Source organism: Salvelinus fontinalis, chromosome 29 (genome assembly GCF_029448725.1).
Source record: "Salvelinus fontinalis isolate EN_2023a chromosome 29, ASM2944872v1, whole genome shotgun sequence".
Taxonomy (NCBI): domain Eukaryota; kingdom Metazoa; phylum Chordata; class Actinopteri; order Salmoniformes; family Salmonidae; genus Salvelinus; species Salvelinus fontinalis.
Genome location: NC_074693.1, coordinates 37,013,353 through 37,085,112, shown reverse-complemented (window position 1 = coordinate 37,085,112; position 71,760 = coordinate 37,013,353). Strand labels below are relative to the sequence as shown.

At 43.0% G+C, this 71,760-nt stretch overlaps 4 protein-coding genes across 7 annotated transcripts in view; all 4 read left to right on the top strand.

Annotated features, from left to right (window-relative positions):
• LOC129827947 (calnexin-like) overlaps positions 1–12,477 on the top strand; it is a 22,609-nt gene extending 10,132 nt beyond the window's left edge. Inside the window, exons 7-14 of one of the 3 annotated variants that reach the window (XM_055889249.1) lie at positions 133–322; positions 545–658; positions 1,326–1,482; positions 1,843–2,058; positions 8,810–8,929; positions 9,085–9,205; positions 9,384–9,499; positions 9,698–12,477. In XM_055889249.1, coding sequence (XP_055745224.1) covers positions 133–322; positions 545–658; positions 1,326–1,482; positions 1,843–2,058; positions 8,810–8,929; positions 9,085–9,205; positions 9,384–9,499; positions 9,698–9,754 — 1,091 coding nt within the window. In that variant the 3' untranslated portion in view covers positions 9,755–12,477. Of the gene's footprint in view, positions 1–132; positions 323–544; positions 659–1,325; positions 1,483–1,842; positions 2,059–8,809; positions 8,930–9,084; positions 9,206–9,380; positions 9,526–9,697 lie in introns of all 3 variants that reach the window. The other 2 variants (XM_055889248.1, XM_055889250.1) reach the window with 2 other exon arrangements.
• Positions 12,478–19,971: 7,494 nt separating this feature from the next.
• Positions 19,972–46,670, top strand: LOC129827945 (mastermind-like protein 1). 2 transcript variants are annotated; one of them, XM_055889246.1, is made up of 5 exons: positions 19,972–21,699; positions 31,730–33,136; positions 42,275–42,505; positions 43,008–43,146; positions 44,333–46,670. In XM_055889246.1, the coding sequence occupies exons 1-5, from the start codon at positions 21,376–21,378 to the stop codon at positions 45,412–45,414; spliced, it is 3,183 nt and encodes a 1,060-aa protein (XP_055745221.1). In that variant the 5' UTR covers positions 19,972–21,375; the 3' UTR covers positions 45,415–46,670. The 2 variants fall into 2 exon arrangements, with proteins under 2 accessions (XP_055745221.1, XP_055745220.1); XM_055889245.1 differs by having other exon boundaries at positions 19,973–21,699; positions 31,724–33,136.
• A 100-nt stretch (positions 46,671–46,770) lies between these two features.
• On the top strand, positions 46,771–62,565 carry ltc4s (leukotriene C4 synthase). Its single transcript, XM_055889247.1, has 5 exons — positions 46,771–49,597; positions 49,856–49,955; positions 57,641–57,711; positions 57,962–58,043; positions 58,551–62,565. The coding sequence occupies exons 1-5, from the start codon at positions 49,540–49,542 to the stop codon at positions 58,714–58,716; spliced, it is 477 nt and encodes a 158-aa protein (XP_055745222.1). The 5' UTR covers positions 46,771–49,539; the 3' UTR covers positions 58,717–62,565.
• A 2,345-nt stretch (positions 62,566–64,910) lies between these two features.
• LOC129827261 (protein chibby homolog 1-like) lies at positions 64,911–65,417 on the top strand. The gene has a single exon (XM_055887999.1). It carries the CDS (start codon positions 64,911–64,913, stop codon positions 65,415–65,417), a length of 507 nt encoding a protein of 168 aa, XP_055743974.1.
• The last annotated feature ends 6,343 nt before the right edge of the window (positions 65,418–71,760 follow it).

The window sequence follows — 71,760 nt, the reverse complement described above, 5'->3', positions numbered from 1 at the left end:
ACAAGAAGACTCGCCTAGGGAGACAACACGGTGAACAAGACATTTTCACATGTTCTATGAATCAGGTATGCTGATGACATTTCCAGGTGTGTCCCTCTAAACATCTCTACCTACCTCTCTCCTTCCTCCTAGTGTTGAACCCAGACAACAGTTTTGAGGTGCTGGTGGACCAGGCGGTGGTGAACAGTGGTAACCTGCTGACAGACATGACCCCCGCAATCAACCCGGCTGCCGAGATCGAGGACCCCGACGACCACAAGCCAGAGGACTGGGATGAGAGACCCAAGATCCAGGACCCTGACGCAGTCAAACCCGAGGACTGGTAAGTGTGCATATTTAAGTGTAGGTGAAAAAGGGGCTATTTCGCCAGGTTTTCTTACGTGTTGAGGTTTCACAGCGTGTGCATGTGCGTTTCAAATGTAGCTGTGGAAGCGTGTGTGTGTGTTAGCTGTCGACAGTTGTTGCTTTTTTTTCCCTTTCAGATGCCAGGTGTGCTTATGTGTGTTAGTGTGTGTACCCTCTGACTCTCTCCCCTGTCCCATAGGGATGAGGATGCACCGAAACAGATCCCAGATGAGGACGCAGTGAAGCCAGACGGCTGGCTGGATGATGAGTCCGAGTATACCAGCGACCCCGACGCGGTCAAGCCCGAGGACTGGTAACTACGATACCTTTACTCTCTCGTTCCGCTCATCCTACCCCTGCATCCTTCCCCACATACCGTCCACCATGGTACTCCATCTCTTCTCTCGCTCTACCCTCGTCTGCCACTCTATTCTTCGCCCCCTCCCTTCTATCTCTCTCCTTCTCTCTGCCCTTCATCTACCACTCTACTACCTCCTCTGTCTTTTCTGTCCCGTCGTGGTGTACCCTCATCTGGTTTAGCCGACTCATTTCTTGGAAGCTAATTGCTAGTGTTTGCGGCAAGCTCCTCCTCTTCTCTGTGGACAGAGCGGGCTTCCTGGTGAGAGAAGCTAATATCACAGGGTGCGCTTTGCCTCAGGACAGCCAGGTCTGGTTTTCGGGCTCTGTAGAGCTCCCCCTCTGCTCTCACTGTCTTTTATGTCTCACTTCTGTGGCGGAAATTAAATTAGAGCCCCCAGAGAAGAGGAATGGGACACAGTGGATAAAGGGGATTTATAGAAAGGGAGGAAAAGGAGATGCTGTTATTTTTCACTTATGCCTTCACGTTCTCTCAATTGGATTTTTTTTACTTTTTTGTGGTCTTTTGCTTTCTCACACCTACAGTAACTTGTAACCGTATATCATCATGTTGTACACTGTATGGCTTTGTCTGTATTGTGATCTGTGACGTTTTTCTCCAGGGATGAGGATATGGATGGTGAGTGGGAGGCCCCTCAGGTCCCTAACGCCCTCTGTGAAACCGCCCCCGGCTGTGGCGCCTGGCAACGGCCCATGATTGACAACCCCAGCTACAAGGGCAAGTGGAAGGCCCCCATGATCGACAATCCCAACTACCAGGTAACCCTTCACACCTCCCAGCGTGTACCATATACCAAAGCATCAGCCACTTTAGTTTTTTTTTTTATCCCAGTGCAGTGTGTAGCCTAAATAACATACACACAATCGTTGCACTTGATCTTTCCAATTCGGTATTTGTATTGATGAGAGCCTACTATTTGCACTTTTTCTGATCTTGCATTGGTGACGTTGTGTTCTTGTCTTTCCCCAAAAAATCTCATACCATTTTATTTTTTTTACTACTGAGTTCTCGTTAGAGAGAAATCCAAATGTATGTACTTACAAATGGCTCCTCAAAAGAATAGTTTATGAATGCAACTCTCACGGTACTGTACACTCAACCTTCAATGTACCTCCCAGGGTGTGTGGAAGCCCAGGAAGATCGCCAACCCAGCCTTCTTCGAGGACCTCCATCCCTTCAGAATGACCCCCTTCAACGCCGTGGGCCTGGAGCTGTGGTCCATGTCCAGCGACATCTTCTTTGATAACTTCTTCATCACCAACGAGAGGCACACGGCCGATCGCTGGGCCAACGATGGTTGGGGCCTGAAGAAGGCTGCTGAGGGAGCCGCTGAGGTGGGTGCAATAGCGCACACGCACACAGAGAGACGGGCACACAGAGACTCCTCATGACTAGTTGATAAAACTTCTCATAAATTCTTCACATAAAATATACAGACATTTGATAAGGAATGAATATGCAGTGCAATCATCTGACATTTCAAGCAGGTCCATAAGATCTCTCTTCGCTCCGTATCACACTTCTATCCTAACCATAGAACGTTCAGCTTCTTATTTGCATAGGATTCCTCTTGCATCTAAGATGTTCCCTTCGGACAGTTTGTTTTGAAGCACCTAGAACTAAGGGACCTATTCTTGTATCCAGAGACTTCTCCAAAACCTCTTCAGGGAGCAATATGGATATTTGTAGCATTGCTGTTTTTACATGATGCAAGCCTCTATTCTCTGGGGTAAGCAATCAAGTCAGATTGACTAGCGGTGACAAAAATATAAACGCAACAACCAACAATTTCAACGATTTTACTGAGTTGCAGTTAATATAAGGAAATCAGTCAATTAAAATAGTCATTAGGCCAGCAGCATACCACCCTGCATACCACTGCTGGCTTGCTTCTGAAGCTAAGCAGGGTTGGTCCTGGTCAGTCCCTGGATGGGAGACTAGATGCTGCTGGAAGTGGTATTGGAGGGCCAGTAGGAGGCACTCTTTCCTCTGGTCTAATAAAATATCCCAATGCCCCAGGGCAGTGATTGGGGACACTGCCCTGTGTGTAGGGTGCCGTCTTTCGGATGGGACGTTAAACTGGTGTCCTGACTCTCTGAGGTCATTAAAGATCCCATGGCACTTATCGTAAGAGTAGGGGTGTTAACCCCGGTGTCATGGCTAAATTCCCAATCTGGCCCTCAAACCATCATGGTCACCTAATAATCCCCAGTTTACAATTAGCTCATTCATCCCCCTCCTCTCCCCTGTAACTATTCCCCAGGTCGTTGCTGCAAATGAGAACGTGTTCTCAGTCAACTTACCTGGTAAAATAACGGTAAAATAAAATAAATAAATAAAAGGCCCTTATCTATGGAGTTCACATGGCTGGGCAGGGGCGCAGCCATGGGTGGGCCTCGGGGGGCATAGGCCCACCCACTTGAGCCAAGCCCAGTCTCTGGGGAGTCAGGCCCAGCCTATCAGAATTTGTTTTTCCCCACAAAAGGGCTTTATTACAGACAGAAATACTCCTCAGTTTCGTCAGCTGTCCGGGGGCTGGTCTCAGACAATTTCGCCATTAAAGAAGCTGGATGTGGAGTTCCTGGGCTGGCGTGGTTAATAGGAGTCAACGGTTGTGAGGCCGGTTGGAAGTACTGCCAAATTCTCTAAAATGACGTTGGAGGCGGCTTATGGTAGAAAAATGTACATTCAATTCTCTGGTAACATCTCTGGTGGACATTCCTGCAGTTGTCAGTATGCCAACTGCATGCTCCCTCAACTTGAGACATCTGTGGCATTGTGTTGTGTGCCAAAACTGCACATTTTAGACTGGCCTTTTGTCTCCAGTACAAGGTGCACCTGTGTAATGATCATGCCGTTTAATCAGCTTCTTGATATGCCACACCTTTCAGGTGGATAGATTATCTTGCGAAATGCTCACTAACAGGGATGTACACAAGTTTGTGGCCAAATATTTTTTCTCATTTTTCCATTCGCACAAAAAGCTTTTATTTCAGGTCATTAAACATGGGACCAACACTTTACATGTTGCGTTTTATATTTTTGTTCAATATACATGCCGAGGATCAGGGGCCGTATGTATCAAGTTTCTTAGAGTAGGAATGGGCACGGATAATCAAATATATCCGGATATCTGAACGGACGTTAGTATTCGATTACTTGAGTGAGTGTTCATTTTTGGAGAAACAAACTTGTGGGCCTATTTGTACAATGCGAAAGCTTTGTCCAAATTGAAATTATCCTTGTGACATTTTTACCTCACAAGAATGTACCATGATTAGGGCCCTATAACATGTACGAAATAACGTAACGCAGACATTAAAACCGAGTTCAACAATATTCAAAAATGTATTGAACCTTTTATAAATTCGCCCAAGTTGATCATAAGACATGAAACGAAGGCATCAGTAATTCATATTTCCTGTGACTTTCTGAAGAGGCAATGAGAATTTCACCAAGCTGTGTATGTGCGGTGCGCATGTTTACCACTTTGTGTAGCCGTTAGCTATGCTAATGAAAAGCCTTCTGGTAAATGGAAAGGCTTCCCACAACCTTTTCAATCAAATGTTAACTACAATGTAGCTTATGCTTACCTTACAGAATATGATGATTATTTGCATCAATTCAGTGGATATTTTGTGGTGTTAACTCTACCATCACATCTGCATTACAAAATGCTATTCAAAAGCCTCTTGCAAAGTGCACATTTAAAGGGTATAAACATTTCAAAACATTTTCCCAGACCTCAAAGTGTTCTCCTAATGTGGTGTAAGCATTGTTGTGGACTTAGAACATCCATTTGAGTTGTTTTTCTATTTGGGGGGGAAAAAACGTTATTTAAAAAAGTAAAGCAAAAACTTGGAAAAGCAAAACGGAGAAAAACACATTTCGGAAAATATACACGGAATCAGGCAAAAAATAGAAAAGATTTTATAGGGCCCTACATGACATTTGAAATTCAATAAAACAACAATCTTTCGAATGTAGCTTTTATAACGGTGTGTTGAACTACATCTGCGCTAGCCTACTGCTGCACATTTAGTCCTTTAAAAAGAAAAACTAAGAAAGTCAGTTAAGAACAAATTCTTATTTACAGTGGCGGCCTACCCCGGCCAAACCTTAACACGGACGACGCTGGTCCAATTGTGCGCCGCACTATGGGACTCCCAGTCATGGCCGGTTGTGATACAGCCCAGGATCGAAAAAGGGTCTGTCGTGACACCTCTTGCACTGAAATGTAGTGCCTTAGACTGCTGCGCCACTCGGGAGCCTTTAGGTTACCCTGACATCGGTGTGCTATTTTCCCTACTTCGAATAGCAATTACAACATCTGACACAGATCAATGCAAAACCCTCAACAGAAAAACTTTTGTAACGGGATTAGTTCTGTCATAGTAAAAATTGGAACTTCGCTGTTACTGTTAGCCAAATCACCGGAGAAAAGAAGCGTGTCCGTTGTTTATATTCGCTTGTGTCATTCTGATTGGTCGAGAGTCGATAGCAACTTATATTTATTGTTTTTCAACTATCAGGGTATCGGAATAAAGGTCATTATTTTAATAGTAAAATAATTACAAAATGCCCAGCTGATCGCTCCGTTTCATTTAATCTTATTCATTATAATCTAAAAGGCCAAACGGATCCGAGATCAGCACTCCTATGCTGAGACAGATCGCCCTACCCCCAATCCTTACTGTAACCATTAGTAAGGTAACAATTCGAAGAGGATGACAAAATGTCTGTGTTAGTGGTGACTTCTCTGCCTGTGTCTTCTCATGGGGACTTCAGACCAGACACACTCCCCACACCCTTCAGAGGAATGCTGCTGGCAAGCCTGGCTCTGTGTGACATGGAAAACCCTTCCCTGCCCCGCCCCTAAGTGGAAACAGATATAACATGTGGAACTCCAGGGGGAGATAGGCTGAGCAGTAAGAGTGAAACAGTCATTGTCACCGTGCTCCAGCTGCTCCTCTGTATAATGTGTTGGCTTTAGTTGAAAAGCTTCTTGAGCTGGTCTAGCATGACTCGCTCGTGGTTGGCGCATACTTAAACCGCTAGAGTACACTGTTCCATAAAACCAAAGTTACAGCTGAAACTGGCACTATTGAGAAGCCGTGGCCCTGCTTCACACACAAACGCACACAAACATACACATACGTCTTCTACTGAGGTCACCCTTTAAGTGGTGGTCTCACTCGTTTTGAGCTGTCATAAGTGTGTGTGTGTGGAGCAGTAGAGTTGTGGTGAGTCCAGTGTGATGATGGTGGCTCGTACCCAGGGATTTACTGACTAGTCGTTCATTTGGCCGCCTCATCAAAATTCTTTCAGCCCCGGACCGATGCTGCCTTTTTTTCCTAAAGGTGAATTCCTGGGATGCCTGGCATGTTGGGCTTAACGGCCCTCTCTCTACACAGCTAGGCCGCCCACTCCCTCACTCTCGATTTCTCTCAGTTTTGAGCACTCTTGCTCATTTTCTGTTCCCCCTCTCTCCCTTGTTCTCTCATTTTTCTGTTCTCGCTGTTGCTGTCTAGTTTCCTCGCTCTCTTTGTCTCGCTCACTCCCTTCCTGGTGGACACGCTTTCTTACTCTCGCTTGACTGCATTTTCCTATCTCGCCCTCTTTCTCTCTTTCTTGCTGTTCTCTTACTCTCTCACACATTCTCTTCGTCAGAGCATCACACACACACACACGGACGTACTTGCTATAGTGCCTGCAGAAAGTATTCACGTCCCTTGACTTTTTAAGCTTGAAATTATTTTTTATTTTTTTCACACAATACCCCATAATGTTAAAGTGGAAATTTGTTTTTTCAAAAAGTTTACAAATTCATTAAAAATTAAAAGCTGAAATGTCTTGTCACGTATTCAACCCATTTATGGCAAGCCTAACTAAGTTCAGGAGTAAAAATATAACGCACATAATACGTTGCATGGATTCACTCTGTGTGCAATAATAGTTTTTAACATGTTTTGTGAATGACTACTTCATATCTGTATCCCCCACACAATTATATGAATCTCAGTGCTAGAGACGTCACTACAGACGCCATGGTTCAAATCCAGGCTGTATTACAACCGGCTGGGATTGGGAGTCCCATAGGGCGGCGCACAATTGGCCCAGCGTCGTCTGTGTTTGGCCGGTGTAGTCTGTCGTTGTAAATAAGAATTTGTTCTTAACTGCCTCGTTAAATAAAATATGTAAGGTCCCTTAGTCGAGCAGTGAATTTCAAACACAGATGGAAACTCAAAGACCAGGGATGTTTTCCAATGCCTCACAAAGAAGGGCACATATTGGTAATATTTTTAAAAATGCAGACATTAAATAACCCTTTGAACATGGTGTAGTTATTAATTTCACTTTGGATGGTGTATCAATACACCCAGTCACTACAAAGATGCAGGCTTCCTTCCTCACTCGGTTGCCGGAGAGGAAGGAAACGACTCAGGGATTTCACAATGAGGCCAATGGTGACTTGAAAACAGTTAAGTTTAATAGTTGTGATAGGAGAAAATTGAGGATGGATCAACATTGTAGTTACTCCACAATATTAACCTAATTGACAGTAGCAAGAAGGAATCCTGTACAAAATACAAATGTTCAAACATTCATCGAGTTTGGAACAAGGCACTAAAGTAATACTGCAAACAATGTGGCAAGGCAATTAACTTTATGTCCTGAATACAGTGTTATGTTTGGGGCAACTCCAATAAAATACATTACTCACTACCACTCTCCATATTTTCGAGCTTAGTGGTGGCTGCATCATGTTATGGATATGCTTGTAACAGTTAATGACTGGGGAGTTTTTCCAGGATAATAAAGAAATAGAATGGAGCTAAGCAAAAAAAAAAAGGAAAACCTGGTGTGCTTTCCACCAGACACTGGGAGACTAATTCACCTTTCAGCAGGACAATAACCTAAAACACAAGGCCAAATCTATACTGGAGTTGCTTACCAAGAAGACAGTGAATGTGGCAGAGTTACAGTTTTTACTTAAATCTGCTTGAAAATCTATGGCAAGACCAGAAAATGGTTGTCTAGCAATGATCAACATCCAATTTGACAGAGCTTGAAGGATTTTGAAAATACTAATGGGCAAATGTTGCACAGTCCAGGTGTGGAAAGCTCTTAGAGACTTACCCAGAAGCACTCACAGCTGTAATCGATGTTCAAAGCTGCTTCTACAAGGTATTGACTCAGGGGTGTGACTACTTATATAAATTTGATATTTCATTATCAATCAATCAAACAATTAGCAAAAATGTCTTAACATGTTTTCACATTGTCATTATGGGGCATTGTGTGTAGATGGGTAAAAAAACAAACATTTAATCCATGTTGAATTCAGGCTGTAACATGTCAAATAAGTTAAGGGGTATGAATATTTTCTGAAGGCACTGTACATACCACTCAGTGAACCATGGAGCGCGCTGAAAATTCCACTGGTTTCATAGCCTCATTGTTTGCGCTACGGATAATTTGGTTTTACACCGGGTAGCACTGCCGGGGCAGTTGGCTGCCACTGTTAATATGGAAATGCTCGTCTCAGATCTGCATGGAATTGGGACACACAAACTCCTGTGCATTGTCACTGCTACGAACAGTCTGAGTAGGCAAGACTTTAGTTAGTGAAACCATTAAGCTAAATAGTTAAGTACTAAGGGGGTTATTTTGTGCTAGTTTCTTTGTTTAATAAAGTGTGTTGTGTTACTGGTACAGAGTAGTTTGTGGAGACTTCTGAGATGCACTGTGAAACGGGAATTCCCCAGCCCTTATAAGGACTTTCAGGAAGTGAGAGAGATGTGGGAAGAAACCCTCAGGCACTGGTTTTTCACAACACATTACACCTTTTTGGGTCCATGTGAAAGATACAGGAGTGCTGTTTTTTTTTGGCATATGTGTTCTGACCATTCCTCAGGGACCCATAAAACTTTGGTATAACAGCGATGTTGTTACAAACTTGTTACAAATAAAGATTTCCAACGGCACCCAATAGTGCAACCTGCTTTTGTGATGGTGGTTGGTTGTGGTCGATGGTTCCCAGATCTTGACAGTTGCGTGACCGTGTTCTCCCCTCTCCTCTAGCCCGGTCTGGTGAACCAGATGATGACCGCAGCAGACGAGCGTCCCTGGTTGTGGGTGGTCTACGTGCTGACCGTGGCCGTGCCCCTAGTCCTGATCATCGTCTTCTGCTGCACTGGAAAGGTGAGGGACCACGCTGTGACCACAGACCATCAAAGGTTGCATCTCAATAGTGCCCCCCCCCCCCCCCCACACACACACATACATTTGCCTATGGATGTCATCATAGATAATGTTTATGATCTGTGTTAATGTTTATCTTTTCTCTCTCCCAACAGAAGACTGCTGCAAATGCAGCCGATTACAAGAAGACAGACGAGCCTCAGCCAGACGTGAAGGAGGAGGAAGTGGTGGAGAAGGCTGAGGCAGACCAAGTCAAGGAGGAGAAGAGCCAGCCAGGTAAGAACTGTCACCATTTATCCCTCCCTCTACTGATGTAGGATCACAAATCTGTTGACAGTGTGTGTAATTGACATTTATTTTACAGTGCGTGCTGTCTTGCATCACTCAATGCAAGAGCAACAAGTTAGCCCGTCTCAGTAAATGCTAACTTTGTGTTTGTTGGTTTCCATAGCAGCAGCAGAGAAGAATAGTGATGCAGAAGACAGTCCTGCAGAGGAAGTAAATGAGGAGGAAGAGGATGAGGAGGAGGAGGGGCTGGAGGAGGAAGAGGAAGAAGAGGTCACTGAAGAGGTACGGGGACAGTAAGGCATGACTTGGTGAGCATGATGTGGTTCGTTGTGACTAGAAATCAAAGCTTGCACTGTAACAGCACTTTGACAACTTCTGATGTAAAAAGGGCTGTGTTGATGATGTACTTTATTGTTCAGAATAGAGACAATTATGGCTTGTGTGTAACCCAAAGGCCCCTCTCCTTTCTGCTCTCTCCAGAAACAAGATGACCTCCTCAGAAGGTCCCCCAGAAACAGGAAATTGAGAAAGGACTGATGTGGCTTTCACAACCCTGGATCTCTGATTAAAACCAACAGCCCTGACCCAGGGTCACTCCCTAACCCCACCCACCCTTCCAGTCTCCCCCATCTTTCCCCCCTGGGCCCTCCCTTTCCTCCCCCTCCCGGGGCGATGAAGCAAACCCAACTAGACCACCATCTCTCTTGTCAGGATCAACAGAAAACAATCATGACTGCCTCACAATATGGACGACGATGATTCCAGTATGGTGGTGATGAAGACTGATGCGTTGTTAGTGTAGAAAAGGTTTTTATTTAACAGTGAAGAAATAAAAATTATTTTCCAAGACCATTCTGTAACACTAACCTAGGAACCCCTTCTGTCTTCTCACTCAAACCTCCACCACCCTTTGCTCCCGCTAGTCAGCCCCCCATCCATCCATCCATCCATCCATCCCGCAGATCTAGACAGTATTTATCAACCGACTTTTCTGGGCAACACTACAGCTCGTAGGTTTTAGCCATTCTGCCTCGATGTCTTTTTGCTTGGTCCAGTTTAACAGTCCCATGCGTTTTGTGTGTGTCATAGGGGTAGATGGATGTAGCATGAATGTTTCTGTTGAGGGTCGACAAAGAAAAAAAAACATGGCATTTGGATGTTTTATTGTCTGGTTATAACACTGCAGTTGTGTCCTTGGGGGGTTTCAAGAGACTCATTTTCCCATGATGCACGGGTCTCAACGTTTCATTCCATGTGGCTTTCACCATCTTTTTATTTAAGTGTTTTGGTTGTAGGAAGACCCCTCTCAAGTTGTTCTTACTACGGTGAAGCTGGGAGTGGTGGGGGGGCATCCATTGCACATGCTCAGTTCTCCGCAGAACCGTGGGGCAGGCAAAGATTGAAGCAGAGGGAGGGGGAGCCTGGTAAGTGGGCTTCAGTAGGTTAGAATACGCTGCCTTAGACAGTCCTAGAGCGCAAGGTTTTCTGAAATTGTTTTTTCTGTGAATGTACTGTGACCTTTTTTAATACTATGTACATTACTTTTTATTTTATTTTTGATTCCATTAATGTTTTAGTTTTTTTTCTCTGGTCTTGATAGATAATGTAAGGATGTAGTGTACATTTACAGTCACGTGTGCGGGAGAAAAGAAAAGCTGGTACTCGGAGAGATGACGGTTGGTTGCCGGCAGGCTTCTAGGGGAGATGTCAAGGTTGTCAGACTGGTGGCCAGCTCGTGCAACCTCCTCCCTCATTGGTGGGATGAATCAGTCTCCCGCCTAGCTATTGGTAGATGAATATGCACATCCTATGACTGCATTTCCTGAGTCAAAAGCAGCAGAATTTAACACATCTTTCAGAAATGTTACTTTTTTTTGTGTCTCATGACAGTCTGACTCTTTTACAAGAGTCGTAAAGAGTACTCTCAGGGTGTCAAACAAGCTTCCCGCCTCACTTCTTTCACATTGCATGATTCATTGATATCTTAAACTTACCCCATACAACATGAAAAAGGCGCTAAGGAGAAAATATTGAGACTGCTCAATAGCCGGTACCTATCTGTGGACTATAGTCTTTTAAGTTCCTTATTTCTTACGTTTTGGTGAACCTGCCCACTCTGTTTTTAGAACTTCCTAAAAAAGCAGGGAAAGTCAAAAACCATTAGAGGTTTGCCCCATGTAAAAATGGTTGTCACTGTTCAAGGTAACAGACGCACACGTAAACATACACACACATACCAGGTAATTAGCTGTTGTCTGTTTGCATGGATCCCATTTTTAAAGTTTTGTGCTCTCAGATTCCTTGGTGGTGTCAGTCAGTCGTGTTTGGAATGCCACAATTTCTCTGTGTGCCATGGTGTCTCTGAGTGACCAAGGTGAATGGGGATTGGTTCTCCTGACAAACTAAGCTGCATGTGATTGGGTGATAAGTGTAGTAGGTTGATTCATCTATATCTACTACATTACATGTTGGAGGGTGGGGGGGAGCAAAGATGTAGAACTTGCTATGATGTTACTTACAAAATAGTAATAAAACGATATTTGACTAAGAGATTGGAGCTGGGCAATGTTTTTCCTGTATTGATCTCATGGTTTTGTGTGGCGGGGGTTGTCATCCCCCTGAAATTGAGATGGCATGTACAGCTTCCACCTCAAGAGGAAATGGAGGTCTTTCTCTCTAATTTCTCATTTTCTTTTTTCTAATTGTGGAAGATGACCTGTGTCATAGGTTATGTGAGGTAGTTAGTTCCCACTGCACTGTAACCTAACTAGCCATTTCTTTATCTTATTTTGTACTTTTGTTTGAAGAAAATTAAATGGTCAGAAAATGATCCTTTTTGAAAATGTTAAGGACATGCGTTTCTCCTTCACTCTTTCTGGCTTCAAAAAATATTTTATTTTTAGTCAAGGTTTTAATTGTGCTTTTCCCCTTTGGTTCTGCCTAGATACGACTCCTAGACTGAACAGTGCACCTTACGTACCTCTGACAGCTTTCCTGTGTGTGAACTCAGTCTGATGGGTCACCGAAACGACTAGGTTTAACCTAACTTAATCCTGTACACTAGAGATTGAAGAACCTACACATTTTGGTTCAGATTTAATCTCCTATGGGTAATGATGAATGTTGATTAGTGGAGGCTTTTTAAAAATACTGATCACGAATAGCGACTGCTCCTCTGACCCATGTGTATTATAAATGCAGTCATCTATGAATAGGGATGCCATTTGTTTTGATGAATAAAAAGGCCTAATAGAAACTGACTGGGGGCCCGAGTCTCATTGCTGCTTGTCACTTGGTACTGTATCTATGAATTGACGTTCCACAGAGCGGATATTATGCCCAAGGCCATGGCAGATCAATGTCTGCTGCTGATTTGAGAGTAACGTTTTTGCGCACGGCTCACCACATTTCCAATTTGTTGTACTTTTGTAATTTGCATGCGTGTGATTCATGTTTTGAATGGAGGGAACAAGAGACAAATTCAGAAACCAGCTACAACAAAAATAATTGTTCAATCTTGCACAGTGCACTATGCGATCAATTATCAGTGATTGGTTGAATCTAAAAAAATATATATTTATGCTGTCTGCAGCATGATCCATTTAGCCTGCGCGCATGTATAACAGACCGTTGGTTGGCGCTAATGGCTGTATGTACAGTGCATTCGGAAAGTAATAAGACCCCTTCACTTTTTCCACATTTTAGATTAAGACTATCAGCTACACACACAATACTCAGTAAAGACAAAGCAAAAACAGGTTTTTAGAATATTTTGGCTTATAAAAAATGTATCACATTTACAAAAGTACTCTGCTTTGAAGCACCTTTGCCAGCGATTACAGCCTCATATTCTTGGGTATGACGCTACAAGTTTGGCACACCTGTATTTGGGGAGTTTCTGCCATTCTTCTTTGCAGATCCTCAAGCTCTGTCAGGTTGGATGGGGAGCGTCGCTGCACACCTATATTCAGGTCTCTCCAGAGATGTTCGAGTGGTTTCAAGTCCAGCCTTAGGTTGGGCCACTCAAGGACACTCAGAGACTTGTCCCAAAGCCAGTCCTGCGTAGTATTGGCTGTGTGCTTATGGTTGTCGTTGTCCTGTGGAAGGTGAACCTTCACCCCAGTCGGAGGTCCTGAGCATGCTGGAGCAGGTTTTCATCAAGGATCTGTCTGTACTTTGCTCCATTCATCTTTGCCTAGATCCTGACTAGTCTCCCAGTGCCTGCCGCTGAATACCATCCCCACAGCATGATCCTGCCACCACCATAGGGATGGAACCAGGTTTCCTCCAGACGTCACGCTTGGCATTCGGGTCAGAGAATTCAATCTTGGTTTCATCAAACCAGAGGATCTTGTTTCTCATGGTCAGAGTCCTTTAGGTGCCTTTTGGCAAACTCCAAGCGGGCTGTCCTGTGCCTTTTACTGAGCAGTGGCTTCTGTCTGGCCACTCTACCATAAAGGCCTGATTGGTGGAGTGCTGCAGAGATTGTTGTCCTTCTGGAAGGTTCTCATCTCCACAGAGACACTAGGTTGATCTGTCAGATTGACCATCGGGTTCTTGGTCACCTCCCTGACCAAGGCCCTTCTCCCCCGATTGCTCAGTTTGGCCAGGCGGCCAGCTCTAGGAAGAGTCTTGGTGGTTCTAAACTTATTCAATTTAAGAATGATGGACGTCACTGTGTTCTTGGGGACCTTCAATGCTGCAGAAATGTTTTGGTACCCTTCCCCAGATATGTGCCTCGACACAATCCTGTCTCGGAGCTCTATGGACAATTCCTTTGACCTCATGGCTTGGATTTTGCTCTGACATACACTGTCAGCTGTGGGACCTTAATATAGACAGGCGTGTGCCTTTCCAAATCATGTCCAATCAATTGAATTTACCACATGGTGACTCCAAGTTGTAGAAACATCTCAAGGATGATCAATGGAAACAGGATACACCTGAGCTCAATCTCTAAAAACCTGTTTTCACTTTGTCATTATTGGGTATTTTGTGTAGATTGATGAGGAAAAAAATTAATTAAATACATTTTAGAATAAGGCTGGAACTAACAAAATGTGGAAAAAGTCCATGGGTCTGAATACTTTCGGAATGCACTGTATCTAGCTTACTCGTGTGTGTGTGTGTGGCTCATAGAAAGTTGTAGAAACATGGGTAACACCTTCTATTGGAATTCCTACACTGATCATGCATTTAGTGCAGGATGGTATCAACAGTGATGTAAAGTAGTACTTTAAAGTATTTTACTTCAGTCATTTTTTTTGTATCTGTACTTTACTATTTTATACAATTTATACTATACTACATTACTAAGAAAATAATGTACTTTTTACTCCATACATTTTCCCTGACACTCAAAAGTACTTGTTACATTTTGAATGCTTAGCAGGACAGGAAAATGGTCCAATTTACACACTTATCAAGAGAACATCCCTGGTCATCTCTACTCCCTCTGATCTGGCTCACTCACTAAAAACATGCTTTATTTGTAAATGGAGTCTGAGTGTTGGAGTGTGCCCCTGGCTATCCATAAATAAAATGTAAAAAACAATACACCTACTTGGTCACAATCCCGGATCCGATAGCACCCCCATCAGTAAAAAAGCTGACTAGCATAGCCTAGCATAGAGTCACAAGTAAATACTAGCATCTAAATATCATTAAATCACAAGTCCAAGACACCAGATGAAAGATACACATCTTGTGAATCCAGCCATCATTTCTGATTTTTAAAATGTTTTACAGGGAAGACACAATATGTATTTCTATTAGCTAACCACGATAGCAAAAGACACAATTTTTTTTCCCCACCATTTTTTTCCTGCATAGGTAGCTATCACAATTTCGACCAAATAAAGATATAAATAGTCACTAACCAAGAAACAACTTCATCAGATGACAGTCTGATAACATATTTATTGTATAGCATATGTTTTGTTAGAAAAATGTGCATATTTCAGGTATAAATCATAGTTTTACATTGCAGCCACCATCACAACTCAAACCAAAGCAACTAGAATAACTACAGAGACCAACGTGAATTACCTAAATACTCATCATAAAACATTTATGAAAAATACACAGCGTACAGCAAATGAAAGACAAAGATCTTGTGAATCCAGCCAATATTTCAGATTTTTTAAGTGTTTTACAGCGAAAACACAATATAGCATTATATTAGCTTACTACAATAGCCAACCACACAACAGCATTGATTCAAGCCAACAATAGCGATAACGAATAAACCAGCAAAAGATATTATTTTTTTCCCTAACCTTCTCATACTTCTTCAGATGACAGTCCTATAACATCATATTACACAATACATATAGAGTTTGTTCGAAAATGTGCATATTTAGCGGCACAAATCGTGGTTATACAATGAGAATAGTAGCCAAGCTGCTAACAAAATGTTGGGAGAAATCTTGGGAGAGGCACCTAATCTAATCAGTAACTAATCATAAACTTGACTAAAAAATACAGGTTGGACAGCAAATGAAAGATACATTAGTTCTTAATGCAACCGCTGTGTTAGATTTTTAAAATTAATGTTACTACGACATACAGCGTGCGTTAAAGCGAGGCCGCACCGAAATTAATGGCGGAATAGTATTTTTACATTTTCCAACAGAACAACGAATTAACATCATAAATACTTCTTACTTTTTGATGAGCTCCCATCAGAATCTTGGGCAAGTTGTCCTTTGTCCAGAGGAATCGTTGCTCGGTTGTAGATTGTCGCCTTCAACTTTGGAATTAGCAGTAAACATTACCCATGTGGCGAAGACGTGTCCAACTCACTATAACGCAGCACTATGAAATATCCGAAAATCGCAATATACTGATATAAACTGATATAACTCGGTTTAAAATAACAACATTATGATGTCTTTAACACCTATATCGAATAAAATCAGAGCCGGATATATCTAAGGCCTATAACGGGAGCTTTCCAGAACGCAATCCTGAGGTCTGTCTTGCGTCATGGCGAATGAAGGAAATACTGGACCCCACGTTCCCAGACCCTTTATATGGCCTCAGATCTGCCTAGCAACTCCATTCCAATTCTCACTATTTGCTGACATCTAGGGGAAGGCGTATGCAGTGCATCTCGACCAATAGAAGACATTACAAATTAACTTCTTGAGAATACAGGGGGTGCTGTTTCGCATTAGCATAATTGCCTCTACAGATTAAACTGCCTCTTATTCAATTATTGCTGTTACTATATGCATATAACCATATGCCATTGGATAGAAAACAAGCTATGGTTTCTAAAACCGTTCCAATTTTGTCTCTGAGTCAAACACAGGTCATTTCACAGCACTTTCCCTGAGCCAGAAGAAGATTGCAAGATGTGTATGCTCGCTTCAAAGCTCTGCCTATATATGGTCACGCGACCTATGACCCGAAACACACTTCCTTCTTCTTCCTCTGGGTGTCTGGAAGACGTCAGAGGAGAAATTTTTTGTTTATCTTGTACTGACGTGAAATAAGACCTATTTCTTTAGCGTGACCGACAACTTCCGGTTTCTGAGATGCGCGTTTTCAGAGGTGCCATTGTCTTTTGTTATGCTGACGTTACGGATGAAAACTATCTCCGTGTCGAAGTTTGTTTGATACATGTGACCATATCACCGTAATGTATGTTTTTTCAATATAGTTTAATCAGATTATTAGAATTTTTTCGGGAGTTTTGCCGTGTTCCGTTCTTTGAGTTTTTTAACTTTGGACATGGACCGTGCCAGTCGACCAGTACCCAGGCTAAATGAAGAGGGGAGGTTGCCATTGTGAATGGATTGAACGACTCATCAGGACTAAGGACACCTTGATCAACATTCTGATGAAAGACCAGCAATAGTAAGACCCAATTTACGATGTTATTTCATATATCTGTCGTGCATGTGAACTGGTCGGGCGCGTCCAGCCGGTTCTGGCTGGCCTCGTTATGCTAATTTAGCGACACATTTTGTTTTCGCTATAAAACATTTAAAAAATCTGAAATATTGTTTGGATTCACCAGATGTTGGGCTTTCAATGTCTGTACGCTGTGTATTTTTTCTGAAATGTTTTAAGACAAGTAATTAGTTATATAACGTTGGTCTCTGTAATTGTTCTAGCTGCATCAGCACTATATCAGATTGCAGCTGCAATGTAGAACTGTGATTTATACCTGAAAAATGCACATTTAAAAAAAAAAAACTATGCTATACCATAAATATGTTATCAGACTGTCATCTTATGAATTTGTTTGTTGGTTTGTGGCTATCAATATCTTAGTTTAGCCGAATTGGTGATAGCACCTGATGGAGTAAGAAACTGTTGGAGTAAGAAAATGGTGTCTTTTGCTAACGTGTTTAGCTAATAGATTTACATATTTTGTCTTCCCTGTAAAACATTTAAAAAATCTGAAATGGTGGTTTTATTCACAAGATCTGTGTCTTTCATTGGGTGTCTTGGACTTGTGATTTAATGATATTTAGATGCTACTATTTAATTGTGACGCTATGCTAGCGATGCTAATCAGTGTGTGGGGGGGGGGGGGTGCTCCCGGATCCGGGTTAGGTACTCTGTAGAGGTTAATAAACTGACCTCAGAACAGCCTGCCTGATTTCAGATTTCTCACTTCCTCAAAGGGAATTTTGCTCCAACTTGAGTTCTGTTTTACTCACAGATATAATTCAAACGGTTTTAGAAACTAGAGAGTGTTTTCTATTCAATAGTAATAATAATATGCATATTGTACGAGCAAGAATTGAGTACGAGGCGGTTTAATTTGGGAACAAAATTTTTACAAAGTGAAAACAGCACCCCCTATTGAGAAAAGGTTTTAATATTAGGAATTTAAAATTATTTATACATTTGATACTTAAGTGTAATTGCTAAAATATACATTTACTTTTCATACTTAAGTATATTTAAAGACTCTTTTTTTACTTTCACTTGAGTAATTTTCTATTAAGGTTTCTTTACTTTTACTGAAGTATGACAATTGGGCACTTTTTCCACCACTGGGTATCAATGGACATTCTACAGAGCAGGCAGATCAATGGCGGTTTGATGCTGCTCATTTCTGGTCACAATCAGAACGATTGGGAACTTTTTCACACTGGGAAGATTTTTACATGACACAGGTCAGCTCTAGCCAAGTCTTACACATAGGCTATGTCACAGCAGCACATTGTCAAAGAGTGGGCCACCAACAAAAATACAGGAGCAAATGCAGCCCACAACATTTACACATATTAGGTACCGTGACCATCTTTCAGGGTCCAGGCACGTCCGCCTGTGCTTCCAATGTCCTCATTCCATCCCAATTCTTAGACCAATGTAGCGAACTGTGACACCACTTGGGGGTTTTGAGCCCTGGTCTCCAAATCCGTAGGCAAACTTCATGCTAACCCCAACTAGCTACATTATTTAATCCTTTCCGGAGAGCAATTCCTGACTGACACTCCTCTTAACCAAGTTCTTCACATGTACATGCCTCTCCGATGGCCTCACAGGTGCCATCCAACTTCTGACATCAATATAGCGATTTGGGGGGAGAGGTGTAAGGTTCCGAGGTGAGCCGCACTCTGCATCCTGAGGACTGCTCTCTTAGGGAAGTGGTAATCGGTCTTGTCAATGCCTATCAACAATGTATCACCTCTGAAACGACTATAGTGCTCAAGAAATAACATGATGACTTGAAGCTATACAGAAATTATTTGAAACTATATGCATCATGTGATACCATTTCTTGCCGGACAACAAAAACAGTTATGCAGTGACAAAACAACAGTAACAGTACCTTTTAGTTACCCTTTGTTAAAGTGCAGAAACTAGATAGCACTTTATGACAACTACTGATATAAAAATGGCTTTATGGAATTCATTGAAAGTTGTTGATACTTAGAAGTCTAACTAGTGCTCCCAAGCGGCGCAGTGGTCTAAGGCACTGCATCTTAGTGCAAGAGCCGTCACTATAGTCTGGTTCAAATCCTGGCTGTGATTGGGAGTCCCATAGGGTGGCGCATAATTGACCGAGTGTCGTACAAATTTGACCAGGGTAGGCTGTCATTGTACATATGACTTTGTTCTTAACTGACTTGCCTAGTTAAATAAAATCTGTATACCACTGCTGGCTGCATACCACTGCTGGCTTGCTTCTGAAGCTAAGCAGGGTTGGTCCTGGTCAGTCCCTGGATGGGAGACAAGATGCTGCTGGAAGTGGTGTTGGAGGGCAAGTGGGAGGCACTCTTTCCTCTGGTCTAAAAAATATCCCAATGCCCCAGGGCAGTGATTGGGGACACTGCCCTGTGTAGGGTGCCGTCTTTCGGATGGGACGTTAAACGGGTGTCCTGACTCTCTGAGGTCATTAAAGATCCCATGGCACTTATTGTAAGAGTAGGGGTGTTAACCCCGGTGTCCTGGCTAAATTCCCAATCTGGCCCTCAAACCATCATGGTCACCTAATAATCCCCAGTTTACAATTGGCTCATTCATCCCCCTCCTCTCCCCTGTAACTATCCCCAGGTCTTTGCTGCAAATGAGAACGTGTTCTCAGTCAACTTACCTGGTAAAATAACGGTAAAATAAATAAATAAATTCCAACAAGGAGTTGAGCTTACTTGAATTCTGATAACTTGTCAAAGGACACACAATGTTACAAATTTGACTGTAAATTCATGCAAATGGTCTCTCTGTTGCTTGTTTTCAATGTCAATCATGAAAATGAGGTGGGTACCATTCCATTTCTATGGTGGGGAAAGCGACACGGCTGTCTGGTGGTGACGCCTCTTGGTATCGGTGAAGCAAAGCAAAGGTTAGGGGAAAAAAGGAGAGAAAAAAACTTGTTCCAAAATGGCGACGAAGATCTGCCTGTCCATTGGAAAACAATAGAAATAGCAAAGAGAGGCAGTTTGATTGTTTGTTGTCGCAATTAGTTTTTTTGTTTTGCAATCGACCTAACTGATTCGGAGTCGGGTTGTGTGTGTTCTATATGGACTACTTGTGAGAATTATTTTTGAAAGTAGTCTGGGTATCATGCTTTTGTTAAAGTTAGCAGGCTATCAAGCTAGCTACATCCGTATCTTGTTGCAGTTGCTAGCTATCAAGTAACATTACTGCGATCTACGCCGAGGATCAGCTGTTAGCCAGCATAAGCAACATTTCTTTAGCTAGCTAGTTGCAACGTAACTACTTTTGTTATTAGCGAGCTAACGTTCTTGGTGTTTTATATGTTGACGGTAATCGGTAACTTAACGTTTTATCCTGCCTAGTTAGCAGAAGTTATATTCTAGATAAATTTAGATGACTAGTTTAGTAGAAAAGAACTGAGCGTCACTTGCTTTAGCTAAGTTAGCTAACTTTCACCATGAGACAGGAGTGTTTGTTGTAGACAAAGTTAGCTTTAGCCAGCAAGCTAACCAGCTCCGTGAAGTTGGGTAAGTAACGTTAGTCAGCGAGATTAATACATTCATAGTTTACTAATGTAAACTACTGCAATGTTATGTTTGTTTTCCCTAATACAGTCCAGCGTAACTAGTTAGAAGCTAACGTACAAGTTAAAGGTTTTTCTTACTCGAACTTTGGATGTTTGACCAGAGGAATGTTATGAGACCCATTGATTGAATACTATAGCATTTTAGTAAGCACCTAACGTTACATACTGTAACGTTAGTTAGCTACGTCTAACTAACGTTAGGCACGTTATTCGTTCAACTCATATAATGCGTATTTTCCATCAAATGAATTGAGCTCGCCTTTTTAATATACATTACTTTGTTTGTAGTTTCAACTTTTTTTTCATTAGGGGAAAGGCGTGAATGAGTTTTTCGAATTTGGCTAGCTAGCCAATGCTGGGGCCTTTTGCTAGCCAGTTATTGCAATACTTTTTTTCACGATGCGACAGATAAGGTGCACTATATACTTTGCTAGTTAGCTAGGCCGTTTAGTAATATATCTCAATCGTATTTTACGCCTGTTTCCTTCTGGCTAGTGAGACTAAATGCCAACATTAGCAAGCTAAAGGTAGACTCTATGGAAGCACTAACGTTAGTTGATTCTCAAAGGTAGTGGGTATAAACGCCCACACTAAAAAGGAACACATTAAGCATTTTATCCGGACTGTCGAAACCCGAGACCAGAGTTTAAAAACACACTCTTTATTGATGATGGCGGATTTTGTAGTGCCGCGACACAGTGCGGTGATGGAGCGACTCCGCCGTCGAATCGAGCTCTTCAGGAGGCATCACACCAGCTGCGAGAACCGCTACGACAACACCGCTATGGAGCGGCTGGAGATGGAACGGCAGCAGACCTTTGCACTGCACCAACGGTGCCTGCAAACCAAGGCCAAACGGTCGAGTAAGCACCGCCAGCCACAGCCAACCTCAGACCAGTCGGCGCAGAGAGGGTCAGGGACCGGGGGCAGCAACGCAGACCTAGCGGAGGGTGGAAAGCCAGAGCAGAGCAGAAACAGCACTTTGATTGCGGTAAGTGACTATTTCTGTAATACAGGGGGTGGATGCAAATGCACGACAAAGCTGATAACAGCTCATTGGCAGTCATTGGATTATCGCATTCCTGCAGTATATTTTGTGTGTGTGGCGATAGCAAACAAAAATTGTCTTTAAGGAAAGCGCATTGCAATCATGTGCTTTGTGTTCTGCACATTGTGCTGTGATTAGCACGGAAGAGTTGTAGCCAGTAACGGCTGGTTGCCGTCACCTGATCACAATGGGCAAGTTCGTTTTGCATGGCCCGGTGCCCCAGTTGGCTGGATATTTATATTAAGGACCATTGGAGTGGTCTAAAATGTTGCTCCGCCCAGCAGGGGCACCGGGCAATGCAGAATGAACTCGTCCAATGTTGTCATGCTGTGTTTTTACTAGGCGTTCTTTGGCTTGCTCCATCCATTCAGTGAATACCACAAATGTTTTTCTGTGGCCAAACATACATTTCATGCAAGTGGATATGGAAAGAATTTAGGTTTTACAACAAGGCATATACTGTCTGTTTGCTTTGGGATCAGACACAGTCTAGGATTTTTCAGTGTTTGTTTCTGGAAATGGTGCTTTTAGGTCCTCTACAAGCTGGACTGTTGAATAAAATGACATATGAATGTACTCTACAGGTTGTCTCTGTGGTTGGTCCTTTTGTAAGTAGGAATTTGAGACAATATATCCACAGGATAGTATAATTATACCAACTTCGTCAAAGCGCTGGTAGTGCGTTCTGATTTCTCTCACCTGAGGCATGTGCAAGACCATGTAAACATGTGCATGAGCTCATCAAGTATGCATGCATTAATTGCATGTAGATCCTGTGCGCATGATTCAGTTGATAAGAATCCGAATGCGCTACCAGTGCTTTGAGGAAGTTGGTTTAATTATACTTTTCTCTGGATATATTGTATTAAATTCCTACTCACAAAAGAACCAACCACACAGACAACCGGTAGAGTAAGTTCAAATTTAATTTTGTTCAATATTCTGGCTTGTAGAAGACAATTAACAGAATCAAACACTGACAATCCCAGATGTAGATTTAGAAATACAAATTCACTCTGGTCCCCAGGCAAGCTCTGTCAGTGAAGTTGTTCTGTGTCACACAGTGAGGTGTCTTCTTGTATAAGTGGTCCATGAATTGTTGGCACTCATGTTTAATCACATCCATTTTTGTCATGGATAGCGATGTGGCAGTTATGAAATTGCCAGCTGATGATTATCATGCAAATAACTGACTGGTCTCGCTCTAATTTACCTTTTAATTAACATAAATATGTTTAGCATCCCTGGCTTCCACGCCAAGACACTGATGTGGACCTTTTTGTAACATCTACAATTTAAAGTCTCAATCCATTTAATATAGCCTACACCACCACAGTAAATCAATTTAGGCAGGTCTAAAGAAACATTATGATATTGGGGTGGCCTAGTGGTTAGAGCATTGGACTTGTAACTGAAAGGTTGCTAGATCAAATCCCCGAGCTGACAAGGTAAACATCTGTCGTTCTGCCCCTGAACAAGGCAGTTAACCCACTGTTCTTAGGCCGTCATTGAAAATAAGAATTTGTTCTTAACTGACTTGCCTAGTTAATTAAAGGTGTAAAAAAAAATATATAATGAATAAAATGTAGGAAGACACATTTCAGTTGAATACATTCCGTTGGACAACTGACTAGGTATCAGCCTTTCCCTTATCTGGATATGGCTGTGGTCTACACTAGTTTATTAACATTTAGCAGGCAAGATTAGCTTATAATGCACGTGACATGATTTCATATTTTATAGTAAGAACAATACAATTTAACATAGCTGAATAAAATAGAAAGTATCTTTTTCCCAAACTATTTCCGAGGGAGTGCGCACATGTGGCTATTCTGTGTTTGGCGGTTAACAAAGAAATGGGTCCTCCTATATAAATCATTTACAGTTGTTTATGCAACTTTAGTTGTGATAGAAAGGTTACACGGAACCCAAACGGATGGGGTGTGCGCCATCGTGCATACATTTATTTTGTCCCCCCACACCAAACGCAATCACGACAGGCAGGTTAAAATATCATAACAAACTCTGAATCAATTCTATTAATTTGGGGACAGGTCGAAAAGCATTAAACATTTATGGCAATTTAGCTAGCTTGTACTTGCTAGCTAATTTGTCCTATTTAGCAAGCTTGCGGTTGCTAGCTAATTTGTCATGGGATATAGACAGTGAGTTATTATTTTACGTGAAATGCACAAGGTCCTCTACTCTGCCAATTAATCCACAAAACGGTCAACCGAATCGTTTCTAGTCATCTCTCCTCCCAGGCTTTTTCTTCTCTTGACTTTATATTGCGATTGGCAACTTTCATAAATTAGGGGCATTACCTGTCACTGGCCTTGTTCGTCTTTCAGTCACCCACGTGGGTATAACCAATGAGGAGATGGCACCTGGGTACCTGCTTCTATAAACCAATGAGGAGATGGGAGAGGCAGGACATGCAGCGTGATCTGTGTCACAAATAGAACTGACTTCAATTTTTGCCCTTGGCAACACAGACGCTCGCGAGCAGTGTGGGTGCAATAATTTAATAATATAGATTTCAAAATTTATTTTGTAACGCACGCGACTGAGCGGTGTAGTCAGCCTGTAACGCTCTGTTTTGATTCCAAATACAGTCTAAGGCATGTGACTAATGAGGATTCGAAAAAGTTGCGTGAAAGTCAATTGCTCTGCTCTGTTTCTTGCGCAGGCTGCACACACTTAAAATCAAATTTTATTAGTCACATACACATGGTAAGCAGATGTTAATGAGAGTGTAGCGAATGCTTGTGCTTCTAGTTCCGACTAAGCCGTAATATCTAACGAGTAATCTAACAAATTCTCAACAACTACCTTATACACACAAATGTAACGGGATGACTAGAATATGTATATATGGATTAGCGATGGTGTGCGGCAAACTGTTTTCACACACGATTGCACAATGTCTGGGCTCATAGCGAATTGTGGACTCTTTTCCCACAGTTCTTTTTTTTTATGCCAGCCTGGTAGGCTACTCTGGTTGTAAAGCAAAACAATGTGTTATAATATTAGGAAAGTTTAGGGAAAAATATAGTAGGCCTAGCCTATAGAAAGCTGATGGGATCCTCCTCTTTTCAATAAAGGCCATCAACTGTTTTCGTATGCGGTTGGAAATGTTGTGCGTAGTAACCCTAATTTCATTCCATGCATCAACCAGCTATGAGGAGCTGTCTCTCTCTGCGCAACAGGTGATCCTATTCTGCTCCAAGTCTTAATGTCAGGGCTCTCATGAAGTGTTTGATTTGATTTTCAATTGCTTTTGCATTGACATCGGAGTGCTGAGTACCCACCATTAGCGACTGGCCTCTCGCAAGTTTGGTAGGCTACTGACTATCAGTGAGCACTTTTTGAGAAGTTGCGTAACCGTTGAGTCACATCGAATTTAACTGTGGGCATGATTCGTGACTGTGGTGTGGCAGTATATACGGTCATCGTAACCACCCTTGTCATGATTTCTAAATGAAGGCTGATAGCACAGCCAGAGTGGGATACACACTTCTCATGAGACGGTCACGTATTAAAAGATTTGGTTCCTCTTTCTTGTAACTCAAAAGTAGCACTCAAGTATTCAATGAGTTCTTACCCTTCCAGAACATTCTTGTCTTTTTCTATTACACAATGAACAAAAATATGAACTCAACAATTTCAAAGATTTTACTGAGTTACAGTTCATATAAGAAAATCAGTCAGTTGTAATTAATTAATTAGGCCCTAATCTATGGATTTCATATGACTGGGAATACAAATATGCATCTGTTGATCACAGATACCTTAATAAAAATGGGTGTGGATCATAAAACCAGTCAGTATCTGTAGTGACCACCATTTGCCTCATGCAGTGTGACATAACTCCTTCGATTAGATTTGATCAGGCTGTTGATTGTGGCCTGTGGAATGTTGTCCCAGTCTCTTCAATGGCTGTGCGAAGTTGCTGGATATTGGCGGGAACTGGAACCCACTGTTATACACGTCGATCCAGAGCATCCCAAACATGCACAAATTTTATTTGGCACATGCGCCAAATTCAACAAGAGTAGATCTTACAGTGAAATTCTTACTTACAAGCCCTGAACCAACAATGCAGTTTTAAGAAAAATACCTAAAAATAAAGTTACAAATAATTAAAGAGCATCAGTAAAATAACAATAGTGAGGCCATATACAGGGAAAATGGGTGACATGTCTGAGTATGTAGGCCATGAAAGAACTTTGACATTTTCAACTTCCAGAAATTGTGTACAGATCCGTGCATTATCATGTTGAAACATGAGGTGATGGCGGCGGATGAATGGCACGACAATTGGCCTCAGGATCTTGTCATGACATCTCTGTGCATTCAATTTGCCATCGATAAAATGCAATTGTGTTCGTTGTCCGTAGCTTTGACCTGCCCCTACCATAACCCTACCGCCACCATTGGGCACTCTGTTCACAACGTTGACATCAGCAAACCAGTTGTGCAAACTCAGTTTCATCACCTATCTGGGTGGCTGGACTCAGACGACCCCGCAGGTGAAGAAGCCAGATGTGGAGGTCCTAGGCTGTGCGAGGTTACACGTGGTCTCCAGGTTATGCGCAATGCCAAATTCTCTAAAACAACGGAGGTGGCTTATGGTAGAGAAATTATGATTCAATTCTCTGGAAACAGCTCTGGTGGACATTCCTGCATGCCAGTTGCACGCTCCCACTTGAGACATCTGTGGCATTGTTACGAAAAGGCACATTTTAGTGGCATTATTGTCCACAGCACAAGGTGCACATGTGTAATGATCATGCTGTTGAACTTCTTACGGCTGAAATCCCGTTAACGGGATCGATATGACAACAGCCAGTGAAAGTGCAGGGCGCCAAATTCAAACAACAGAAATCTCATAATTAATATTCCTCAAACATACAACTATTATACACTATTTTAAAGATACACTTGTTGTAAATCCAGCCACAGTGTCCAATTTCAAAATGGCTTTATGACGGTGAGGTTAGCGCCTGTTCACAGAATAACACAGCCATTATTCTAGCCAAGAGAGGATTCACAAAAAGCAGAAGTATAGATCAAATTAATCACTAACCTTTGATCTTCATCAGATGACACTCATAGGACTTCATGTTACACAATACATGTATCTTTTGTTCGATAAAGTTCATATTTATATCCAAAAATCTTAGTTTACATTGGCGTGTTGTTCAGTAATGTTTTGCCTCAAACATCCGGTGATTTTGTAGAGAGCCACATAAATTTACAGGATACTCATCATAAATGTTGATGACAATACAAGTGTTATGCATGGAATTAAATATATACTTCTCCTTAATGCAACCGCTGTGTCAGATTTCAAAAAAGCTTTATGGCAAAAGCACACCATGCAATAATCTGAGTACAGCGCTCAGGCACCAAAACAAGCCATACAGATACCCGCCATGTTGTGGAGTCAACAAAAGTCAGAAATAGCATTATAAATATTCACTTACCTTTGATGATCTTCATCGGAATGCACTCCCAGGAATCACAGTTCCACAATAAATGTTTGTTTTGTTCGATAAAGTCCATTTATGTCCAAATACCTCCTTTTCGTTCGTGCGTTTAGTACACTAATCCAAATGCACAACGCGCGAGCACTAAATGCAAAGTCAAAAAAGTTAAATTACAGTTCGTAGAAACATGTCAAACGTCAAATCTTTAGGATGTTTTTAACATAAATCTTCAATAATGTTTCTACCGGGCAATTCCTTTGTCTTTAGAAATGAAAACGAACAGAGCTCGCTTTCACGGCCGCGTGCCTGACTTAGCTCATGGCATTATGCCAGACCCCTTAGTCAAACAGCTCTTATTCTCTCCCCCGTCACAGTAGAAGCCTGAAACAAGGCTCTATAGACATCTAGTGGTAGCCTTAGGAAGTGCAATATGACCCCATAGACACTGTATATTGGATAGGCAAAGACTTGAAAACCTACAAACCTCAGATTTCCCACTTCCTGGTTGGATTTTTCCTCAGGTTTTTGCCTGCCATTTGAGTTCTGTTATACTCACAAACATCATTCAAGCAGTTGTAGAAACTTCAGAATGTTTTCTATCCAAATCTACTAATAATATGCATATATTAGCAACTGGAACTGAGTAGCAGGCAGTTTACTCTGGGCACCTCTGGGCACCTTATTCATCCAAGCTACTCATTACTGCCCCCAGCCATAAGAAGTTAAAGAGCAGAATTCATGGTTCCTTCTATTATCAGAGAATTCTACAGGAGAATGTCAGGCCAGCGGTCTGTCAGCTGAAGCGCCGCTGGGTCATGCAGCGAGACGGTGATCCAAAACACAATCAAATCTACATGAAAATGGCTAAAAAGCAACACCATTAAGTTTGGAAAGGCCTAGTCAAAGTCCAGACCTAATCCCAATTTGAGATGGTTGAAATTCCACATTGTCGCTGAGTTACAGTAGTTCTGCATGGAATAGTGGGCCAAAATTCCTCTACAGCGACGTACGAGACTGATCAACAACTAAAGGAAGCGTTTGGTTGGAGTCATTGCAGCTAAAAGTGGGACCGTTTTTCACACCGGGGTAGTGGGTGTTGCATAACTTTGTATATGAAAAAATGAAATAAGTATTGTTCACTCAGGTTCCCTTTATCTAATACTAGGTTTTGGTTTAAGATCTGATAACATTCAGTATAAAACAATATGCAAAAGTAGAGAATTAGAAAGGAGCCAAATATTTTCACAGCACTGTACATGTAAGTGGGTGTAATGACCCCACCTGAAGTATTTTGCCTCTGACCTCTTCAGTCTCTGAGAAACAAGTACTGTTTTTAAGCCACAACCCAGGCCTCAGTCACGGCCCAGTAGGAATTGGCCGCTACCCACCATTTGGGCCACAGCTGCAATAGGACAATGACAGACCTCTGAATGATGACTCAAGGGTATTAAATCCAACTCCACCCACTGCTCTGAGCCTCTGGCGCATCATTGCTCTCAGTACCCATTCCTGATGCCACAGTTGAGCGCTTCCACTGGGGTGTGTATCAAGCCACTGGGCGGAACTTGACTCTTTTGCTGATGCACATCATAACCTAGGCATCATGTCAGTTACTAAAACATGTCTAAATTCCCAGTGCTAACTAGCCCGCTCGTCGCACAATGCTAGCAAGCCAACTAGCCTGTCAGTAACCTATCAACAGGCCTCCGCTCCAGCCTGGCCAGTCAGTATAAGGTTAAACGCTTGTACTATAAACGCCCCCCAGCCCTTAGTAAGACCGGCTCGCCGCTCTGTTCCACACCTGCACAATCCAGGGAGGCCCATTGTGGCCATGCCGGTGGCTTCAAAGGCAAAATGGGCACGCTGTCAGTGCTGGCCCCTGTGTTTGTAATTCAGCATGCTCCCCTCCATGGCCCTGGCGCTAGCTCTTTTGTTGTAGGTCCTACTCCGCCTATACACATGCTAATTAGTTTCATGTAGATTCAGGTTGATGGTGGTGGTAGTAGTAGTAGCAGCAGTGGTGGTTGCTCAGAAGAAGGTGGGGTGGGGAGGGTCAGAGGGGGAGGGGAGCAGGGGGAAGACAGACCAGTTTTTCAGGTTCATAAAGCACTGGAATGAGTCACTAGACTAGCTGCTCTCTGCTCTCTCCCTTTCTCTCCTCCGGAGGTGTGAGGGTGTTAGACGATGCCAGATCAGCGTGCGGCCTATGATTTCAGTGGTATTGTTGCGCTAAAAAATAGATAGGTAACTTTGATGGAGTTGGGCCTCAGTGGCTCGGGCATGTATACCACATCCATACCCACACATGCTGTCAGAGCCAGCACTAAGTGAAATTTTGTTGTGAGGAACATTTTAGCGGCGCTGCAGTTCTACACCTTTAGCCATGGGGCAGAGAGAAATGTGTGGTTTTACGGCAAATTTCCTTCAATTCTACTCGTTTGCCATAGGATGGAGCGAAATCATTGGGATCCCCCCAGTCGTTAATTTGATCATGATTACTACAAGTTTAGATAGATGGACTACACTCATTTGCCAATCAAAAAAATGTTAGCTGGCATGGGCTGATTTGACTGACAAGAGAAACTGATACACAACCAGATTTTGAAATTGCTCCTAGTGTATTCCAACTCTCAGCATTAAGTTGAGACACTGACTGAGACTGAGCCCCCCAAAATGCACTAACTTTTCCCTGTAAATTTACAGCATTATACTGGGACACCACAGTTGCCAACTTAATACTGTAATTTTGCTTTACAGCAGAGATGCTGTAAGGTTTTACAGTACTATTTCCTTACTGTAAAGACATATTACAGTACCTTGCTATAAATTTACAGGGATGCTGTAATGTTTTACATTAAGGAAAATGATACAGTAAAGCAAAGTTAACGTATTAAGCTGGCAACTCTGGTGCCAGGATGATGCTGTGACTTTACAATAAAATTATACCTGGAATCTGAATGTAAGAAGAAAAAAAAACTTTTGTACAGAAAATACATTTATTAAAAGTGTTTACAACATAAAGAATGACTGGACAGAATTGACAGTAGGAACATATGTAACCAAATAAGAGAATAATTTCAACAGTGTGGGGTAGCAGGTTGCCTAGTGGTTCGAGCGTTGGGCCAGTAACCGAAAGGTTGCTGGATTGAATCCCCGGGCTGACAAGATAAAAATCTGTCGTTCTGCCCCTGAACAAAGCAGTTAGCCCACTGTTCCCCGGTTGTCCGTCATTGTAAATAAGAATTTGTTCTTAACTGATTTGCCTAGTTAAATAAAGGTTAAATACCAAACTATTAGCTGCACATATCACTCTCTGAAGCACCTTGTGGTGTTGCCGTACCAGGCTGTGATGGAGCCCAATCTAAGCTCCGGAGCAACTCTGTTTGGATTAAGGGGGTCTCTCTTTCCCTTCGTGACTTATTTTACTGATCAACATTTGCATAGAAGGAACCTTACCATCTCCTTTATAAAAGTGCTGTCTTTTGAAAACCGTTAATCATTAACATAATATTTGCTCGCGTCTCGAATTGACAATCTTAACTGGGAGATATGTAAATTGGGGCGACTAGGTGTCACCAAAAACTTTATTCATTCAATCAGCTTTGAAATCAGAAATAGTTTGCGTTATCACAAACAAGGTACTAGAGTAGTGAATTGATGTTAGCTTCAGCTGTAAGCTAGCAAGGAAAGTTAGCCTACAGAGGTGGAAGCTACCGGTATCTTGCACTCAAATCACATTTTATTGGTCGCATGCAAATATTTAGCAGATGTTATTGCAAGTGTAGTGAAATTCTCAACTTGTTGTTTTCCCCCGCATTGTAAAGTGTTCTAGCCTGTGTTGCAAACGACAATTAAGTTTCAATATTTATGCTGTGTTGCATTATTCAAGTGGGTTAACGTCTGTGCAGCATAATTGGTGATGCAGCAAGTGGATCAGGCACGGTGTGCTATAGCTAAGGGGACATCGGCTGCGCTGACGGACTTGATCCTCTCGATCAGTAGATTATTATTTATATATATTTTTTTTTACCTTTTATTTAACTAAGCAAGTCAGTTAACAAATTCTTATTTTCAATGACGGCCTAGGAACAGTGGGTTAACTGCCTTGTTCAGGGGCAAAACGACAGATGTTTACATTGTCAGCTCGGGGATTCGATCTTGCAACCTTTCGGTTACTAGTCCAACGCTCTAACCACTAGGTTACCTGCCGCCCCATGAGACACAATTTACAGTACCCCAAAAATATAAGATTATTGTGATCTACTATCAAAAGTACCGTAGTTTTGGTAAACCGTGCAACACGAGTGATGTTGAAGGACCATTAAGCATATCTTCATGTGTTCAACCAGGTATTTATATCTTAGCTTTATCTTCACTTTATTGATTAAACTTGGCCTCTGGCGATGATCTCAGTCAAAAGCAGTGTGGTAGTATTCAGCATGTATGGTACTAATGTTTGTCGTTGTTTGCTGTAGTTGCAGGAGTCGGTGAAGAGGAAGCTGGAGAGCGCTAGCTCCCCTGTTCAAGTCAACGGCTTCAGCGATGGCTACCCCCCGTCCAAGAAGTCCTGCCTGGACAATGACCCATCCAACGGCGGCATCCCCACGCGCTCGCCTCTGGACTCCAAGCACGGCATCGGCGCTGACTCTCTCATACCCAACGGGATCCACCGGCCTGGTGGTGAGCCCGGTGGGGACTCTGCGGGTGAGCAGGAGTTCTTGCTCAAAGAGATGAAGCAGGAGCCCATGGATGACATCTTGCCCTGCATGCTGCCGTCAGGGGGCGGAGCCAGCAACAGCCTCTTCCCTGACCTCAACCTCAACGAGCAGGAGTGGATGGAGCTCATGGAGGAGCTCAACCGCTCTGTGGCCTATGAAGACATCCAGGACATCCTCAACGATGGCTTTGAGGATCGCAAGGACTCCCCTGAGCTGGCCGGACCCACCCCAGGGACAGGTGCACAGTCTGGGGGAGCAACGCAGGGAGGGGGAACCTCACAGGGAGGCCTCCTGCTTCCAGACCTGGCCAGCATTAAGACTGAGTTCTCCCCGGCCTCCGCTGCTTTCGAGAAAGACTCTGGCACCGGCTCGCCGCATGTTAGGCCTACGTCATCGGGGCCGCCCATGCAGCGCTCACCGGCAGCGGCTACCACCACTGCCTCCTCCCCGGCCCTGTCCCAACCCCTCAGCCAGCAGCCTCCCCCATCCAGGCAACTCCCTCCCCAGAACCACCACCTCCCCCCGGGGCCCGTCCCCAAAGACCTGTCCCCTGCCCAGCAGCTCCAACAGCTAGCCGCACATCAACAGAGAGCCCAGCAGATGCAATCCCAGCTTCAACAGCAGCAACACGCTCTGAAACCGCAGCAAAACCAAAAACAACAGCAACAACCACAGCAAGCACCCAAATTCCACCCAACTGGATCCCACCCTCCGTCTTGGCCCCCCCAGTCGGCCCCATCTCAAAGCCCCCTAGGGGGCTCCTACGGCCTGGAGAAGCCCACCAGCCCCTCCCTATACCCCCAGGACTTCCCCAACAAGCCCCAGCTGATGATACCCGTTCAGCCCAACAAGGGCTCACCCAAAGCTGCAGCCGGTGGGTACCTGCAGCCCGGGGGCCCCCACCCCAACATGCTGGGCCACCCTGCCGCAGGACCAGGGGCCTTGCTCAGCCACCCTGCAGTAGCAGGCCCTGGGGGCCCGGGCTCTACCATGCTCAACTACAGCAACACCAAGCCCCTGTCCCACTACGAGGCGGCGACCCAGGGGCCACCACGGGGCCCCCCTAGTGCCCAGAGCCAGAACAAGGCGGTGATGCTATCGCTTCTCAGGCAGCAGCAGATGAAGCAGAAGCAAGGCCTGCCCTTCAGACCACACCTACCCCACGGCCAGGTAAGACTGCAGCTCATCCTCTACAACTCATCATGGCCATTTTCACAAGAGTTCTCATTTTTTTTTAAACATTATTTCTATTTCACTAGCTTTGATACCATGGTGTTGGCTTAAAATGTATTCTATAGCAGAGTCAAAAGCTTAGTGATAAGAGTCAAGGATCCAAATAGAAACATCAATATCAGCACTCCACTGCACACAATCTGTTTTTTCATTTTAAAAAATATTCCATCCTATTTTTGGGAAGTTTTAGGCTTTCTGATAATGTTCAGGCTTTGTCATGGGGATACAAAAATACCAATCAAATATTTTCTTTATCAGAGGGTATGATCCTAACAGCTCGATTTGGCTCCTTTGCCTGTAAATGTTGACCAAAAAGGCCATTATTTTACATCACATCTTTCATTGAGCATGATATTATCCTGAAATGTATCAGTATACTTCTTTAGAGGTTCCTATAAAAGTACATTTTCAAGTTATCTGCATTTAAAAATGCAAAATAATGAAATGTATTGTACCCTTCATTCACAGTATGGGCTCAGATTGCTTTGCTTTGCTTCCTGAAAGAAGGTCCCTCCCCCAATTGATACATCATAACTTCTGCACCTCGTTGGATTGTTTAGACATGTCATCACATATTGTCATGTGTAGGAAATAAACATTAACATTCAAGTGTTTGGCAACAGCTCTGGTGGACATTCTTGCAGTCAACATGCCAATTGCACGCTCCCTGAACTAGAGACGTCTGTGGCATTGTGTTGTGTGACAACTGCACATTTTAGTGGCCTTTTGTTGGTGTCACCAGCACAAGGTAAACCTGTGTAATGATCATGCTGTTTAATCAGGATTATCTTGGCAAAGGAGAAATGCTCACTATCAGGGATGTAAACACATTTGTGCACAACCTTTTCTAGAAATAAGAATTTTGTGCAAATGGAAAATGTGTCATATTTTATTTCAGCTCGAAACATGGCACCAACACTTTTTTTTTTAAATGTTGGATTTTGTATTTTTGTTCAGTGTACATGTCCATGCCTACCCCTTTCAGGTAAAACATTCAATTAAGTATTTGCCTTATATTTAGCTAATTAATGATTGGTTATGCAGAATAAACTTCTAACTTAAAGCCTCTCTTTTTTTGCACATTATGCACGCACCTGTGCTCAGCTGGCCTTTCCTTAAAAAAAACGCACCTTAGCGCTTGGAGTCCCATGCAGGAAAAGCTAGATTACAAGAGCTTGCTGGACATTTTTGTTGTTGTTGCGTTTCTTTTACCAATAGACTGTTGAAGAGAGAAGCAAGCTCTTTTTTGCTGAATGGTAAATACAGCAGTCAATAGAACTCTCAGGTAGTTTGAAAGAAGAGTGAACGGAGGTAGGCAGTTATTTATTCAGACCAATAACCATTCAGCCTTAGTGAAGAGAAGTGGAAGCGCTCTGCGTCTAATTCTAGTCCTATATTATTCACCTGTCATTAGAATGATGAGGACAACACAACTTCATGTAAAAGTGTTGAAGGCGAGGAAGGGATGAAACAACAGAGGGAGGAGAGAAGCTAATAACGGGAAATATTATGAAAGGTGTATATATGCGTCAGCTTATTAATTATACAAATGGGCCCCATTTTCAGAATTAAAATCACATTTGCTAGCCTATACTTGTAACTTTGTAGGCTGCATGTGCTGCACCAGAATCACATGTTGTCTTCTGATTTATCATAGTTTGAACGATGTGCGTAATTCCAGTCTGTAAAATACAGTACAGTAAAACAGTTCACACACAAAAAAGATTTAGCCTACTGGAGCTATTTACATTTATTTACCCAGGAGAACATATAGCTATGTTTTTCTGTTGTGCGTAATGTGCAGTAGCCTATATCATATGTATTGGATAATGGCACAATCATTTGGACTTTTTTGGGGCTTGGGCTCATTAAATATGTTTAATATGTGGCTCATCAGGCTCGGGTAGCATCAGATTCGTATGCAACTCTAATCAAATCTAGACATGTATGTTCTTTTGAATGACACTTCTGGGTTTGGCTGGAAATACCGGGTTACCCAGGAGAAGTGATTTATTCTCTGGTTGGAACAGGGGGATAATATTCAACTCTACTTGAGGGCAACGATGTGCAGTAAAGGGTTAGGCTATATTGGCAATCTGAATAACCGTTAAGCTAGATGTCAACAAGTGTATACGAAGGACTTGGATTTACATGACTTGGTTATGGTCATCACCCAAGCCTAACATTAATTTCCCACTGTGTGACTGGGAGAGTAGGAGCCATCCACATTCCCAACAAGGGAAAGGCTCAACGCATGTTTTATACTGACATCAGCAAATAGCATTACAACTGAGGCATAAAGAACATTCCAAGGCCGTGTTTGTGTTCACACACTCCCCCAGTGCTACAATGCTGGTGTATGACGGAGTCTCATGTCGAAGCAAAAACAATGGTAAACAATAAGGGCTTGTTAAAAATGAGCAATGGAGTTGTCTGGCTTGCCTTTACAGTTTAAAAGAACGGCTCCAAAGAAAGACCTCTTGTTTTCAACATTTTCGCTTGCATAAAGAACCACAGACCAATGGATAGCCTAGATTAGCAATAGCGTTACATTTGGTAACTTATGATCAACACATACACATTTGATTGTACTGCACATTTCTTGCATTCATTGCATTTCAAATGACTGTTACTGAAGTTGTAGGCCTCCTCGGCTAATTGTTTTTGACAACCTCGTGAATTAAGCATACTGCATGTAGGCCTAGTTGATGGTGATTCTAGGGCCTGGAAGGGTTTTTATGTTAGTCTACGAACACAACCCCACACACTGTCCTCAGTTTTTGTTCTTACAAGTCTGGCACGGGCCCCATGGTTCGGAAGGACTGTGTGTGTGTCTGGGTCAAGCAGCTGGTTGCTAAGGCGCTAGCGTGCAGGCTCCCACGGGGGCTTGGGTTGTGGTGGTGGAGGGGGGGGGGGGGGGGACCGGGGAGGGGACAGCCATGACAAAGCAGCCTTTCATGCATCCCTCCCTCCTCCCTCACTCATGTCCTCACCAGTGTATTTTAGGAGCAGCCCCCACCTTCCTCTCAGTACTCTCTCTCTATTTAAATATAGCTGCTGCTAACACACTTGTATTTTTGTCCTCTCTCGCGAGAGGGGACTCTGTTCCTCTCTTCCCCTCAACTGTGTCTGTGGTGTGTGGATGGACCACTGCTGGAGCTCGAGGCCTGAGGCTAACCCCTGATATCTCTGACCAACTTTCCAGACGTTTCTATGGATGTGGTTGCCACACTGACTAAGCCCAGGCTAAACACTGGTTGTTCCATGTCATTTCAGCAAGCAATGATAGAAATTATTTCTGTAGTTAGAAACTCATAAGATATCCTGCAACATTTTGTTGAAATATAATTTGATCTCAGAAAATAGACTAATTGATTGCGACCATATGATACAAACTAGGAGACAGTTTCTATCTACATAGCATCAGACTGCCGAGCAGTTGAACTGGACTGACCACCTGCTCTGATTCTCTGCACCTTAGAGCACATACATGCATGCATGCAGTGCAGTGCATTCAGAAAGTTTTCAGACCCCTTCCCCTTTTCCTAATTTTGTTACGTTACAGCCTTATTCTAAAATGGATTAAATAAAAATACATCCTCAATCTTCACACTACCCCATAATGACAGACTTTAAATTGAGCTCAGGTGCATCCTGTTTACATTGATCATCCTTGAGATGGACTCCAATCAAGTTGTAGAAACACCTGTGGTAAATTCAATTGATTGAACGTGATTTGGAAAGGCACACACCTGTCCATATAAGGACCCACAGTTGACAGTGCATGTCAGAGCAAAAACCAAGCCATGAGGTCGAAGGAATTGTCCATAGAGCTCCAAGACAGGATTATGTCGAGGCACATATCTGGGAAGGGTACCAAAGAAATGCTGATAGGTCCCCAATAGCACAGTGGCCTCCAAGTTTGGAACCACCAAGACTTTTCCTAGAGCTGGCCGCCCGGCCAATCTGAGCATTCGGGTGAGAAGGGCCTTGGTCAGGAAGGTGACCAAGAACCCTGTGGTCACTGACAGAACCTTCCAGAAGAACAACCATCTCTGCAGCACTCCACCGGTCAGGCCTTTATGGTAGAGTGGCCAGACAGAAGACACTCCTCAGTAAAACGCACCTAAAGGACTCTCAGACCATGAGAAACAAGATTCTTTGGTATGATGAAACCAAGCTTGAACTCTTTGGTCTGAATACCAAGCATCAAGTCTGGAGGAAACCTGGCACCATCCCTACGGTAAAGCATGGTGGTGGTGGCAGCAGCATCATGCTGTGGGTATGTTTTTCAGCTGCAGGGATTGGGCGACTAGTCAGGATCAAGGGAAAGATGAACGGAGCAGATATCCTTGATGGAAACCTGCTCCAGAGTGCTCAGGACCTCAGACTGGGGTGAAGGTTCACCTTCCACCATGGAGTGACAATGCAGGAGTGACTTCGGGTTAAGTCTCAATGTCCTTGAGTGACCTAGCCAGAGCTCGGACTTGAACCTGATCGAACATCTCTGGAGAGACCAGAAAATTACAGTGCACCGACGCTCCCCATCCAACCTGACCGAGCTTGAGAGGATCTTCAGAGAAGAATGGGGAAAAACTCCCCAAATACAGGTCTGCCTAACTTGTAGCGTCATACCCAAGAAGACTCAAAGCTGTATTCGCTGCCAAAGGTGCTTCAACAAAGTACAGAGTAAAGGGCCTGAATACTTTTTTTCTAAAAACCCATTTTTGCTAAAACAAAATCAATTTCAGAATAAGGCTTGAACCTAACAAAATGTGGAGAAAGTCAATGGGTCTGAATACTTTCCAAACACACTGTATACACTGTACAAAACATTAGGAATACCTGCTCTTTGTATTACATAGCTTTCACCTGGTCAGTCTATGGTCCCTTACTGATGTCACCTGTTAAATCCGCTTCAATCAGTGTAGATGAAGGGGAGGAGACAGGTTAAAGAATGATTTTTACGTCTAGAGACAATTGAGACATGGATTGTGTGTGTGCAATTCAGAGGATGAATGAGCAAGACAAAAGATGTAGGTGTTGCGGCGTCACGAAGGCCTGGGGTTCGATCACAGGCTGTGTCATTACCGGCTGTGACCGGGAGTCCCATAGGGCCCGCACAATTGGCCCAGCGTTTTTCCTGGTTAGGGGAGGGTTTGGCCTGGGGGGCTTTACTTGGCCTATCGTGCACTAGCGACTCATTGTGGCGGGTCGGGCCCCTGCAGGATGACTTCGGTCATCAGTTGAACTGTTTCCTCTGACATATTCGTGCAGCTGGCTGCCAGGTTAAGCGAGCGGCTGTTAACTTCTTATGGATAGGGGGCAGGATTTTCACGTTTGGATGAAAAGCGTGCCCAGAGTAAACTACCTCCTACCCAGTCCCAGATGCTAATATATGCATATTATTAGTAGTATTGGATAGAAAACACTCTGAAGTTTCTAAAACTGGTTGAATGATGTCTGTGAGAATAACACAACTCATATGGCAGGCAAAAACCCGAGAAAAAATCCAACCAGGAAGTGGGAAATCTGAGGTTTGTAGTTTTTCAACTCAGCCCCTATTGAATATACAGCGGGATATGGGTCATCTTGCACTTCCTAAGGCTTCCACTAGATGTCAACAGTCTTTAGAACGTTGTTTCAAGCTTCTACTGTGAAGGGGGGCTGAATAAGAGGGGAATGAGTCAGAGGTCTGCCAGCAGCCACGGGCTCGTGATGCGCGGTCATGAGAAAGTTATCTCTCGTTCCATTGCTTTTCTACAGACAAATTAATTCTCCGGTTGGGACATTATTGAACATTTATGATAAACATCCTAAAGATTGATTCTATACATCGTTTGATATGTTTCTATGACCAGTAATATAACTTTTTGGAATTTTCGTCCGACATTTCCGCTGGACTTGCCCGCGCCTCGTGAGTTTCAATTTGTTTACTAAACGCCCTAACAAAAGGAGGAATTTGGACATAAATTATGGACTTTATGGAACAAATCAAACATTTATTGTGGAACTGGGATTCCTGTGAGTGCATTTTGACGGAGATCGTCAAAGGTAAGTGAATATTTATAATGCTATTTCGGACTTCTGTTGACTCCAACATGGTGGATATCTTCTTGGGTTATTGCGTGGTTTGCTTTTTCCGTAAAATAAAATAAAAACACAGCGGTTGCATTAAGGAGAAGTATATCTTTAAATCACTTGTATCTTTTATTAATGTTTATTATGAGTATTTCTGTGATTTGATGTGGCTCTGTGCAAATTCACGGGATATTTTGGAGGCAAAGCCAAATGTAAACTGAGGTTTTTGGATATACAGTCGTATGAAAAAGTTTGGGCTCCCCTGACAATTTCCATGATTTCCATTTATACATAATTGGGTGTTTGGATCAGCAATTTCATTTTGATCTATCAAATAACTGATGGACACATTAATATTTCAGTTGTGAAATTAGATTTATTGGATTAACAGAATGTGCAAAATGCATCAAAACAAAATTAGACAGGTGCATAAATCTGGGCACCCCAATAGAAAAATCACATCAATATTTAGTAGAGCCTCCTTTTGCTAAAATAACAGCCTCTAGATGTTTCCCATAGCTTCTAATGAGTGTCTGGATTCTGCATGAGGGTATTTTGGACCATTCCTCCTTACAAAACATCTCCAGTTCGGTTTGATGGTTGCCGAGCATGGGACAGCCCGCTTCAAATCATCCCACAGATTCTCTATGATATTCAGGTCTGGGGACTGGGATGGCCATTCCAGAACATTGTACTTGTTCCTCTGCATAAATGCCCGGATAGATTTTGAGCAGTGTTTTGGGTCGTTGTCTTGTTGAAATATCCAGCGCCGGCGTAACTTCAACTTTGTGTCTGATTCTTCAACATTATTCCCAATAATCTGCTGATATTGAGTGGAATCCATGCGGGGGACCGGAGCCTACATCCCCAGGTGGTGCAGCACCTGTGGGACAAGTTCGGGAGTTTGCAGGTGGACCTGTTTGCCTCCCTGGACAATGTACACTGCCCTCTGTGGTACTCTATGTCGGAGCCACCAAGGCCTCTGGTCTTGGATGCTCTGGCTCAAGATTGGCGAGGCTGGAGCTTTTTGCATTTCCCCCCTATTCCCCTGATCCAGGCTGTGCTGGTCAAGACCAGGATGGCGGAGCATTGTCTGCTGCTGGTGGCCCCATACTTGCCCAGGCGACCTTGATTTAGCCTTCTCCTGTCCCTGTTGTCTGGGACACCTTGGCAACTGCCCCTGAGACCCGACCTGCTTTCTCAGGCCAGGGGGAACTCTGTGGCATCCGAGACAGCACCGCCTCAGTCTGTGGGCTTGGCCGCTGAACGGCACCAATGGTCCATGTTAGGACTTCAGTAGGGCGTAATGTACACCATGTAGATCACAAGGGCACCGGCTACAACTGCAGCATACCAGTTTCACTGGCGGTTGTTCTGCTCTTGGTGCACTGGTATTGAGGTTGTGCCTGAGTCATGCAGGGTGCAGTATGTCCTCCTATACCTGCAGTCTCGCTTGGATGAGGGCTTGGCAGCCTCTACACTGAGAGGCTGATATATCTGCCTGCCATATGGGGTGGATGGACAGGCCAGTGGTGCGCCATCCCTTGGTATCCAGGTTTATGAAGGGGGTTCGTCGCCTGCGTCCAGCTAGGACATGCTGAATGGCAAGCTAGGATCTGAATGTGGTCTTGGCAGCTCTGGCAAAGCCACCTTTCGAACCGTTGGAGTCTGCTTCCCTGAAACACCGCTCTATGAAGTTGGCTTTCTTGGTAGCGATTACTTCCATGAAGAGGGTGGGTGAGTTTCCATCCTCTTTCGGTAAGTTCCTAGTGCTACCGGATGGACCCCAGCCCCAACCCTTCATTCCTCCCAGACAGGCACGTGAACATCCCTTTTATCCTGTCTGCTTATGACACCCCGGCAGTGGCGGGGGAGTCTGGGCCTCCTTCCGGCATGCTGTGCCCTGTGTGGGCACTGGCTGCCTATGTGGAGTGGACACAGTCAGTGAGAACAACAGACCAGCTCTGTGTCTGCTATGGTGAGAGAGTCCTGGGGGCTTGGTTATCAAAGCAGAGGCTCTCTCACTAGATCGTGGACACGATTACGATAGCTTACCATCTGGCTGGCAGACCAGTGCTGGGATCTGTGGTGGCACATTCAACACGAGGTGATGCTGCGTCCTGGGCTGTACTGAGAGGAGTGCCCCTCGCTGATATCTGTGCTGCGGCCAGCTGGGCTTCCTCTTGCACCTTTACTAGTTAAATGTGCCACCTCCCTCTGCTGTTGGTTCAGCGGTCCTGGGCATTGCCTCCCCTTCTGGGGACTGTGCCGGGAACCCCCTTCCACATTGACGGCCCCTGCGTCTCGGTCCCGCGTTGGGACTTTGCCGCTGACTGGCCAGGTCCCTCTAGCACCAACTAAATCTGTTAGGGGTATACCATTATATTGGAGTGATCCAATATAGTGAAACAACAAAGGTTACGTATGTAACCACGGTTATGTGAGCTATATGGATTGCTCCAATCCTCTACAGTGCCAGAGGTGCCGTAGCAACCCAACGATATGAATGCAATCAATTCGATTCATTTCTCAGAGATCAAATTATATTTCAACAAAATAATGGTTTCACAAATGCTAATCCTATCTGTTTCTAACAGAAACTGTTTCAGAACAGTCTGAGATATTGGGGGTCAAAATCCTCTTGTGCTTTTTGAGTTGGAACAACCCACTAAAAATATGGAACTGTGGTGGTACTAACAGTTGGTCAAGTGAAGCACTTATTTGAGGCCATGAACTTTCAAACTGAAGTTATACAACCACGTTCTTCATAAATACATTGCTTAGCAAGTGTTTTAGGTGAAGTTTGAGTGTTTTAATGCTTTTTCCTCTGCTTTACATCCAATTGTATTTATTCCCAATGCAAAGGACCAATATCCCTCCCACTTGTTTGACTGTACCCAAAGCCTAACCTCAGACTCAACTCACTCACTCCCTGTCCTTCTGGTGGACAGTATGGGAATAACCACAACATTCCCCCCATTTTTACTTCAACAGGAGCAGAACACGTACCCGACCACAACGCATGGCCCTGGACCCGGCAACGCCATGGCGCCTCAGCCGGGGGGGCCCGGTAACGGCATGGCAAGTAACCATGGCAACGCTGCCTACCTGTCAGGGCAGGCAGCGGTGGCGGCGGCGCTGAAGCAGCAGCAACAGCAGCAGCTGATGGAGCAGCAGAAACAGTTTCTACTGGGCCAGAGGCAGCAGCAGATCATGGCCCAACAGGTAAACGCCTGGGGTCATGGGTCATGTGCTGCATGTTCTTGGGTACTTAGTATGAATAATTTGGGTTAAAAACATTTTAACACAGGCTTTGTAGCTTATTCACATAACTGGTTTCAACTTTTCCTATGACTATCAGCATGCTGAGTCAATACAGGATCTGTCAATGCTACCTGTCTGGACTTGCTAGTGCTGCATAGCCCTGAGTAAGCAGTATTCTAAATGGTATATATTTCTAACACACAAGGGGGAGCCATTTGTCTGCATGTATTGTGAATTGTTAGATACTACTGCACTGTTGGAGCTAGGAGCACAAGCATTTTGCTACACCTGCGATAACGTGTATGTGACCAATAAGATTTTTTTGTAGAAGTGGCTTATGACCGTTTCGCAGTAGGTGCTTTTATCTCTGATTCGTCTAAAAGAGAATGTATGAGGAGGAATGTCAGTCGTGTATATGCATGCATGACATGTGCATTCTCTATGTATGGTTTCTGTGTTTCAGGAGAAGCAGCGTCTGCAGCAGGAGCAGCAGCTCCAGAGGCACCTGACCCGGCCCCCTCCCCAGTACCAGGACCAACAGAACCAGCAACCTGGAGCACAGAACAACCCCTTCCAACAGCCGCAGGTCGCCCAGTTTACAGGTGAATAAGACCCCATGTCACCAGCCGTTACCCCTAATGTAGCATGGGACCTCCAGCCCCGTCAGACCTGGGCCCTCCAGCCCCGTCAGACCTGGGCCCTCCAACTCTGTTGCTGGAGAGTTACCTTCCAGTAGGTTTTCAATCAAACCCCAGTTGTAACAAACCTGATTCAGCTAATCAACCAGCTTAATTATTACAGTCAGGTGCGCTAGATTAGAGTTGGCGTGAAAACCTACTGAACTGTAGCTCTCCAGGAACAGGATTGGAGAGCCCTGCTCCAAACACTCCACTACAGTCTGAAAATGGCATGTAGGGTTCAGATCCAACCCTCTACCCAAATTCTGCCAGAAGTGTGAACTCATTCCCTACCCTTTATAGCTTTCAACCCATTGAGGGTTTGGAATGTTCCTGTGACCCAGCCCAATAACCGGGCACAACCCAGTAACTTGCCATAGCCCAAAATAAATCGACCATGACCGACGTAAGATCCGGGACCCCAAGGGGTGCACGTCAAGTTTTGATGATTTGAATCAGCTTTGTAGTGTTAGGGCAAACCCAAAATGTGCACCCCTTGGGGTCCCGAAGACCGAGTTTTGGAAACGCTGGCTTAAAGAGGGTGATTTTTGGAACAGGTATACACCTCAGCCACAGCCAAACTCTCTACCAGTGCTTACACTTCCATTTCAATTGAATAGGAAACCTTTGGAAATGTTTGGTTATGTGGGAGGTTTACTCAAATGATGTGACTCACACAGAACAACTCTTTGTTTGGCAGTAAACAAATAAACCTCACAAGTGCAAATGTTGCTTACCGTGAATCATTTGAATGGCAAACTAGTAATAGGGTCTAACGTGTTCTCTTCGTCTCTAAATACATTTGCCCATTTGTTCCGTTTCTTTTGAGAGAACTGCTGTCTCAATGGTTGCTTTCCTTGCCTCCTTTGATTCTATAATGGCATGAAAATAATGTGGTAGACCTTGTCAATTGCTATCTGCATTTATGAAAGAATGGTGACGCAGACATGGAGCCATTTAAGTATATTGAGAGACAGATTTGGTCTTCTATAATGAGCATATTGATTAAGATTGCATATTACATAAGGATTACACATATTTTTATAATTCAAAGGTTAACTTTTCAGTTTGTTTTATTGTGACTCAAAGCTTCTTTCGCTTCTCCCTGCAGGCTCTTCTCAGCCAATGGTCAACGTTGGCTCGCTGGGGGGCCCCGCCCCCGTAGCTCAGCGAATGTTCCCCCAGACGCAACAAGGCATGATGGGCATGACCATGGGCCAACAGGGAGGTGGTGGCCCCACACCTGGTGCCCTCCCTGCTGCCAGCCAGGCCGACATGAGCCTCTCCTCTTGCGGGGGCGTTATGGACTCTGCCTTACAGCAGCAGGTACTCTACAGTAACATGAACATGCACCCCTCCCAGCAAAGTTCAATGCAGAGGCAGCCCGTAGGCAACATGGGCGCCCCCTACAGACAGAACATGCTAGCCCAGCAGCAGCACCTCAAAAACCAACCCAACGCCGCCCTGCTGAAACAGCAGCAGCAGTTAGCCAGACTACCCGGCTCCATGCCCGGTGGCAACATGCCCAATGTTATGCCCAACACCATGCAGAGTGCTCAGAGCCAAGCCTGGCAGCAGCACCAGGTCATGCAGCAAGCCATAGGTGCCCAGCAAACGCCTTCCAGCAACGGCGGCCTCCCGCCCAATTCCTTTGTCAACTCCAACGCCTTCCACATGCAGCAGCAGACCCGCATGCCCAACAAGATGCCTGTTGGCAACACCCCCTTCGGCGCCAATGCCAACGGCAGGCCCATGGGAGCCATGAACCCTGCCCAGCAACAGATGATGCAGCAGGCCCAGCAAAGGACTGCAGCCAACCCCCAAGTTTCCCTTGAGCAGCCCTTAGGGCAAGTCTTACCCAATCAGCAACAGACTCAGCAACAGCAGGGTTCCCAAGGCCAAGGGGTGTTACCGGACCTGGGGGCCTTCAGTCAGCCGCAGGGGGGGCGTTCGGTCAGCCAGGGGCTTCAGTGCAGCCAGCAGGGCTACCAGATCAACAGAACTGCCAACCAACAACAGCAGCAGCAGCAGCAGCAGTTGCCGTTTGGCTACAACACTGGATCAGGGGCTAGCAGTCTGCCCAGCTTCCCTGGGGAGGGTGACCTGGTGGATTCTCTGCTGAAGGGACAGAGCACGCAGGAGTGGATGGATGATCTGGATGAGATCGTTCACCTTTTCCGGTCAGTAGATTAAGACAGAGGACAGAGAGCCACTTCAGACAATTGGGACTTCAGACGACGCGTTGAGAGAGTGGAAGTTGGTGTATTAGTTCCAAGCCAATTGCCAATGAAGTGCAATGAAATGCAGGAACAGCGAGGGTTAGTAATGGAATTCTGTTACTGTTCTGACACTGCTAGGAGATTGTAATTCTCCGTATTGTGTGTACTGTGTATATACGAGGCGTATATAATGTTAAGAGAATGAATGGATTGTAATGATGGTGCACAGGGCCAAAACCCGTGTGATTCCTATTGGAGTATCCCCCCCCCCCAGGACTCGAAGTATAGAGTACTCTACTACTACTGAACCTGTGGCTCAGTACTAAACCACTGAATCAAAGGTGAACCAAACGCTCCACACACACACACACACACACACACACACACACACACACACACACACACACACAGCCTATTCTGCTTTGTTTGAAGTTGCAGCCTTCCATGTAAATATAGGCTCGCGGTAGCAGAGGTGGCCTAGTAATACATTCCCCCCTATGTAAAAGGTTTGTGGTAATACACAAGAGTTTTTGTTCAAGGTCTGCTCATAAATAGACCTGTGGCGGCCATATTCGTTCGGTTAGCCAGTGTCCGTGTGTTGCAAAGTGGGGACCTATATGTTGAACTGTCTGTAGTCTTTGATTTGGAGACAAGACTGTTTCTCTGTTTTAGAGTTGTGCAATTACCCCCAATGTAGGTAGGTTTCAAATGTAAAGTGACAAATGGAGACCTAGTCCCCACGTCTCACACTTTTGAGTGATTCTTGTGTCATGTTTCTAAGATGGTCTCCCTTTAGGTTCCTTACCATGTTTGACCAGGTTACACACTAAAATCACTGTCTTTATTATACATCCAGTCCACTGTAATTTCAATAACCAAGCTAAAAGAGAAGATAATGTACGGATTTGTCTTTAGTCATGCAGCTTTTATTTTATATAAGTGGAAATCATTGCCTTAAGGCACACTGCAGCCATTATTTTTGCCATACCCTTGAATGACAATACAGCCTTTTGAGTTGGGATATTTGATTTAAAAAATTCCATCCTTGTTTGTGTCAGGGGCTACTTGTAAATTTGTATATTTTTGTATGCATTTTCCTATTGTTTTTGCTGAAGATATAGCTTATTTTTATATGTATATTGCAGCTGATTTTTGTAAGTATTTTCTACTTTTTAATATGGTTCTCTGTAAAACAAGAGTATTATGTGAATATAGTTCTTTAGAAACGGACTTTGTGTTTTGTCTTTGTATTTTTGTGCGTGCGTGAATTATAACTAGCTAGCATTACAGTATTAATATTAGGTGCCAACGTAAGGTGTGAGTAAAATCCTGTCCAACATTTGATTCACATTGTTATCACATTACAGTTAATCATGATGATGGTTGATAACTTTCTTCCATCTGTTTTCTTGTCCTTGTAATTATTTTTGCATCAAGTAGCACAGGAAAGGGGAGCTCCACTCATCGGGGGCCTGACGGACGAGTCGACACACTTTTGCCCTAGTTGACACACACCTGATTCCACGTATCAAAATATCATGGTGTTTAAACAGATGTAATGGCTATGGCTGGGCAAATGTGTGACTGACACTAATCAGGCCCCTGAGGGCTACTCATCCCTGATATGGCATAGGATCTATGCTGATATCATAGCTAGACATGCAGTGGATTCGGAAAGTAGTTCGGACCCCTTGACTTTTTCCAAATTTTGCTACGTTACAGCCTTATTCTAAAATGGATTAAATTGTTATTTCCCCCTCATCAGTCTACACTCAATACCACATAGAGACAAAGTAAAAACAGGTTTTTGAAATGTTTGCGAATGTATTAACTGATATCACATTTACGTAAATATTCTCACCCTTTACTCAGTACTTTGAAGCCCCTTTGGCAGCGATTACAGCTTCGAGTCTTCTTGGGTAGGACGCATGGCACACCTGTATTTGTGGAGTTTCTCCCATTCTTCTCTGCAGATCCTCTCAAGCTCTGTCAGCTCTCTCAAGCTCTGTCAGATGTTTGATCGGGTTCGAGTCCGGGCTCTGGCTGCGCCACTCAAGGGCGTTGAGACTTGTCCCGTAGCCCCTCCTGCGTTGTCTTGGCTGTGTGCTTAGGGTCGTTGTCCTGTTGGAAGGTGAACCTTCACCCCAGTCTGAGATCTGCTCTAGAGCAGGTTTTCATCAAGGATCTCTCTGTACTTTGCTCCGTTCATCTTTCCCTTGATCCTGACTAGTCTCCTAGTCCCTGCGGATGAAAAACATCCCCACAGCATGCTGCCACCACCATGCTTCACTGTCGGGATGGTGCCAGGTTTCCTCCCGAAGTGATGCTTGGCATTCAGGCCAAAGAGTTCAATCTTGGTTTCATCAAACCAGAGAAGCTTATTTCTGAGAATCCTTTAGGTGCCTTTTGGCAAACTCCATGTGCCTTTTACTGAGTGGCTTCCGTCTGGCCACTCTAACATAAAGGCCTGATTGGTGGAGTGCTGCAGAGATGGTTGTCCTTCTGGAAGGTTCTCCACAGTCTATCTCTGGAGCTCTGTCAGAGTGACCAAGGCCCTTCTCCCCCGATTGCTCAGTTCGTCCGGGCGGCCAGCTCTAGGAAGAGTTGGTGGTTCCAAACTTATTCCATTGAATAATGATGGAGGGCACTGTGATCTTGGGGACCTTCAATGCTGCAGGGATTTTTTCGGTATCCTTCCCCAGATATGTGCCTCAACACAATCCTGTCTCGGGGCTCTACGGACAATTCCTTCGACCTCATGACTTGGTTTTTGCTCTGACATGCACTGTCAACTGTGGGGCCTTATATGGACAGGTGTGTGCCTTTCCAAATCACGTCCAATCAATTTAGCTTACGACATGTGGACTCAATCAAGTTGTAGAAACATCTCAAGGATGATCAATGTAAACAGGATGCATCTGAGCTCAATTTTGAGTCTCATAGCAAAGGGTCTGAATACTTATGTAAATAAGGTATTTCTGTTTTTACTTTAATACATTTGCAAAAACTTAATTTCGCTTTGTTTATTAGGGGGTGTTGTGTGTAGATTTGAGGATTTTTATTTAATCGATTTTAGAATAAGGCGGTAACAAAGTGGAACAAGTCAAAGGGTCTGAATACTTTCCGAATGCACTGTACGTAGACACATAACAGCCTGCTCCTGGACCATTGCACTCGCACAACATGCAATTCAATCATATATGGCTACCATGTGCGTCCAATTTTTCAATAGTTAACTGATTTGGATTTTGGCAATCGGTTAGGATTAATTGTTAGAATTGTTATTTCAAAATGAGATGCTGATCCTCTGCATAGGAATTCATATTTGGTAGTCTAATCTGACCTTTCAATCAGGATTAAATTGCGTTTTTGCATTTTTCAAAACTTAAGGTACTGATTAGGATAGTTTTGAAGCCGAAATTCAGGATGATCTTGATCCCACTTGAAGGGTGGACTTAGAAAGGTGAAAGGCACTACAACCAAGAAATGTCTGACTAAAGTGAAGTTAAAAATATATAAATACTAAATGTAAAACTAAATGTTCATTCTGTTAAATTGACCTCAATATAAGTATGTGGTCAGTTGCTAGGCTACATTTGAAGTTTCAAATGTTTGTACTTAATGATATACAGGCACAAACTAATCAAATTACCTTTATTCGTGTAGTTTACACTCTTTCCCTATGACAGTGTAGAAGTAGTACCATAACCTGTCCGGTTGAGGGCAAGGTGTAGTTCTGTTCAAAGCTCTGAAAAGCTGTATTATGTGATCTTGATATTGTGGTATCTGGATCAAAATGAGACATTTTATTTTCTGAAAAAGTCTTAACAGCAACATCGATCTGATCCTGGCTTAAGAGGATTACAGAATCCAGATCATTCTGATCCAGAATAAAAGTTTTGCAAGATAAAAAATAAATCACCCCTGGTTACCAACTGAAGCATCACATTGGTTAATAAATTACCCTAACGATACAGGCCACTCAAATCAGGAAGTTGCCGCCTCTCCCCCGAGTTGACACCTATTGGTCTACTCAGTCAGAGAAACAGTTTGCATCTGAACACCAGGTTGAAAGGAGAGTCACTTTTAGCTCTAAAACATGCTGGATCAGGTAGTGCTCATTGCAGGAGTAACGGTGTTGGGTGTGTTACAGCAAGGTAAGTTGATCATATTTTCTTTCTATAAAAAGTGCCGTGCTTTTATGATAAACCTGTGGTCATTATCATAGTTTTAGTAATTAATTGAACTTGTTTATATTCAACTTTGTAAATGTTATCCTGTGGCAGAAAATGCATATCTTATCAAAGATCTGATTCTTTGAGTGTTGGTACAATTTCCTTGTCAAGAAGTGTGTGGGGAAATTATTTTTCTGCTTTTTTTTATAGCATGGATTTTGACGTGTGTTTTTGTTGTAGCTTACTTCTCTCTACAGGTGATATACGCCAGACGCAAGTACTCTGTCTCCCCACCCAGCACTTCAGGACCCCCAGAGTTTGAGAGGGTCTTCAGAGCTCAGTAAGTCTGCTAGATCTGAAATGACAAATGTCTATCAGCAATTAATACCGATTTCTTTACTTAATTTACCCAAATATAATTTTAGTATTAAGTTGTCCTTCTTCACCTGCACTCAGAAGTTGATGACACTTGATAAATATCCCCCAGTACTTAGCAGGTGACATGCAGATAGATGTAACCGATGTTAATCGTGCTCTCCTTGAGTTGTTTTTATTAGTTCAAAGAAATCATCCCAGCCAGTGGTCCCAGTTGAGCGTTATTTATTATCTGTGATTAAATAGGAAACAGCACGGTAGTTGTGCAGGGCTTAAGTTGAGGACAGAGGGCGCTGTTTTCACTTTGGGGGAAAATCGTGCCCAATTTAAACGGCCTCGTACTCAATTCTTGCTCGTACAATATGCATATTATTATTACTATTGGATAGAAAACACTCTAGTTTCTAAAACCGTTTGAATTATATCTGTGAGTAAAACAGAACTCCTTTTGCAGCAAACTTCCTGACAGGAAGTGGAAGATCTGAAATCGATGCACTGTTCTAGGGGCTGCCTATTAAAGTCCTTGATATTTATTAGTTTAGATGCACTTCATACGTCTTCCACTAGATGTCGACAAGCAGTGAGAAGAAATTGAGTGTGTAACTTGATCTGGGCTCGAATAATAGCTCTTGGCATGACGTGTCACCAGTTTCCCGTTTTCTGGAGAGCGCGAGAAGGGACCTTGATTTGCCTTCTGATAAGCTGTCGTTATGGACGACTAATATCTCCGGCTTTGATTTTATTTGATACATGTGACAATATCATCGTAACATATGTTTTTTCAATATAGTTTAATCAGATTATTGAAATTTTTTCGGGAGTTTTGCCGTGTTCCGTTCTCTGAGTTTGTTGACGATGGAGAGATTCGCGCTACTTGGCAAGTGTGCTTGCTAAATCGAGAGGGAAAAAGGCCGTTCTAAAACCAAACAACGATTGTTCCCGACAAAGGACCCCTTGTACAACATTCTGATGGAAGATCAGCAAAAGTAGGACCCATTTTATGATGCTATTTCATATCTGTCGAACATGTTGTACTAGTCGTTTGCGCCCAGCTTTTGGGTACTCTCTCGCTATACCTAAGCTGGATGTCGTAATGAAGTTATTTTTAGAATTCTAACACGGCGATTGCATTAAGAACTAGTGTATCTATCATTTCCTATACAACATGTATTTTTTAGTTATGTTTATGAATAGTTATTTGGTCAGAATATGTGTCAGAAAGTGTCAGAAAAATATCCGGATGTTGTGGGAAAAAGATGCTACGTTAGCACAATGTATAACCACTGATTTCAGCTCTAAATATGCACATTTTCGAACAAAACATAAGTGTATGTATAACCTGATGTTATAGGACTGTCATCTGATGAAGCTTATCAAGGTTAGTCAAAAATTATATATCTTGCTGGTTTATTCGCTATCGCTAACGTGCCTATTGCTATCGCTAACGTGCCTTGAGGAATGAATGCGGTAGTGTGGTAGGCTATTGTAGTAAGCTAATATAATGCTATATTGTGTTTTCGCTGTAAAACACTTAAAAAATCGTAAATATTGGCTGGATTCACAAGATGTTTGTCTTTAATTTGCTGTACACCATCGATTTTTCAGAAATGTTTTATGATGAGTATTTAGGTATTTGACGTTGGTCTAATTATTCTGGCTGCTTTCGGTGCAATTTCTGATTGTAGCTGCAATGTAAACTATGATTTATACCTGAAATATGCACATTTTTCGAACAAAACAGATTTATTGAATAACATGTTATAAGACTGTCATCTGATGTAGTTGTTTGTTGGTTAGTTTGGTTGGTTCTTGGTTAGTTAGGTTGGCTTTGTGCATGCTACCGGTGCTGTGAAAAATGTCTGTCCTTTTTTGTATTTGGTGGTGAGCTAACATAAATATATGTGGTGTTTTCGCTGTAAAACATTTTAAAAATCGGACATGTTGACTGGATTCACAAGATGTGTATCTTTCATTTGCTGTATTGGACTTGTTAATGTGTGAAAGTTAAATATTTCGAAAAAATATCTTTTGAATTTCGCGCTCTGCCTTTTCAGTGGAATGTGGGAGTTCCGCTAGCGGAATGCCAGAGCCAGACAGGTTAATGATGTTGATGGCTGTCGATAGTCAAATCTGTAGCATGAAAACAACCGTGTTAGCAGTGAGCTTATGTGACCATTACATCGGTGCATGCTAGCTAGCACACTTATATACAGCAATCATATACCACATCCCAGAAAGCCCCTCAATCCCTAACAGGTACATATACCCACATGTATAAATCAGGAATGTACAGCAAACGTGTACACATTGTAAAATTATAAAAATAGAATACAGTTTTCAGAACGTGACCTACCCCTTGCATTACATTTTCATACTGGTGAAACCTGACGTTTGCGATCTCCCCCTGTCTGCAAGCGGGGCCAATAACCACCCCGTATTGTCTTCGGAATTGAACCAACCAATAAGAGTGCTTGAATATTAACAACATATTTCTTTAGAGGCAAGTGGAAACAACCAAACCTGTTTCACAGACAATAGATGTAGAGTGTAGGCCTTTTTAGTCAAAGGTGTTTGAGGTTCTTAAAGTACTTGAATTTGGCTCTCTGAAATTCAAGCACTGGAATACCTTGAAAATCTGACATTTTCTGAAGTTGGTACTTGAACAGTACTTAAATTAAAATGAGGACAAAATGATCAAATATGGTAATATGAAAAATATTAGAAACGTATTGGTCTTGCAAATTAATTTCCAGGCATACTACAGAGTTTTATTTCCAAGTGAGCTCTTCTGGTTGCCAGAAGAGCTCACTCATTCCACTCACACTGCCACTCAGCCAGCGCCTAATCAGAACTGACTGATTTTAGGCACAGCCAAACATCACATCGACAGCTAAAATGACGGGCAAATGTATACTGAACGAAACGCAACATGTAAAGTGTTGGTCCCATGTTTCACGAGGTGAAATAAAAGATGCCTGAAATGTTCCATACATACAAAAAGCTTATTTCTCAAATTTTGTGCAGAAATTTGTTTACATCCCTGTTAGTGAGCATTTCTCCTTTGCCAAGATAATCCATCCGCCTGACAGGTGTGGCATATCAAGAAGCTGATTAAATAGCATGATCATTGCACAGGTGCAACTTGTGCTGGGGTCAACAAAAGGCCACTCTAAAATGTGCTTTTTGTCACACAACACAATGCCACAGATGTCTCACGTTTTGGAGTGTGCAATTGTCATGCTGACTGCAGGAATGTCCACCAGAGCTGTTGCCAGAGAATTTTATCATCATTTCTCTACCATAAGCTGCCTCCAACATAATTTTAAAACATTTGGCAGTACATCCAAACGGCGTCACAACCGCAGACCACGTGTAACCACGCCAGTCCACGACCGCCACATCCGGCTTCATCACCTGCGGGATCGTCTAAGAGCAGCCACCCAGACAGCTGATGAAACAGGAGTATTTCTGCCTGTAATAAAGCCATTTTGTGGGGGAAAACAAATTCTGATTGGCTGGGCTCCCAAATGGGTGGGCCTATGCCCTCCCAGGTCCTCCCATGGCTGCGCCACTGCCAAGTCATGTGAAATCCATAGATTTGGGCCGAATACATTGCTTTCAATTGACTGATTTCCTTATGAACCATAACTCAGTAAAACCGTTAATTGTTCCAGGTTGCCTTTATATTTTTGTAAAATATAGATTTAAGTCTGCCTGGCAGAATATTGATGTTTATTACTTTATTATTTATTTTATTTTAATTCACCTTTATTTAACCAGGTAGGCTAGTTGAGAACAAGTTCTCATTTACAACTGTGACCTAGTCAAGATAAAGCAAAGCAATGCTACACAAACAACAACACGGAGTTACACATGGAATAAACAAACAAATAGTCAATAATACAATAGAAAAAAGTCTATATGCAGTGTGTGCAAATTAGGTAAGATGAGGGAGGTAAGGCAATAGGCCATAGTGGCAAAATAATTACAATTGAGCAATTAAACACTGGAGTGATAGATGTGCAAGTAGAGATACTGGGGTGAAAATGAGCAAAAATAAATAACATTTTGGGGATGAGGTAGTTGGATGGGCTATGTACAGGTGCAGTGATCTGTGAGCTGCTCTGGCAGCTGGTGCTTAAAGTTAGTGAGGGAGATATGAGTCTCCAGCTTCAGTGATTTTTGCAGTTCGTTCAGCAGAGAACTGGAAGGAAAGGCGGCCAAAGAGGAATTGGCTTTGGGGGTGACCAGTGAAATATACCTGCTGGAGCATGTTCTATGGGTGGGTGCTGCTATGGTGATCAGTGAGCTGAGATAAGGTGGGGCTTTACCTAGCAAAGACTTATAGATGACCTGGACCCAGTGGGTTTGGCGACGAATATGAAGCGAGGGCCAGCAAACGAGGGAATACAGGTCGCAGTGGTGGGTAGTATATGTGGCTTTGGTGATAAAACGGATGGCACTGTGATCCAATTTGCTGAGTAGTGTTGGCGGCTATTTGGTAAACGACATCGCCAAATTCAAGGCCACGGAAGGAGAGTTGTATGGCATTGAAGCTCATCTGGAGGTTAGTTAACAGTGTCCAAAGAAAGGCCAGAAGTATACAGAATGGTGTTGTCTTCATAGAGGTGGATCAGAGAATCACCAGCAGCAAGAGCGACATCGTTGATGTGTACAGAGAAACGAGTCGGCCTGAGATTTGAACCCTGTGGCACCCCCATAGACTGCCAGACGTCCGGACAACAGACCCTCCGATTTGACACACTGAACTCTGTCTGAGAAGTAGTTGGTGAACCAGGCGAGGCAGTCATTTGAGAAACCAAGGCTGTTAAGTCTGCCGAGAAGAATGTGGTGATTGACAGATTCGAAAGCCTTGGCCAGGTCAATGAATACAGCTGCACAGTATTGTCTCTTATCGATGGCGGCTATATCGTTTAGGACCTTGAGCGTGGCTGAGGTGCACCCATGACCATGGTTTTTGCCAGACTCAGCCAGTGATGTAGTAGAGTGTAAACGCCATTTACGCACCTTTTTTATTTGGTTAATTATCATTTACCTACTAATTATTGCGTTCCCAGCTTTAATCAACGCTCAGAAGCCTTCTTGATCTGACAAACACTGTATAGCTAGCTCTGCAAACGAGTGGAATCATGTATGCTCGTTATGTAGGCCGTCATTGTAAATAAGAATGTTTTCTTAACTGACTTGCCTAAATAAAGCTTACATTTTTTTTAAAGTAAGCCTGCACCCCCGGATTTTCCTTGTTAGCGTCGCATTTATTCACTACTCTGCCCTCCGGGAAACTCCACCCACGACATAAACGGAGGTTAAAAATAACTACCTTAGTCCAGACCAGTGTGGGAAAGTAGCAGTGAGAAGCCGCTGACCGTTGGAATGTTTTCAACATCCCTCGACTCTTGCCGTGTCAACATTACATCCCCCAAACACAAGAACTGACTCTCGGAAAATGAGTGTACAACTTGTCAATAGTCGCTGATATTTCAGTCAGTCTAGCTAGTTAGGTAGCTCAATGACTTTGGCTGTTAGCCAGGTAACGTTAGCTAGCGAGCTATGACTAGCTGGTTAGGAGGATGCAGTTGGAAGCTAACGTTGAACAGTGCCTGACCTCAGCAGGAGCAGTTGACTGAAATCAAGTTAGCTAACTATAATCAAAAGATAGGCTATAAATTCTCATAAAATACATTTTCTTTATAGCGAGTATTGAGACAGTGGAGGGATTTGCGTCAATTCAAATCTGGTATCAGGACAAAATGTTATTAAACTGTTATTAAACTCAAGCGATAAATGGTAAATGCAATTTTCGTATATACAGGTTCACTGTAACACCTCGCAGGGTAGAACAGAAAAACTGTCAGGATGAAAGTAAACAGCTGTTCTTATACGGTGATAGACGTAGTTCCAACCCGTCTGTTGGCCTATCACAGTAGAGCCTGAGCGTGGTATAAACTTGCTCACCCTATCGCCGGCGCTCAGGCTGGTCCCAGCCTCTTGGCGCTCCTTGGTGTCCGGCGCTGTTGCTTTGTAGATTACGCTCCCACACCCTGGAGACTGAGGTCAGACACTTCTGTAACATTGTTTGAGCTATTTGCACCTGCATAGAAAGCATACTGTTCTCGCTCAAGGTTAACCACAGCTTCTCAGCACTCTATTTGAGGCACAATGTTACTTTCAGCACACACACACAGACACCCAGGCTAACAGTTGCTAATATTCAATCACATGTGATATAGTATTGGGTTATAGTGCAATAAACACAGATCCTCACATGAGTCAGGCTGCAATGGAGGAAAATGAGATGCACAGAGGAAGCATTTTTTATTTTATTTTATTTATTTTACCGTTATTTTACCAGGTAAGTTGACTGAGAACACGTTCTCATTTGCAGCAACGACCTGGGGAATAGTTACAGGGGAGAGGAGGGGGATGAATGAGCCAATTGGAAACTGGGGATTATTAGGTGACCATGATGGTTTGAGGGTCAGATTGGGAATTTATAGCAAGCAGGGAGAGAGGTTAGTAGTACAGTGGTTTTATTTAACTTGGCAAGTCAGTTAAGAACACATTTTTATTTACAATGACAGCCTACCAAAAGGCAGAAGGCCTCCTGCGGGGACAGGGGCTGAGATTTAAAAATACAGGACAAAACACACATCACGACAAGAGACAACACTACATGGATTATTTGGCACAGACAACAGCAAAGGGCAAGAAGGTAGAGACCATACATCACGTGAAGCCGCCACAATTGTCAGTGCCCATGATTGAGTCTGAATGAAGAGATTGAGATCAAACTGTCCAGTTTGAGTGTTTGTTCCAGTGGCTAGCTGCAGCGAACTGAAGACGAGCGACCCAGGAAAGTGTGTGCTTTGGGGACCTGTAACAGAATGGTTCCCATGTGTGGTCCCCTAAAATTTAAATAGGGTTCCCTGAGAGAATATTTTATCTTATCAAACACATTCACTTGTTTCTCTTCAAATGGGTCTAGAATACATAATTTTAGAGTCAATTAAGGGCATTTTACGCTGTCGGAATTCACTTTCATGTCATGTGTTGGGACAGCCTGTGAGATCTAAAATGTAGTGAAATATAAAGGCAATTCCATATGTACACTGAACAAAAATGTCAAAGATTTTACTGTTACAGTTCATATAAGGAAATCAGTCAACATCAGTACGGACTTACAAACATGTATGTAGTAAACAAGTAGTGAAACACGTGTTGTTGAGTAGAACTTGTAAGGTAGTGATGAATAGTAAAAATAAAAATAAAAAACATGAGGTTGTGGCGATATAATGCCATCTGGTGGCGACTAGAAACTATTGCATGAGAGGAGCTATTACAACTTGATGATCCTTGAAAAATAAATATTAGTACTTGAAAGTCCTTGAATTTGACTTACCACTGTCTGTACGAACCCAGGAATATTTACCCAAATACATTGCAAGATAATTTGGTCAAGAAAAATGTTATAGTCAGAAATGGCATGCCCAAAAGCCACCGCATTTGTCACCTAGGTCAAAACAAATGGATTAAATTTTTGCCTAAAAGCCACCGCATTTGTAAAATTTCCCAAATGTGCTTGATATGTGTTTTTCAATTCTTGGATGGATTTTTGTTTTGTTTCTTTAGAGCCAACTGCTCTGAATATTTCCCGATCTTCATCATCATCCTATGGGTGTCTGGACTCTTCTTCAGCCAAGGTAGGCACCCAAAATAAATTCTCTGCTGCCTCAGTGCACCCACAGAGCCCCATGCTTTTTCTGACAATTTCACTGAATGTTTGTTTCGTGACTTCCTCTTTGAGTCATGTTGACTCCCATTGAGGAAATGAAACCCCTACCCCTCAGCTGTTTACTGAAAGAAGTGGTGGAGTGACCGCTTTGTTGTTTAAATCCCAGATTTCCCTTTTAACTGCTAAATTATGACAACATTTTTCTCTTCGTCACCTAGGTCTGTCCGCACTATGTGGACTCCTATACCTGTACGGGCGTTACCAGTACTTCAGGGGCTATGCTAAATCGGCACATGGACGGTAATGACCTATCGGTCTATCCCTCGGGGGCTGTTCCTATAATTATGCCTCATTCCTTGGCATTGCAGATCATCGATCTGTTCCTTGGAATTACATGTCGGGCGTATTAGATCATTGATTCTCAAGAAAGAGAGTAAGGAGTGATTTTAATTTTGAAGTATAGGGTCAGAATCATTGTTCCCTCATAATAAATAGTAGCAGGTGCCTTCTACATGTGGATACCAGAGCCTTCATTTTGCAGAGTTGTCAAAATGGGGTGTTCTGTTTTCTAATATCTGGAGGCTTGAACAATTCCTCAACGGTCACTTTCCCTGTATCTTTCCCATAGGAAGTTTTTTTTTGAAAAGTTAAATCTCGTATTCTGTACAAATTTAATTTTGTCGTGTTCAGTCAATATACTCCAAAACAACAATATCAATAGTCATTGTCTCTGAATTATTGTGCAATGCATTGCGGAGAATTTTATTTTCTCTTTCTTGCTCTCCCCCCTCTTTCTCTCCTTCCCAGACTAGCCCCTCTGTATTTCAGTGCCAAGGTTCTGTGGGTTCTGATCGGGTTCTCCACCCTGGGGATTCTGGGTTTTATGTGTCGGTTCTACCTGGATCTGGACCTGAAGCAGCTCGCCAGTTCTGTCCTCGGCCTGACTGAGGAGGAGGGGGGGGGGGGACTATAAGGGATGAGCAGGAGGAGAAGAGATTAAAGGAGAGATGATGGGTTACACTAACAACTGTAGACAGGCTACCTTCATTGCCAAATCAAGACAACTAAATGGAATGGTTGATTGAAGTAGGGAAAGGTATGTTCCAACCGTGAGCTGCAGTTTTGAAATAATAGATGTGTCCGGTCTAGGCCTATTACTGGCTATTTTACGAACTGCTTATGTGCCATTTAGATTGCAGTTACAGTCCCCCTAAACCAAGGCATGTTTCAGACTGAAATATCGAACAAAAACATTGTTTTGATGAAAGCAAACAGGGTCGGCCTATTCATTAATTAGTAAAGTTAGTTTAATCTTTTCCAAAAACCTGCACACCAAGTGTAAGCTCATATCTTGCCAAATGTGGGTACCAAATGGTTAAGAAGGGAATCATTTAAGCTTTAATTCTGTTAACTGTATGTCTCAACTCATATTATTAAGCGGATTACTCCCTGTTAAAACGGGAGCAGACTGTGATATTGATTAGAAAGAAGCACCTGTTTGGGTAGCGTAAGTCGCAGCTCAAATTGTGCGTGCAGTCCTTCATTTAGTAAACCACCTTGCAACTCAAGTAGGCCTAAGTGTTTTTCAATTTAGACAGAATATAGGCCTAAACATTTTATTTAGTTGTTCAGTGTGGTGGCTGACTACTGTGTTAGCTATCCGGTGTATTTAGTGTCATTAATTTGGAAAAAGAAAAAGGCTTGTGGAAAAAGCAACTCCCTTGCTATCATTATTGCCAAATAATAAAATGTAATCTTACTTCACTTGTCTACTATTAGGCTACTGTAGAAGGTTAAAAGTATATAAATTATCCACATTTGTGAATTCCAACTCTGTTCAAGCAAGGGAACTTCCTTACAAAATTAGCATGCATTTTTTTTTAAGTGGTTAGACTGTTGTCATATGTGTTGCTGATGCATCCAAACAATGTTAAAGCCCCATGCTTATTTTATTTTGAAATCATTGTATGTCTAAATCTGTTTATTTATTGAAAATAACTCAATATATTTATAATTTATTCCCAGAGCCTCCTTTTGCCATTGAAATGTTCAGTCTGATATTGTGGGTGTGTTGATAAAAATGTAAATATTTACATACTCAGCCCTGATTGGTGGCAAGAATCATCTAGTCCAGGGATTGGCAACTGGCGGCCCAGCCCTCCCTTTGTAGGCGCGCGGACCAATTTCCAAAGAAAAGATTGTTGCGATCTAAACTTGCAGTAATCATGATTGAATTACCAAACATTTCTCTCCACTCTATTGCAAAATGTGTAGAAATGCAGAAAGTTAGCTGTAAAACGGCAAATTTTTCTCTCTGCCCCATGGCAAAATTTGTAGAATTGCATGAAATGATTTATAAAATTGCAAAATCTTCTCTCCACTCCATTGCAAAATGTGTAGATTTTCAGCAAACTTGCTTTAAAACTGCAAATGTTGCTTAGGGCCTCCAAAAGGTCTGCTCTGACTGCATGTGTGGGTATGCAGACCCACGAGCCAGTACGGCCTCCCATGATGAGTTCAGATTTTTTGTGGCCCTCACCCCCATCGAAGTTGCCCATCCCTGGTCTAGACTCTCTATAGCCTAGAGCAGGGGTGTCAAACTCATTTCGCATCGTGGGCCACATACGGCCTAGGGAGATGTCAAGTGGGCCGGACCATTAAAATTATACCATACTCTGCTATAAATAACCAAAATATCATGTCTTTCCTTTGTTTTGGTGTAAAGAAGCACAAGAACATTAGGAAAATATTGAAATTTAATGAACTATCCTTTTACAAAACATTTCATGAAACACCTCATATTTCCTTAGACAAATGTGCAATTTACTTTTATCATTCACAAATATGCATTGCAACTGATCCCACTGATTGTACAAAGGCACAAAACTTTAATTGGTACTGAAAAATATAGTAATGCACTTTAAGATTAAATGAGACTTTTAAAGAAAGGAATTTTTAAACCACTTACACATACGCATATTAAAATCTAAATGTAATCCCTGCGTACACCTTACAAACTAAGGAGAGTGATTTTAAATGTGTAATGAAGAAAGTGTTCGCCTGTCCTGTAAATCTGTAAACTTCATACATGAAACATACATACACATACAATACATACTGAAAATTTATGGAGTTGTATGAACAGTAGAATTCCATCACACAACTTTTGTTTTGAAGCTGCTGACTAACATTAAAGTGCACATTTTTTAAATCACCACAGTAAGGATTCATCTTCACAGAGCTGTATTCTTTCAATGCAAACAGTATCTAAGGCAGCATTTTAAAGGTGTTAGTCTAGTCTGGACTTGTATTTGTTCCTGAAACTTGGCATCTTTTGGCCTGTACAAGTGCATCAACACCAGGTGCAACACCAGGTGTCATGTCCTGACTAGCTGTCACTTTCAGAATGTCATTTAAGTGCTTGTTTGTGAGCCTTGAACGCATTTTTGTTTTATTGATATTCATCACTGAGAAAATTTGTTCACAAAGGTAGGTTGTCTCAAACATGCACAAAATTTTAGCAGCCAGGGCTGTTAATTTGGGGTACCCTGGTAGTAGATACTGATAAAATCTGTCCAGACCTACAGAGGCAAATTTGCCCTTCAAATCTGCATCACACTGCAAATCAATTATCTCTAGCTGAATTTCGACCGGCAGATCAGAAGCTTTAACTGTGAAAGGTGAGCGAAAAACTGAAAATTCTGTCTCAAGTTCACCAAATACCTGAAAACGTTTCTCAAACTCCCGCAGTAGTCCTGCAATTTGACTGCTGTTTCCTCAGACCCGCCAGCAATTCGTTAATCTTATCTCTTCTCAGTTGTCCTTGCAAGCCGTCATATTTTTCGCTGTGATGAGTCTCGTAGTGGCGTCGAATATTATATTCCTTCAATACCGAAACTTGTTGCAAACACACCAAGCACGAAGGTTTTCCGTGCATCTCTGTAAATAAATAGGACGTGGTCCATTTTTCTTTGAAAATTCTACACTCCTTATCTACTTTTCTCCGTTTGGATAACGACATTTTGGCTAATGAGGGTGTAGCGGAGAGGTAGAGACCAAGGTATTAACAACGTCGTAACAAGCAGCAGATGGCGCATTGATACCGTCTGCTGTTTTCAGTCTGTCTCAGTGATGCGGCTTGTCTTCTACTCTGATGGAAAGAGTGCGCCCCTTAGCGGATAATCCATGAATTGCAGCGAATTAAAAATATTAATTCCATGTCTTTTATGCATTTTTTCCACTTTCAAATTATCCTGCGGGCCTGATCGAACCTCCTTGGGGGCCGGTTCCGGCCCGCGGGCCGTATGTTTGACACGCCTGGCCTAGAGAGTGCCACCCGTGTACCCCTTCAAAGTAGGAGGATACATATGCAAATTAAAGATGACTGGTCATTGGTCAGAATAATAAGATTCTGATGTCATTATCTGGACCTAAAATGTCATCTCACCTAAAGAAAGATATATATATATATATATATATATATATATATATATATTTTGGTGCATGTTAACTGACCATTTTATTTTGGGTAAGTAAAACATGACCTGTTTTTGGCCAATGCAGCTGTTTTTATATCAAAAATATCTGTGTAACAATTGAGTACCTTACAGTAATAGTTTTCCATTAAAATGGACCAAAATAGCCTTTTAGCTAAAATTTATTAGGCACTGGGCCTAATGTCAACACAAATATATTATGTGAAATGGTTTTTGGAATCCCCTGTTTTCCATTGGTGATTTAGTTTCTGTTGTATGGCCCAGTGATCTGTGCTGGATCTTGGTGTTAAACATCAATAAATAAAAAACATTTGGATTACTTTTGATATCTGCTCATCTGTGAATTTTTATTTGAATGTAATCTTTGGTGATATGTTCATTTGCACTCATTTACTTTGTATTGAAATTGTATCTTCATAAAGAAAGCAACTAATTTTGTGAATGTTAAACATGAGTTATTCTATTTGTATTGAAGTTGGGTAGAAATGTGAAATAATTTGAGACCTATGCACATATGGGACACTTCTGTTTGGGCACCCCAAATCCTTCAGCTTTACCATTTTGTCGTTTGGGGAAAATCTGATTAGTTTTAGGAAAAGACAATAACCACAGAGAGAACAGCATATGGTAGCTTTAAAGACTTAATTGGAGATGGGGGGTGGGTTCAATATAAGATGAGAGGGGATACAACACAGCTTCTGCTACCTCTGGATATTCTTTACAGTGGAGTAATACTGTAAATATGTACATTTTAAATCATTTGTAAGTGTTTGTTATTTGACATGTTTTTGGATTTAAAAAAATATATAGCTTATTTCTGGTGGTTTTGATCCACATATTTGCAGTTGGACTGGCAGGTCACCTGTTTTTGACTTGGCTAGCTGACTAATTGTTTGTTTTTTCAAATGATGCATCGACACTGGACCAGCTTTTTTTGTTTTACCTGCCTGCTGGTTCCTGATCTTTTGAAAACATCGACTGAAGAGTCCCCTGAAGCTTGAGAGGAATGGAAGATGTAGTGCTGAGGCAGAGGGCTCGTAGTGAGGACGACTGGCTACTACTCTGAACTGTGTGGGTGAGCTCTGGGCGCCACCAAGTGGGTTGTTACATTGTGAAGGAGAAGTTCAGTAGCTGAACCATCATCCTTCCTCTGATCAAACCATGAACTGTCCCTCCATCTTTGGAAGATGCATGCACTCAAAGATTTGGCCTCTTTGACCTAGCTATAGCTAGGCTACTAATGGTGATGTATTGGTTGACCTAACAAAAGCTAGGCTACTCATGTGTTCCTTGTTTTTTTTCGCCTTTGAAGCACTTTGAGATTGCTATGAAAATAATTCTACAAATGTAATTTAGGATTATTACTATCCCGGATTCTTACTGTGCACTGGAATGATTCTAAATGTCATTGTCCTCCAACATTTCCATGCCGTTGCTATGGTAATGTGCAAAGATTCCGTACCATAACAGAATAATAAGTCATATTTATAAAGTTCTTTTCTCAAACCCAAGGCGCCAAGCACCTTGATAAGCATGAAAAGCATCAGAGAGGAGTGGCAGGAGGAGTGGGTAAGTTTATGATTAAGTCTTCAGCTCCATCTGTAGTATTGTTTTTTTGTAAAAATAAAAATAAATCCTATCCCCAATTTTCGATCTTGTCTCATCGCTACAACTCCCCAAACGGGCTCGGGAGGCGAAGGTCGAGTCAAGCGTCCTCCGAATTGTGACTCGCCAAACCGCGCTTCTTAACACCCGCCCGCTTAAACCGAAAGCCAGCCGCACCTATGTGTCGGAGGAAACACCGTTCAACTGACGACGAGGTCAGTCTGCAGGCGCCCTGCTTGCCACAAGGAGTCGCTAGGGCACCATGAGCCAAGTGAAGCCCCCCCCCGGCCAAAGCATCCACTAATCCTGATGGCGCTGGGACAATTGTGCGCCTCCCCTATAGGATTCCCGATCACGGCCGGTTGTGATGCAGCCCGGGATCGAACCCTGGTCTGTAGTGACGCCTCTAACACTGCGATGCAGTGTATTCTTCTGGAGGTTTTAAAACGTATTATTCAGGTCAGGGCTGACCAACTCTCTTTGAGATACTTGGTGTGCAGGTTTTCTTAGTTTAGTTACATTTATTTGCAACAATGTGGATGTTTAGAAGAGGTCATGGGGCCTTAACAGGACGGTAGGAAAGGCTTGGTTGTTGATTGAAATCTGAATGGAAGAGGAGGGTCAAATGAGGTGCTTCTCTTGCCAAGACTTGAACTTCTACATTCACTTAAATGTATCCCAGAGGGGGACCTCTTAACTGGACACCGCAGGTTTATATATTGAGAGGCTGTTTGACTGTTAATACAAACCTTTTGGAGGAATGATTTTTTTTAAATTTGTGAGTTCATGCAACATTCTGTACATAATGTGTGGTCAGGTGTTTTTTAAAACAGGGATGGAGCAAAAGCATGCACACCCTCGAGAGGAATGTTGGCTATCCCTGTCCTAGATGTTTAGGGACTATGGAAACACTGTTTTCAGTTCTCTTCTGCACGAAATGAATGTTGTGTAATGCATCATGCCTGCATTAGTGTAAAATATTCCCAGATAAATGTATTAAATGATTCACCAGGGCAGGAGCAAACCCGGCGCAGGAACCCGAGGTGAGCCAGAGCGCCGCCCCAAGATGTCCATATTCAGAGAGATGTGGGATAAACTGGGGACCCCGTCGATGGCCCTCCGCTCCCCAGGCAACTGGAACCCCAAACTCCCTCCCGCAAGGCTCGACGCCTCCCTTTCTTCCCTCTACTATCTTGACTTCAACTCCCGTGAAACCGAACTGGGGCCCGATTACGCCCCCCTGGCCCTCACCCTGGGGGGCCACAGCCTCATCTTCCAGGAGGGCCAGTGGCTGTTGCAGCAGAGGCCCCAAGGGGCCAAGGGCCGGAGTCCAAAGGCAGGGGACCGAACCCGCATCCACCGCCTGAAGAATAAGAACCGGGAGTTACAGGAGGAGAATAATGCCCTGAAGATCCGGGTGGAACTGCTGATGGACATGCTGGCAGAGACCACAGCCCGGCTACAGGGCTCTGATCCTGGGGAGGGGGGCAGCCAGGACAGCCTAGCAGTACCACAAACACCCCAGTTGAAGAGGGCAAGCTTCCAGATTGGTTCTACTAAAAGAAAGTCCTAAATAAGTATGATAACAGTGGGACTGTGTGAAGTGGAAGAAATGGTTCCTGCTGGACGAATAAACGGAGGTTGACTGTCATCTGTTTCAATGGACTTGGTGTTTTTTTTTAGAATGATAAGTATTTGACGGGCTATTCTAGCCTGTGCTAGAGCAAGTGTGTTGGTGTTAGGGCAGCTTTATACCACTGCTGATGCATAGTTGTCTGGTGGACTGATGGGAAATGAGGCGGTAGACACCATGTTTTTCGCTTTCAATTGGCTGACACAGATCCTTAGCCAGGATGTGCTATGTAAAAAAATTGAGGTCCCTCTAACTTTTCAGTTGGACAGTGCAACGAAAATATAAGTCGTCCCATATCTTTCACTTTTGCTTTGCCCCAAAGCATGGCTGTCATTGAACACCATTGGTTTGACTGAGTTTTGGATGCGTCATTTCGATCGGTTTGGAAGAACCTTTCGTCTATTGTTGTGTACTGGTTTGTCCAGGAACAGTATGGTGTACAGATGCTGTGGTGGTTACACCATAACGGATGTCACATTGGCTCTTATTTTCCCTTAGAACTGTGGGTAAAAAGACATCTGTGCCGATGGACTTCCTGTCTGAAATGAAGCTTTTCCACACGGGGTTCCACAGCTGACACACACATTCTAAACATCATGATCTAATTTACAAGTATTGTATTGATCTTTAGAAGCAGAATTAATTTCTCATTGCTACTGTATGTGCATCACACTAACCCTATATTGATACCCTGTTTTGGAATTTTGCAAAACTATAATGGGCAGCTTTCAAGGTTCAATCGGGTCTCGGGTCTATGTAACTACAGCTTATAGACCCAGGTGGACCCGACCATGACTCTGCATAGCCTTATAGCATATTTATTTTACGCTAATAAGGTGAATTTATTGAATTATAGAAGGCCTAGCCGACATATTAGTTAACCAGAAGAGCAACTTCGCTGATAAACAATCTTTGGTCACTTGGGTCCAAGTCCCCCTTGAGAAAAAGAAAAAAAAAGAATCTGGTTCGGGACTCATTGTCATCAGCTCCGTCCGAGCCCAACTTTTTGGACCAGGGAAGTCCTACATTGCATCCCCAAAAGAGCAGTAATCCCATTCCCCCTCAAACAACTGGGATGCATGTGCAGAAAGATATTAAATCAGAGAGAAGAAAAAGCGAGGAAACGTTTGTATCTCGTGCCAGCATGGAGAGAATCTGTGGCGCTTCCTCCTCTGAAGTCCTGTGAACATTTAGCTCATTCAGAGTTTACTGCGATCGGGTCCTGATATGCCCTCAACTGCTCTTAGTGAAGGAATTGCTTATAAAATCCAGATAAAACTCGAGGTTGACTGACAAAGAAATAATCAGTTCTGGTAGAGACTTGGACATTTATCTTTCGTTATTGTTAATACAAATATATTTCAATGATACATTTTTCATGAAATACTGACGCCATCATTTACACTGCAGCTACATGCTCATTTTGTCAGTTATAAACGTTTGCTTTCAGTTGGAAGATAACAGAACCCCTTCTCTCATCCTAGGTGGAATGTAAGTACTCCATTCGAGAGACAATTTGCAGGCATGAGAAAAATGCATCTGTTTGAAGTGTCTTATATTTAGCTAATATTATCGAATCAACCTGATGCTAAAGAATTAGGATGTCTGTGGAATGAAACCAAGGATTCACTTTGAACAATGCAGAGGGACCAAGGGAGAGGACATGCGAGAGGAAGCCATTTTGAAATAATGGGACATGCCATGTGCCAGTGCCACACGCTTTCCTGAAGTGACAGTGCATCATAAATTTAAGAGAGAAACAGTTCAATTGAAGAGATTGTAACTTGGATAAGCAAGGAAGTTTAGGTTATGTGTGTGTGTGTGGAAGTAGCAGTGATCTGGGGGGATAATTGTAGCTTCCTGTCATTGTGAATCCTCATGTAGCCTCCTCGAACCTAGTGACCTTATCTCCCCTCACCAGACACTCCCAGCAAGTTAAAACCACTAACAACTTTCTCTCCTGTCACTTGACCCCTATGTCACTCTACACATGCATTCACATCCTATGAACGAATTGCAACAACGATACTTGTTGCAGAAATGACCTTATGTATGCTGCACAGACACAGTAGGACACAGAGTTGTGACGTGCTCCTAATTGTATTCCCGTGCTCTTCCCTTGATTCATTGCTTCCTTTTCAAAACACATTGGTAGAGAAATTCTGAAGGTTTCTCGAACTTTCTCGCTTGTATGTTAGTCAGACCAAAATTAGTCCGTGTTTGGATTGTTCAGTCTCCGTCTCCATACTGCACGATAGGCGGATGGTGTATCCAGCTCAGGGGAAGTCATCCATTCTCTGTAAGGGTAAACTTTCCTGACGTTGCATCGGGGCTAGAAGCCAACCGGATCAGAGTCCAGTGTTAACTGTTTCTATGGCCTGGTTGCTGTCTAAATCACCACTTGGAAGCCAGAGGGGAAGTGTTGACCCCCAGGTGAAAAGACCGTAGGTAAAGTGTTTACTCTCAATGGCCCAAGTCTTAAATTGAGACTTTGCGTTGCGCAACTGACTGTCGCCCAAGTCCCCCATTTGAAATCAATGTATGACTTACCCAAGTCTCACTTGACATCACTGTATGACTCATTGAAAGCAATAGGCCTACATGATTTTCACCACACGTAAGCCTGCGCGTCTGGACCTATGACAGAGTTCCCTAGTAGCAGACGTTGGAGGGGGATAATCTATGTTTAGATCCTATCCTAATCAGCTCATCTTTATTATCAGAAAGGAATTCGGACAACAATGTGTGGCAGTGTGTGGTGTAGATTTTGCTTGTTAGCATGAGTCTTTATCATAAGCTTATAGGTTTCTGTACTGTTTGATATATTCTATTAGATTAGGCCAACAAGACCATATTGTGAAGGTTTTCCACAGGTTTTTGATGACTCAAGTCGTTATGAGTGGGAATGTGTTCACAATCAAGTTACCAGGGGAAACTAAGGTAAAAGTCGAGAACAACCTTTTCCTTCCCCTTCAGTTGTGCTATGACATGTCCTGCTATATCAGATTCCGTCCTCTGTCATCACATAAATACGAACACTGTCGTTTAAGTCAAACGCCACAGTCAGCAAGGAAAACAATAAACCATAACAAAGGTGAATGAAGCTACACGGTTTTTGCTGATGTTCCCAAGGGCTGCGATGGGTGATTTGTTCAGGCTGCTGTTACAATATCACAGACGGTGTGGGGAACTGTTTCGTTTGGCACAGCCTTGTTCAGTGTGTTGTCACCACTCTGTTTCATGCTGCTGGAACGCCTGGGTAGTGCAGTTACTAGTGCTAAAAGCTAAGGTGGTAACAGCTGTGTCAGTTTTTAGCATTTTGTTAGGATTTATCATGCTGGACCTAGGGCAGGTTAATGGACAACAGTTGGTGTTGGCTCCAAAGAGTGCTCATGATACATACAGTACATACAGAAATTTAGTGGCCTTTATTCTCTAAGTTCTGTAGTGTCGTGAACCCCATGGGTTTGGACAGAGGAAACAGCGAAGCAAGAGGGTCCACTCCCGTCAATCTGTTCATGCTAGAATACAGCGCTAAGCAGACCAAGTGGGGAGTTTTTGTATGGAGGTCTATGAGAGCGTGTCAGATTTGGTCAACAAAACATTTGATTGTTCAGTGAGGCTTATTTGATCGAATAGAAGTTTTGTAACGTTTAGGTTACGAATGTACTGATGTAAGTGGACACACGTGGCATTTCGTCAACGTTGAGAAACTATTTTATATCGGAGTTGTCAGTTATTCACACGCGTATCTGCCCTCATTGACTAGAATGTTCCCACCCGCTCTCGCCACCTACCTTCCATCTTTGAGGATATGTACTTCCATTGTTAGAGCGGTCACTCGACTATCTTGTCAATATAAGATTGGAAGTTCTCTGTGCTACACTCAACATTACCTAAGTAATAAAGCCAGCTAGAACAGTAGTAATGGTCTTTTAATTTTTAATAGCTACTCTTATCTAATTTTCAAAGGATTATCATGCACGAAACACCACACACACTCTTGTTGTATGAAATGGCTGGTTAGTCGCCCATCTACAGCAAACCTTTGGACGCCCCTGACATCTTATTAGTGCACTGGCACAACCCCCCCCCCGTCCCCCGTCCCCCGTCTACACTTGACATTGGCGTTCCAACACCACCATCCCGGCTGCAGGAAGTCATGTTTCTGGCACTGACCACCAGATGGGATTTAGCTACTTCCCCTGGCAGGAAGCTGGTTCTAGGAGGCTCTTGAGGAGAGAGGGGGTTAAACGGGGGAGGACGGAGGGGTAGAGTGGGGCTCAAGGGGGAAGAGCTATGTCAACAAACAGTGCCAAGTTCTAACAATGTCAGTGGGACAATAGTCAGAGGGTTAGTTGGTTCAGACCACTGAGTGTTTGGGTGTAAACAGGCCCGTGTCATCGCCTGTTGTTGTTGTCCCTAAGAAGGATGTTTAGGTAGCGGAGCATAGCTTGGGGATTGGTCAAGCGAGGCTGGGGTGGGCGAGGTATTGATGTATTTATGCTTTTTTTTCAAGGCTGAATGTTTTAGGGATAGTGGTTAAACAGGCTGTTGTGTCATGTGGGGGCAGCAGGTATCCTAGTGGTTAGATCGTTGGGCCAGTAAACGAAAGGTTGCCGGATCGAATCCCCGAGCTGACAAGGTAAAAATCTGCCGTTCTGCCCCTGAACAAGGCAGTTAACCCACTGTTCCATGGTAGGCTGTCATTGTAAATAAGAATTTATTCTTAACTGACTTGCCTGGTTAAATAAAGGTTAAATAAAAAAAATGGTAAAGTGGAAAAGTGTACTGCCACTACGTTATATGAATGCAGAACAAACTGAATGTGTGCCAGATTGAGTGTGGTGTGCATTTGTTGGCTTATATCTGAGCCTGTGTTTGCCATAAGAAATGTTTTGTCAACGAACTACGCTAAATACTCATGTCAAAGTGGAAGAAAAATTTGAACATTTGTTTAAAAAAAGAATGAAAGGGATAAGGATTCAACCCCCTTCTTTGCGAGCTATTAGAAAACCTCCCTGGTCTTTGCGGTTGAGTCTGTGTTCGAAATGCACTGCTTGAAGGACCTTACAGATAATTGCATGTGTGGGGTACAGATGAGGTTCTGTAGTCATTCAAAAATCATGTCAAACACTATTGCACACAGAGTGAATCCATGCAACTTATTAAGTGACTTGTGAAGCAAATGTTTACTCTTGAACTTATGTAGGCTTGCCATAACAAAGGTGTTGAATACTTTTTGACTCATGACATTCCATCTTAAGTTTTGATTAATTCTTCCAAAAATCAAATTTTAACATTATGGGGTATTGTTTGTAGGCCAGTGGGGGGAAAAAAATCTCTATTTAATCCATTCAGGCTGTAACACAAGACAATGTGGAAAAAGGCAAAGGTTGTGAGTACTTTCTGGTGGCACAATCTTTTCCACATGCGCATAACTAAACTACGTGGATGTCTAGAAGAGTTCCTGGTTCTGTCATCATGGGGCCTTAACAGGACGGGAGGAAAGGCTTGGTTGCCGAATGCACTCTGAATGGAAGTGGAGGGTCAAATGAAGTGGTTCTCTAACCAAGACTTTAACTTCTACATTCACTTGAATGTAGCCCAGAGGTGACCCCTTAACTGGACACAACACATTTATATATTGAGGAGTTGTTTGACTATTAATACAAACTTCTTTGAGGGATAATTTTTTTGTGAATTCATGCAATATAGTCAAATCCAATTTTTATTTGTCACGTGCGCCGAATACAACAGTAGACCTTACAGTGAAATGCTTACTTACAGGCCCTTAACCAACAACGTAGTACATATTGTCAACGTGATTGACAAAGCAGTAACCAGAGGAATTTCTTTTTATTTATAGTGTGTGTATTTATAGTGTGTGTGTATATGTTCCTACTGAACACCACTGCTGGTTTGGAGTGCAGGCTAGATTCGACCAATGACTGGAAGTCAGAGATTCTGCTCTGTCTACTTTCACACCCCTCGCGACCACACACTAGCTTCACAGCTTTCTGTGGGATGTGGGGATTTTTGTGACCTCATTGCTGTATCAGATTAACTTCACATTTTTCAGTGGTACTGTGTCTTCATCTACAAATACATAACACTGGTGGACAATGTTGTCTGTGTACAAAACGTGTTGAATTGGAAATGTGAACTTAGTCTTTCTCAAGACCGGATGTTGGCATGCACGTGCGTGTACAGTATGTTTGCAGTTCAGTTTGTGTGTGTGTGTGTACGCGGTCGTCACCCTGTGTGACTCACCCAGTGAAAG

Coding starts and splice junctions, on each gene's coding strand:
- LOC129827945 (XM_055889245.1), top strand. CDS start 21,376: ATGATGGCGGATTTTGTAGTGCCGCGACACAGTGCGGTGATGGAGCGA. Junction 33,137..42,274: donor CACACCTACCCCACGGCCAG/GTAAGACTGCAG, acceptor TTACTTCAACAG/GAGCAGAACACGTACCCGAC. Junction 42,506..43,007: donor AGCAGATCATGGCCCAACAG/GTAAACGCCTGG, acceptor TCTGTGTTTCAG/GAGAAGCAGCGTCTGCAGCA.
- ltc4s (XM_055889247.1), top strand. CDS start 49,540: ATGCTGGATCAGGTAGTGCTCATTGCAGGAGTAACGGTGTTGGGTGTG. Junction 49,598..49,855: donor GTTGGGTGTGTTACAGCAAG/GTAAGTTGATCA, acceptor TTTTTGTTGTAG/CTTACTTCTCTCTACAGGTG. Junction 49,956..57,640: donor GAGAGGGTCTTCAGAGCTCA/GTAAGTCTGCTA, acceptor TTGTTTCTTTAG/AGCCAACTGCTCTGAATATT.
- LOC129827261 (XM_055887999.1), top strand. CDS start 64,911: ATGTCCATATTCAGAGAGATGTGGGATAAACTGGGGACCCCGTCGATG.